Genomic DNA, 72,089 nt, shown 5'->3' on the forward strand with positions numbered 1-72,089 from the left:
TGTGGTCTTGTAGTCATGATTTTTTTCTGTCTCTGTCTTGACTGTCTCAATTGGACTCGGTCTTGACTTGGACTCGAACCTCTTTGGACTCGGTCTCGACTAGTCCTGGTCTTGGACTTGACAATGGTGGACTTGACTACAGCCCTAATAGTTAGTTATACAGTTTTTCTGATAAACATAAGATATTCCATCAGACATAATAACAACTACAATAATAATAATAATATCATTAACAACAATCATCATAATCATCAAGTGACTTTATGTAATAGCTGTCTATAACCTACTTGGGGTCGATAACGGTGGCCAAAGTATATTGTGGCTCCTTTTCAATGTTGCAGAACCTTTTCTGAACCGCCTCCAGCAGTGCTGTTTTTGTAGTGACCACTCCATGATCTGTGTCTGCCCTTTTCTCCAAAAGCCATTTAAAGGCGGGGTGTCCGATTTCTCTTAGCTGTTGTTGATGTTCAAATCACCAAAACAGACACACCCCTACCCCCATCTTTCGCTTTCATCAGCGCTCGGCTCGACTAATGTCCGTCCTGTGCACTGAACACCTTACTGCTGATTGGCTACAAGGTTGTTTTGGTACTCGGCCCGACTTTGTCTAAACAAGCGTATTTCGGAAATCGGACACCTCGTCTTTAAGTGCAGTTATGGCTGGAATGACGTCTGCGTGCCGTTGCTGTCAAGGAGCTAATTTCCTTTGTGAGTTCCTCGAAAGGAGCGAGCAACGTCAGGACATTTTCAATAAGCCCCCACTGATGCGCATTGAGTGTGGCCGGCAGCTCGTGCTCCGCTGCGTATGCCCCCAAAGCACGTCTCTGTTCCACCAGTGACTGCAGCATATAAAATGTGCTGTTCCACCGTGTCGGAACATCTTGTTGCAGTCTATTACTGGGCTGGCCCAGCTGTGCCTGAATGTCATGAAGTCGTGAATAAAAAAGGGTTGAGTGCTTAAAATGTCCGACAATCTTCCTGGCACATCAGTGATGCTTTGCTGCGATAGCACACCCTCATTTATAACCAGTTGTAATGTATGTGCCATGCAGGGCAAACTTGCCAGGTTGCCCTCGGCGAGTGCTTTGCTTATATTTCTTGCATTGTCTCGAAGCACGACGTGAACCCTGTTCTTGTCCAAACCCCACCGCTGCAACATTGTGTCAAACGTTGCTTCTAAGTTGGCAGCAGTATGGGACCCCGTCAGTTCTTGACAGTGCAGAAGTAGCTGTTGCCTCGGGATCGGCTTGTAACAGGCTGTGTGTGTGTTTTGACACGACATGAAACAACCCGGGTAACGGGACGTCAGAAAAGTACCGCCGACTCTGTATAATGTATTTTGGGCTGAGATAATGCATCAAATTTCTGAAGCCACTGTCCTAAACTATGGAGAACGGCTGGACATCAAGGGCCATGAATTCCATAATTTTTCTCATAATTGCTTTAGTCTTTTCACTGCTCATACCAATGAAAGATAGGAGAGGCTGCTGACTTGTGGTTGGCATAGAGCTCCGGCTCGGAGTGCTAGCATTAGCATTAGCCGCTTTCCCTTGTTTTCAAACTGGGCATATTCAGCTGTGTGATGCGATTTTAAGTGTCTTACTAGGTTTGTTGTGCCGAACGTTTTTGTGGTGGTTCCACCACGGGGTATTTTGGACTTACAGATATTACAAATTGCGATCTTTGTGTTGTCTACACTCACAGCGAAGAACTTCCACACCAGCGACATGTTTTCACGTGACTGTGAGTGTGCGCTTGGCTGTGACGTTATTGTCTGCGCCGCCGGCAAAAAAAAGTATCGACTCGGAATCGGGAAGACACGAGACTGACCGGCCGGTCACCGGTCAGACCGATCATGCGAAAAACCGGCCGATTCCGATCACTGGCCGGTCAATCGGTGCATCTCTAATATATATAATTAAATATTTAAACTCAAAAGTTAACTTTGGGCCAGGTGGGTGCGTCGGATGAAATCATCCATATACTTGCTGAACTGATTTTTGTTCTTTTTTAACAAAAAAAGTTAAAGATTGCAGCCTTAAACTTAATAGCAAAATTGTTAACAAAAGTGCAAGTTTATTATAGTTTACTCAAATTAAAACATTTGAAAATTTGAAAACATTTGTTTATTGAAATCAGATAAAATAGTGGCCTAAAAATTATTGGAAAAACTTAAACTAAACTAAAAATTGAAATCAGAAATAAACTGAAATAAGTTTAAAAAAATTAATAATAATCAAAAACTAAAATAAAACTAAATAAATTAATCTTATATAGCAACATAAAAATAAACAAATAAAACAACAAAATAAAAGCTCATGTAAAATAATCAAACTAAATAAAACCAAAACTATTATAACTCCTCAAGTGTTAAAAACCACGAGGAAAAAACTGTTAGCAGCCCCAAAGTTTATCTGGGAGCACAGGACCCCTTTAAAACAACACCATTTAAAATTTGGGGACCAATCAATATTAAGCCAATCACCTGAGCTGCAAATGTCATGTGATTAATCGCTCTAGACCATGAAGAAAGTGATGATTGGGTATTGCACTGCATAAGCACATGGTTTCAAACCCCTCACAGGGCTGTAAAAAACCTGTTTCACATGCAAGAGGGTTTTTGGGACACTACTTGTTTTTCGTACTTACTAATTTACATACTTTCTATTGCCCCTTAAACTGTCGTATAAAGCAACATCACACTAAAGCTTAAGTTATAGTCGTGCGTAGGACCTACGCCGTAACCTACGGCGTAGCCTACGTACGTAGACGACGCCGTCGTGAACATTTATGGTTCTGCGTTGAGAGTATGCGTCGTACTGCAATTACACCGCCGAAACGCTAGTTGGCTTTTGTGTTTTCCCGGGTTGCTCTTCTTCGCCGATGTTTTGTGTGTATGCTAGTGTTTGCAAGCGTTGGAAGCTGATCGCATCTTAACTGAGTTGGAGCTGATCGAAGTAGAAAAACAGTTACTTTTAATTAAATCACTTAAACAAAAAGCTAGAAACCAGAGATGTCGATGCTCGCCATGTTGTTCTTTTGTGGACTCTCAACTTGCCGGAAGAAGACGCCAGAGAAAGAAGACGCCAGAAATGCGTAGAAGGAAGTACGATGCTGCCAAACCGACCAATCACAGCGCTTGCGGTCCGCGTAGGGTCCGCGTTGAGTTGACGCGTTGTTACATTTTTGGAGAGGTGCGCGTCAGGCTACGGCGTAGGGTACGCACAGGGTACGCGGCTCTGCGTAGGCTACGCCGTAGGTTACGGCGTAGGTCCTACGCAGAACCATAAACTGACCTTTATGACTGGCCGCATATCATCATGCTGGGAACACAGCCCTACTGATATATACCCATACCAGCGATTGTAAGTACGATGTTGCTTTAAAGACATCAAGTCAAACCATCAGTTAAAATCTCTCTTCAAAAAAACAACAACAACGCCTTCATTTCATCACACTCATCCCACAGCGCTGTGTGCGCGATAGATGACATTACAGCCTCTCGTTATATTGAAAAGTTCTTCTTGGAGCAAAGAGAAACGTTACCTATGACCTATTTGGATACGATAAACACGCGACATTACATCACCTTTAACAACGACTGTAACTGAGCCAGTAAATCTTCACATAAAACCGAATCCTTTTTCATTGGAGCAGCACTCAGAGCGATGACCTTCACAATCTGCGCCAGCTCTCTCTCCTTACTGTTCCCGCCTCCATTAGTCAGTGTTTTATTCTCTCCCCCGGAGGCCTGGCACCATAACACACATTATAAACACCCATGCCTGCCCGTTACAGCTGCCATAACTCACCCTACGTGCTTTACATAGGCCTATGATGGCCGCTGATGGAGCGCCGTGCGAGACGGAGCTGGTAATGCTAGCCCACGGTCTAACGTGGCTAATCCCTGTGGTTTATATTTTGCTTTCTGTTTGGCAAAAAGAAAAGAGAGAGCCGCAGCGAGCGAGAGAGCAAGGGGAGTAAGGCGAGATCGTATAATGTGTTTACACTAGCAAATAAAAAAGAATTAGCATACATGCACACACATCTTATCAGGCTAGAAGGGCTGCGACATGCGTAAATGCTACAAGAAACACCTGTGAATGTCTCTCAATAACCATTGCGTTCTCACTAATTAATGGAACTCGATTCGGATCCGGATTCAGATTGGATCAACCTGAAACACAAATAGCTATGATTACAACGAACCAGAAACGTGCACTCGTGTCATGACAGCGCCGCAGTGCGAGACTTGCAGATTCTCATCCCACACACTTCAGCGTCTGTTATCGATTTCATTTACATTACCACATGTGTATTAATTCCAGAAACGCGGCACTTGTCCGGCGTTAACGCTTCGATGAGCAATCATTAAAAGTTCACCTGAATGACTCATGAGCTCTAATCTCCTAAACCCTGCAGCGCTCATTGCTTCACTTCCCAGCATTTAATACCAAATTCCCCTCGACATTGATTTAAAAAGGGAAAAAAAGAGGAAACATAATTGTTAGGACAATTCGCTCTTTCTTAAATTCTAAAAAGCCACGCCCCCCTGCCCAAATCTCCGCCTACGTATACATGGATGCACACGCAGCCTCATAAATCTCACCGGCTACTTGAAACAGCACAATCTTTCGCTATCAGGCTCCTCTCACATGCTGCTGCTAGTTATTCAGAGCGTTTGGCGCTCAGCGAGTGTCTGTAGCAGTGCTGGGGGCCAGACCAATCGAACTGGGCCATAATGGAGGCAATACATCAATGCGTTTGAGCTCAGCAACTTTAATTAGGCTTTCCTGGTCATTTCATCAATGCACCCCCCCACAACTGTCCTCGGCCCACCCCTTCCTCACCACTGGGATCTGCTTAATACCCAGAGTCCTCAGCTGCATGCGAATTATGTAGCAAAGTGCTAGCCACCAACCAACACGGCAGCAAGTTTAAAGAGAGAAAAAAATAGTTTAATGTTCGTTATTAAACGCACAGGAGTGCTGTTTAAACCCCACTGAGAACTGGCTTAAGTGCTTCTTAGGTGAAAGGAGGAGTGGAAATAAATGTTTACGTGAGAGGAAATTATGAAGAAGTTTCAGTGTCCCGGAAAGGGTTCTTTCAAATCACAGTCAGAATATGAAAGCAGGACTCAAGTGTTTACACTGGAGTTAAAAAAGGATTTGCAGATTCATTTCACATTCAAGGGAACCACAGAGCGGTTTCTTTTAAGTGCTCAAAGCAAGATTTCCCCTCATCGACATGCAGGTGAAACACGACTTGCAAAGAGGGGAGATGCAGAAGGTCAGTGAGTACATGTAAACACTAAACACGATTTTTCTAACACAGTCATCTTTCCTCAGATCTGTACAGGGCAGGGGTGTGTTTGTATAGCAACAGATAGACGCGTCATGAATTTTTGTGTTTTTGGCAAAAGAAAGTGAGGAGCCACAAGCACACAAACGTCTCAATACATGCAATATACTGCTGTTCACCATAGTGTTGCGTGGTAAACCGGTTCTGGAAATGTACCGGTACATGTTAGATTTCAAACGGTTCAATACCTGAATTTTGCTTGTTTCGGTACTTGAAACACTGCTGTTCCAAAGTTCACCGCTATGCGGGAGTATGCCACAGAACTGACGCAGAACCAGCAACAAAATAGAAGAACAAGATGAATCGCTCTACAAGCACTTTTGCGACCATTTAAACGGAGACACTGTGAGTGATTTATTACGAATTCGGCTCTTTCTACTTTTGAAGAGATTGTTAGATAGTTTTACATTGTAACGTATATTCTACAGACTGCGATGCGTCTGTACATCCCCCTTCAACGGCATACATAGCATCTCTGTTCGAGACATCTAAAGCTAGCTTGCTAATCATCATGAAGTTCTCTTTCGCATCTTGTATATGTTCTTATACTGTCAAATACACACTCTGTTATGTCAAAAACACCAAAGGTTCACATACGCACAGTCTGTTGTGTTTTAAATGTATATCCGCATCAAAAAAGAGTTGCCTTAAAGTGACAGTAACCTAATAAATCCATGTCACTTATTAAAGAGAAAATGAAACTTCAGAGTCATTGCATATTTATTTTATACAGTGAAGACTGTGCAGTGTTTTATTTTTATTGATCATTCAGTTTTCATCTTGAATGCTACTGTTAAATAGACCTACTTGAAAGATTTAGTTGTTGTTCAAAATTGAATTGTTCATATTTGTGGGATTATGATGATAAGTCTATATAACCAAAGCATTTTTCAGTAATACAGTGTAAAAGTAAAATGATGCTATATAAAATTGCATGAAACTGCTGTAACTGCTTTAATGCATGTCTTCTTACAATTTTTTCAAATAATTTATTTTGGGGCTGGTTACTGATCACCGATGTGGTACCGATATTACCGGTATTAGATTCTGCTACCGTACCGAAGCCGAAATTTTGGTATCGAGCCAACCCTAGTTCACAATGCATGCAATATATACTGCTGTTCAGTCTCTATAATATTGTTATAAAAAATCCCTCTTTCTAAATTTAAAATCAATACTCTGACTAGATTTTCCGTCCATAGTTTTTATTAACAATGTATAACATTTATGCCATGTTAAAAGTCCTGTTGGTCTTGGTCCTGTGCATTTAACACTGTTAGTGCAAATTTGTCATAATTATGTGTAATTCAACTTGAGACAATGTGTTTGCTATGAATTTGGCTCTTAAGCCGGGTGTGAATTTTACTGTCCTTTACGCATGTTACTTGTCAAATTGTACAATTCTATCCCTGTGAGGTTGTGCGTCATTAACTATATTTCATGTCAGACTATATGATATACATATTTTGGATAAGTGACAGTGTTGGCCGGATGTCAATCAGTGTCACACGTTGACATGTTTCTGAATTTAAAATATCACCGCACACACTCAAGTTAAGTAATGAAGGGAATGTTTTGCCAGAAATAACTGCCTTCAAAAATTACGATCATAAAAGGAATGCTAAATAATATAAATGCAAAACACATAAATATCTCTAAGCATTTTCAGCCTATTGTCTATCTCTCAGAACACTGCTGTGCCCCTATTGGTTCCTCGTTTAGAGGGCCGTCTTAGACTCTAAAAATGCTGGGTTAATTTCAACCAGTGTTGGGTCCAAAGAGACTAACCCAAACATTGGGTTGTAAATCACCTTATACAGGGTTGTTTCAACCCAAAATGCTGGGTTGTTTTAACCCACTTTTGGGTCAAATATAAACCATTTTCTGGGTTCATTTACCCAATGGCTGGGTTTGTCCCTTTTTGACCAAACACTGCGTTTGCAACACAAATTCGTGGGCACCGTCAGAACTCTGCTGCTGGCGAGAACATCACCCTAAACATACGATCATGGTTAAAACCAAACAGCATTCACAGAGCATACGACTCTGGCACACATGCAAAAAAAGCATATAGAAACAAAGAATAGACACAAAGCACGAAGCATGATCTAATTCTTTCCAACAACGCGCTGCCAGAATCAACCAAATAACAACAGATGGCATGTCTTTGCTATCAGTCCTTTAAAAGATATTATTGTCATATAACTCGATCGAATACACACACATCACACACACGCTCAGTTCATCAGGACTTCATTGGCTGGTGATAGGCCAGAATACAGCGCTATGTGACTTGATGGACTGCTCCCAGTTCACTAAATGTGCAGCCACTAATCCATTGAGTCTTTAGCTAATATATCCATTACATGAGTGGGTCTGTGGACGGCTAGCTGTGCTCAGTAAATAATTCTTGTTAATTAAACACAGAGCATCAATCTTGGACACGGCTTTGTGAGCTGCAAGAAAGACATATTCCATTAGCGGGACTGAATATAACCAGAGCATGGTTTATTCTCAATCTTGCTCATCAGACTGTAGTTTTCCAATCGCACTGACAGTGCAATGTAAATCACACGGCGCGGAAAAAAGCATTGCACTAAATTCATTTAGTTTTGCGAGAACGTCCTACGTTTTCAATCAAAACGCTGCGAGATTATGTAAATGGAAACGAATGAAATTACTGCTGCAAACAAGCGCTTGTCGGACGAGTCTTCCAGAGTGCTGGTACCCTGAAAATTAGCAATTTTTTGGTGGAGTTTTATTCCAATTTAAGTCAGTCATCAAGCTCACCTCTGCCCTGATAAGATATGATCAACCTGCAACTGTTGTTGACAGATTTGCATTTCACTTACACTGGGTTCACACTAGGGCTGCAGCTATCGATTATTTTAGTAATCGAGTATTCTACTAAAATTTCCATCGATTAATCGGGTATTCGGATAATAAGTACTTTTTCTTTGTTAAATAGCAATACTAAATATACAAGAGAAAATAAGACAGGTCTCTTAAAATGAGTAAAACAACTAATTTGTTTCCTTTGTAGAACAATTAAAGTTTTTATTGCTGAAATTGTATACATTAATATCTGTGAAAACTAAACCCATTTAGTACACTCCATTGCCATATTAAATTCAAAATGCAATATAATACAAATATATGAATAAGAAACATGAATAAAAATAGAAAGAATAATTTCAAAGGTAAACAACTAACTTCAGCTTATGCGTGATGCATTTAGTTTATATAAATTAGTGTTAGTTTCTTTTTTTTACTATTAAATAGTAATATATAGCCTATGACTTTTATTTTGGCAGGTTGTCGGAAGACGCTTATTTTTTAGTATGTCTGTTTCTTCACTCAAACAATAAGATGTTCGTGAAATAAACTCTCAGAGAAACTCTGGAGGTGAAGTTCATGTCCTCATTCAGCGCAGATGCAGACAAATTCATGAGCATCACGCGTGTAGCACGTTAAACTGTGCAGTTCATTCACGCAGGCACGCAGAACAGCCAGACGACATGTGTAAATAACAGGACTCGGCATCCACTAGTCCGCATCTAGTTTGATGGACTCAATGCAGCCGCAAAACAAGTTTCACTCGCAAAATACACTAAAACTAAGTAAAATAGCAGTTCACCATTTCAATAAGCTATCAGTTATTTAACAGCATGAGAAATACGTGTGAGCGTGTGAACAGACTAAAATGCGTGTGCTTCATGGTGAATGCATGAGACTTGAGAGCCCTGTAACAGAGTATAGAGTTTAGCGGGCTGTGCGTCAGTAATAACGGTCCGTGGGGAAACGCAGTGCTCCGTGTGTACTGTAGTTAAATGGATTAAATAAAGCTTCGAGGCAACAAAATTTGCCTCAATGATTTTTTGTATTCAAATTACTCGAGTTACTCGAGGAATCGTTTCAGCCCTAGTTCACACCAAACGCGAATTAAGCGTTTTGCACGAGTAAATTACATACAAAGTCAATGCAAAGACGCGTATAGATGCGAACTCGCGGCAGGCGGCGCGTTTGCCGCGGACGCGCATCAATCTCGTCTTCCGCGAAGGTTGAAAATATTTGTCAGAAGCATCACTCACGCGAAAACAACAAACTTTTCCCGCGAGTAAAAAAAAGAGCGTGGAACGTGATTATTCGCGTTTGGTGTGAACCCAGCATAAGACATCACATAAACCTTCAAATCGCACACACAGAATTTTAAAGCACAACTTTACTGTCAAATGTAAAGCTAGAGGCATGATTTATATAACAATTACTGTATATTATTTTGATTGACACACTGGATCGTGGACGCCGTCGCTATGGCATACCGGCCCCTAAGATCGCCCATTCCTGCTGGCAGTGAGGGCACACTCCACCCAAGGTGTAGCCTCCTCGTGGGCACTGGCTCAGGGCGCCTCTCTGACAGACATATGCAGAGCTGTGGGTTGGGCTACGCCTAATACCTTTGCGAGGTTCTACAGCCTCCGCGTGGAACCGGTGTCAGCCCGAGTCTTGCATGGTACCAACAGGTGAGACCGGCGGCCGGTAGGGCATAAGCCTGTGAAAGCGCTTTTTCCCCCCTCATAGATGGGTCAGTGTGCTCTTCTGCCTCCCTTCTTCCCCCACCAGGCGAAGAATAGGCATTCCATCCATCACTAAGCACTTCTTGGTGGTGGGCTGGGCGGAGCAGCCCTGCCTCCTTAGGCCGGGTATCAGCGGAGTTATCTAGTGCATAGCTCTAACAGGACCTAGTGCTCCACACGTAGTAAACCCCCCAGCAAGGTGGTTCCGTCTGATGTATCCTCATGGTCTGGTTCCCATCTTGATAACCCATGGCCTCCCCTAGGTGGGCCTCCACCTCTCGCGGTACTACCTTCAGTCCGCACATTCCTCCCATGAGTTCTCCCCTGCCGGCGAGACCATGTTGGTGTCTCCACTAAACTCCTCCCTACGGTAGGAAGTGGTCTCCGTAGCGCGTTTCCTCAGTGAGGAAATAGCACTTCCCCAGTGGCCCTTACGGTGCCGGGCGGCTTCTCGCCGTTAGAGAAAGAAGGCCTCTGCCCGTGAAGGCCGGTGGCAGGGGCTTCCCACCTTTTCCAAAGCTCTGGGACCCCCTACCTCTCCACTGGATGGTTACAATTTCGCGCTAGCGCTCACGTCTGACACGCCCAGGCCAGTCAGCGTCACTTCGCTAGAGATTGTGACGGGGCACAGCGACGTGGCGTTTTCAATAGAACCCTATTCTGTCGACACAACGTCGAGAGACCGACAGAAAGGGAACGTCCTTCATGCCACAACGCTTGCCGCCCGCTGCAGCAGTCGAGAGATGTTTCTCAGGCTCCTCAGCACAAAAGGTGAATGAATGCAGCACGCCGTCTTCCTTTTATACCCGGATGTCCGGGGCGGAGACCGGCATGCAAATTTCATACGCCAATTTCATTGGCCTTTTCAAAGTTAGTCAGAAGATGATAGGTTCTCAAGTCAAACCCCATTCTGTCGACACAACGTCTTGTTCCCTCCATCAGGGAACAGAGGTTACAGACATGACCGAGACGTTATTTTGAATATAATAACTTGTACAATAAAAAACAGTTCTCCATCAGTTATACAACGTAATCAGTTATCAATATAAATAATTGACCCAGGCTGTGAAAACCCATCTAAAGTCATTTTTGTGATTTACTGTTTTGTTTGGGGTATTTAAATTAGAAATAAACAAAAATAAATTACTGAGAAAGTACATAAAAAATCAGTGTTGTCAGATAAGATTTAAAGGAAAATTTAAGTTTGACGTCATTTGACTTCAACTTTAAGTTAAGCATGTAAAGCATTTAAACAGTGATGGCAATATAGAGGCAAAAGTTACAGATTGCAGCTTTAAGCAATAAAGAATACAACAACCTTTTACACATATACTCAATTAGTGACAAATGTTTGGACTGGCTGTCAATTGTTCAAAAACCTCTTATTAAATCAAACCAATATTAATGTCATCATAATTTTACATAACAGCACTACACGTTATTTTGTATTTATTTAGTTCAGTGTCATTGCAAGGATATTTCAAATAAGCCATGAAAACTAACGGCATAGCACCGGGAATTTGGAAAGTCTGAGACACAGGTTTAATGTCTGATCAGGGACATTTCCAGGTGAAAACTGAACCATAACAAGGCTGTGGGCTGATTTACGGTGGAAATAAAGGCGGTCAATGGGGCCATTAATGTCCATTACAGTCACAGAATGGACGTGCTAAAGTGTTGGCAGAAGCTTGGCACGAAAACTTACTGTAAAGTTTGTGTGGTTGATGCAGTGATGAATTAAATGACCTTGATCAGAAACAAACACATTAACTAGGGATGCACGATAAATTATAGACCACATCGGTATCGGCCGATAAATTGCCATTTTTAATGTTATCGGTATCGGCTGATAATAAAAAGTTAGGCAGATATATTATAACCGATAAATCATAAATTATTTCCTCAGGTTAAACTTCTTCAGCTGCACGCTGCTCACAGTTAAAATCCAGTACAGTACTTTCTGTCTGTTGTGATAATTCACTTACTGCTATTAGAAAAACATTGTTGATGTAGGTACAGTATGTAGATACAGTATTTATGAATGTGTAAATTATAGGAACAAAAGCATATTATTTGAATCAGACTGCTGTCTGAATGCTTTCTGTCTTGAGACCTGTTAGTCATGTGGCTATTGGTTATCGGCTTCCAATGTTAAAGAATTATCGGTACAAAATTTACATATCGGTGCATCCCTAACATTAACCTGATCTTACGAGAAAATTTGTATTATTTTATGAGGTGGCGATTTTGTATTACTCTGTACCATACGAGACATACAAAACCATTGATTATTTAAAAAAGTATGAAGGTCGGATTGTAGATTGTGTATGGATAGCATCCCACAAACTAGTCACCTATTTGCTAAAACTCTCCATGATAGGCAAAAGAATAGTACTTTTAAAATTACAAATTAAATCGTAATACATTAAAATGAACAATTAGTCAAATCTATCCCCCTCAAATACAGATCTGCGTCCAAGGAGGTTTGTTACTCAGTTTAGGCAGAAAACATGGTTATTCAAACTACTGTTTTCTATTCATTTTCAGCATGTTTATTCTGCTGTGTGTTGTCATGCTGTTTTGCCAAAAATATTCTGTACCTATTTTTATACACTGCAAATTAAAGTCACTAGCGAAAGAGGAGGGAAGGAAAAAACATTTACAGGTTGCATGTGCTAATTAATAGCTCCATCTATTAGTAAAATTACAAGCATGGATTGCCTTGAAAAATTGCGCTATGCTCCCTAGGCTCTAGCTTCAAAAAACTGACACTACTAAATATATACAGAAATCCAGCAGTATAATGTGCTTTTGGGAGGAGCTTCACATCTCCACAAACGCCTCCAGCCAATCAACACGTGAACAGCTTGATGCCATTTTTGAAGATTTCCTTGAATTTGTTCGCATTTCGTTTTCATTGCAGGTCTTAACCTTCTTTTAAACCCTGACGAGGGTTTGCCGTTCTGTCAACAATGAGAAATGGCAAGCTTTGACGAGGCAAAGTTGTTTTTCCCATCCGCAAATTAGAAACAGTCACTACGAGATAAAGTCTAGAACCCGTCTCTCTTTGATATGAAACAATGATGTCGGGCAAGATATGTCAGTGTGTATTTGCATGTGCGCAATAGTGTGTGTCTAAAAACACGCCGCTTTTCTAAGTATATCCCAGATCTGCCACTGACGCATCAATATTAAGAACCACATGGGCCTTGGCATAAAAATGCATTTCTTTTAAGAAAGAGGGTTTCTGCCTCATATGCTCCTGAGCCCGAGTTAACATTCTTCAAAGTTACAATAGTTTTATTGCTGTTGCTTTCTGCCCTGCTAGTCTGTAATGCCAGCGAGATTTATTAAAAGAGAATCCAAATGCTCATTGCAAATGATGTGCATATAGTACGATAAGACTCCCATAAACTGCTAATTAATATTGTGTTGGTAATTTATAGCCCTGTATCAGCCCCCAAAAACTAGCCAACCAGACTTTGAGCTAAAAAGTGCACATCCAAAGTAGCTCTGATTAGGAATATACACTCACCTAAAGGATTATTAGGAACACCATACTAATACGGTGTTTGACCCCCTTTCGCCTTCAGAACTGCCTTAATTCTACGTGGCATTGATTCAACAAGGTGCTGAAAGCATTCTTTAGAAATGTTGGCCCATATTGATAGGATAGCATCTTGCAGTTGATGGAGATTTGTGGGATGCACATCCAGGGCACGAAGCTCCCGTTCCACCACATCCCAAAGATGTTCTATCGGGTTGAGATCTGGTGACTGTGGGGGCCATTCTAGTACAGTGAACTCATTGTCATGTTCAAGAAACCAATTTGAAATGATTCGAGCTTTGTGACATGGTGCATTATCCTGCTGGAAGTAGCCATTAGAGGATGGGTACATGGTGGTCATAAAGGGATGGACATGGTCAGAAACAATGCTCAGGAAGGCCGTGGCATTTAAACGATGCCCAATTGGCACTAAGGGGCCTAAAGTGTGCCAAGAAAACATCCCCCACACCATTACACCACCACCACCAGCCTGCACAGTGGTAACAAGGCATGATGGATCCATGTTCTCATTCTGTTTACGCCAAATTCTGACTCTACCATTTGAATGTCTCAACAGAAATCGAGACTCATCAGACCAGGCAACATTTTTCCAGTCTTCAACTGTCCAATTTTGGTGAGCTCGTGCAAATTGTAGCCTCTTTTTCCTATTTGTAGTGGAGATGAGTGGTACCCGGTGGGGTCTTCTGCTGTTGTAGCCCATCTGCCTCAAGGTTGTGCGTGTTGTGGCTTCACAAATGCTTTGCTGCATACCTCGGTTGTAACGAGTGGTTATTTCAGTCAAAGTTGCTCTTCTATCAGCTTGAATCAGTCGGCCCATTCTCCTCTGACCTCTAGCATCAACAAGGCATTTTCGCCCACAGGACTGCCGCATACTGGATGTTTTTCCCTTTTCACACCATTCTTTGTAAACCCTAGAAATGGTTGTGCGTGAAAATCCCAGTAACTGAGCAGATTGTGATATACTCAGACCGGCCCGTCTGGCACCAACAACCATGCCACGCTCAAAATTGCTTAAATCACCTTTCTTTCCCATTCTGACATTCAGTTTTGAGTTCAGGAGATTGTCTTGACCAGGACCACACCCCTAAATGCATTGAAGCAACTGTCATGTGATTGGTTGATTAGATAATTGCATTAATGAGAAATTGAACAGGTGTTCCTAATAATCCTTTAGGTGAGTGTACAATCCACTATAGACCTGTCTGGGATACAATGTGACCATTTGTGCTACAACCTTCAGTCTGTTTGCAAAAGCGTTTGATAAAATTTCATAGCAGGCACATCATAACAATAGTCCTGACCTACAGTTTCTGACCTCTTTCAGATGGTCGTTCTGAAAAAGCCGCCCTTCTGCAGCATTGTGCCAGCTAACCTCTGGCCAAACGATCATTCAAAACCGCCAGCAGGTCCTCCCCCAGAATCTCCCAGAAGACCTTATAGAAATCAATAAGAAGCCCATCAATTCCTGGTGCTCTGCCATTCCTCTAGCTTTGTAGTGATGTGAGTAGCTCTTTTGAAGACAAAGCGCTCACAAGAGCTCCAGCAGACTCTTTCTCCACCAGCGGAGGCCCATAATACACTTGTTGTGTCAATAAACAGTCCTCTATACACTCACAGGCAAATGCCCCCTCATTGAAACTGACAGCTTAAACAATTAATACAAGTTATTTGGCCATTTTTCTCCACCATGCTCAGGGACGACTTGGATGTTGCATCCTCGGCAATGCACATCTGACCCAAATGGGTCTGCCAAGATGTTTTATCTATGAGAGCTTGAATATATCCTCAATCTCTTGTGGTTTCCAGTCAGACCTTGAATTTGCACATTATTAATCTTTAAATCTGTGAAAGGTCTAGTGAATGTTCTCTGTGACACTGACAAATTGTTGCATTTGCGGTTTACCCACAATCCACCACTGCTGCACTGAATACGCTCTTTTCAAGTCGGAATAACTCTTGCTCTAGGGCTATAACATTTACGCATTTACTGACAAAACTGTGGGTAACAAGCTACTGTTTAATATTTGTCTGTACAGCTGTGTTCACTTTCTAGACGTTATCCGAAAGCAAAACCCTCTGTGATGCAGAACTGTGCTATTATGCCAAAACGCCGCTTTTCCGATCACTCACTTCACCTAAACTCCATGACAACTAGAGTAAAAAATGGCTGACACCTACAAACCTCACCTGTAGCATTGTTCGGCTATTAAACACAAATATGACAAAAGGCTAAGATATTAAAATAATGGCAACACAGCACTTATTCAGCAGCGCTCGCACATGCACACACAAAAAAAGAGACAATTCTTCGAAAGCTCAAACGGACTCAGTTTAATAAGCAACTCCAGTGCTGTAAAACCGAGCATAGGTTTCTATTTGTTTATATATTTAGTTGAATGTTTATACATTATGTTTTTATGATTATGTTTTCTCTCTCTACAGGGGTGAGAAAGCAGGTGTTGTCTACCTGTTACTGTTTAATATCACCTGGGGAGGAAGAAGATGCATCTCATCTCCCACAAGAATGAGCTTGTACGGGTATGTGTGTGCGCTTCGTTTCGTGTGCGCATCAATCTAATAGCCTGCTGAGACAAATACACTTTTCTAAATATAAAGCTTTGCTATCATAGCAACATTAGTGGCAGAATGGGGAAACCTGCTGTGTGCTTCATTTAATGGCTCAGAGAACCAGCTCTTAATTAGCTTCGTGGAACTGATAGAAATAGACTGGTCAAACTGAGAAAGTCTCGTATCTAATGATGAAGTAATACTTGTTTGAATAGCAAAAGAAATCTGAAGTGGGCTTAGCTTTCAGTGCAATTCGATAAAAACAGACATTTTTATCCAAAACAATTAACAGTGCATTTAATCGTCACATTTAGAAGATTGGGATTCAATTGGGATCTCTGGGATTCAAACCCATGACCTCTGGGCTACTAATGCAATCCTCTACCAAAACAATCATCAGGAACCCAATGAAATCCACCTCTCAAATTCATGGCGAAGGTGAAGCTTATACGACAGTTCTACGCAAGAACATGGTTTTGCAACACGTTACTTCTGAAATTGAACAAGACATCTGCGTTTTATTAATATTCCGGCCAATTGTACCTGCCAACCAATGCGTATCACATAATAAAGCAGAAATGGCCCCTTATCACACCTGTGGCATTGTGGGTAATGAAACAGTGCAGGCCAACTGTGCATGCATGTCTTTCCAGATGTCGTCTCAATTATAAGATTCAGATAGATATGAAATCTAATTGAGCAATGAGAAAAAGAGACAGAGGAACACGTCTAAGAGTCTTACGAGACTAATCGCAAACGACATGAGGATATTTTATACTACCAAATAGTAATAACTTGTTTAATTTGTATGTAAATAAGGGAATAATCGTTTTTCAAAGCTCTTTTTCAATGCACTGACATGGGAACAGAAACAGACACACCTCCAACACACAGATTAATGACTACACGGCACACCATTTATTTTTTACAGGATAACAGAAATGGTGTTCTCATCAGGTACTGGAACCACTCAAGAACTGTCAAATACTAAAGCTGCATTTTTTTACTTTTGACTCTGTGTCGCCATCTCTGGCACAAACCTAAAATAGCAGGTTACCCATATAAAAAAACTGTGCAATAATTTACACTTTAATTACACTTAGTGCACCTCAAGACTATTTTTGTATATTTGTATATTGTACATTTTTTCATCTGGGAATTTACATACTTAGCTTTATGTGGGTCAAATGATGTTAAACTAACTTATTAGAGATGCACCAATACTACATTTCTCCACCGATACGATAGCCGATTATTCAGAGTGATGTCTACAGATGCCGATACTGAAACAGATTCTGAAGATTAAATTATTATATTCTTAACTTTATCAATGACTTTAAATATTGAACATCAAACTGGTGATGTTTCTTAACATTTTCTATACAGAACACAAATTTGTTTCATATTTATGTCCTCTTTTGATTGACAGGATATCTCGGCCTTGATCATCGGCTGTTTTTAAACTATAGCCGATGGAGTGAAACCAATACCAATTTTTGACCGATATATCATTGCGTCTCTATGACATACTGACCCCAAAAAGTACCATAGAGCTCAAATTATAAATCATTTCTAGAAGACAGAGAAGTGTAAAAAGGAAATATATTTAAAGATGCCATGAATTAAAAGCACAATTTTAACCCGAGCTTTTGTTATATAAGAGGGAATCATATTCACGCGAACATCCTGTAAGTGTCAGAACTGAAAACACCCTTGTTACTGAGATTACAACTGTTATTGACACCAGGCCCAGTGAACACCAGGTTCTGGAATGCACCTATCTATGACGACATTGATAGGTTGAACACCACCTCCACAGAAAGAATATCAACGACTACTTCTCTAGCCCCGCCCACTGGTTCGCGCATGACAATTCTGAAGTAACACAAGTGGCGCAGAACCAGACAGAGCGAGCAAGCAATAAACAAACATGCCGTTAAAGATAGCTAAATATTGTGCCATCCCTGGTTGTGGAAGAATACAGTCGCTGCATAACCTTCCTTCGGATTCCGATATTAGGAATGCGTGGTTAAAGTTTATTTTTAAAGATGTTCCAGCTCGTGGGAAAAACATGGAGCGTTTGTTTGTTTCATTTCTCCGAGGATTCCTTCGTGAACAAGGCACAGGTCGACGCTGGAATTGTGGAGAGACTAAAACTAAAAAGCAGTGCTGTGCCGTCAATATTTGATCCGATAGGAATGGCGAATGTGAGTAAAACATTTTTGCACTATGCGTCACTATTGCTTTGTTAGAGATCGCTTGATGTGCCCTGAGCACTATTCACACGGGATTAGTATTACCTGGGGACCTCTAGTCATTTGTATTAATTGCAGAGGTTGTCTGTGATCTTAAGCCCGTGCGAATCGGGATCTCTGTGATTTGGCGGGTTCATATATAATTTTTCAAGGTTTTATCCACCGTTGGCAAATAATGGAGGCTGTTTTGAAGTGTTTTGGTATTATTTCGGGGCTGGGTGATATCCATAAGTTACCGGGAGTATCCCGTTTGTTTATTTACCATGGAAACTCTCGTAACATTTGAGACCCGCGATCGCGGTAATCTTTTGTCCGGTTGGCGATCACGGGTCTCAAATGCTGACAGGTACGGTCATACATCATTAAACGCAATACAACTATAGGCTATACAAACTATACGTAAAGCCTTGCCATCGCATCCGGGAAATAAATCAGTAAATTTGAGTGAAATCATCCCGTGCGAATGCGTCACATGAAATACTGATGTGGGGAGGTCATTTATAAATCACACGAGGTCCCCACATAATGCTAATCTTGTGCGAATGGTGCTAATGTGTAACCTAACGTTACGTCTCTAACCAAATTCACAAAAGGCTCCAACTAAGTTTACTACGCAAACTGCTATTCAATCATAGCAGTGGGCGTTTACTTCCAAGCCTTCATGGCGGAACGCCCATTCAAACCGAGCGTTTGTAGAGCTGGCCTCAAAACCCAGGTAGAAAATAGCCTATTACTTACTGATTCTGATGTTTTTAAATGTAAAAACCACACGAACGTCATAAGTAGACCTCATACAACAGTAAAAAACAATAAACAAGCCCAGTTCGTCACACCTTTAATGGGATTAAATAGCAATGAGAATTCAAAGAATGAATTATAAATAGCTTGTAAAATAAACAACAATGATTGCAAAGTAAATGCAAAGTGAAAACATCTACGAGCTCAACAATGTCTCGATCTCTGAGCAGAGTCGCCAAGACACCCAAGTCTGCAAACAAGTCAGTCAGATATTTCAATATAAACGTAATCATTTATTATCAAAATCGTTCAACACTACATTATTTCAGCTATGCAACCTAAATGAATTGTCTTACTATATGTCAACAATGTCCAATATTATCTCACTTTTTATTGTGTATATTGAACAGGGCCGGATTTAGGAGGATGGGGGACCCTGGGTTTGAGTTGTTTTCGGGGCCCTCGTACTATTTAAAATCATATGTTTGTTAGCATTAGTAAATGTTTTGACCAACAATGACACTTGTTCATAGGTTTACACGTTTATAATGCTTGTTTTGACAGTGGGAGCCACAAGTGGTGCGTTTATAGTGTGTAGGAAGTTTCAAACATACTTAAATGCAAAATCCAACATTAATAATCAACATTACAATATCAAGGGGACTACAGTTTTTGACATAATCATAAAGCCCTACCATTATGTATATTAAAATTAAATTTATTGATTCATAATAAGAAAACTACTAAAAAGGAACAAATGTGTGTGTTCTCCCTGTATTTCTGGAGGATCTTGAGAGATTATACGTCTCGGATCTAAAATTTGAGAACACCTGCATTAACATGAAACCAACAATGAACAATACAGTCAGCATTTATTAATCTTGTTTATTGTTAGTTAATGCCTAATACAATTGTTCATGTTAGTTCATGGTGCATGTTCAATGTTTTTAAAAATATTAGTAAATACTGAAAATAAAGATTAACAAATGCAGACATGTAATCTAATGCTTAACTAATGTTAACAAATGCAACGGTGTAAAGTGTTAAAAATATATTAGTATTCTATTGCAATTCCATCAGTAAAGCATATGACAGATGTATGAGTTTGAAATATACATTAAAATTGTATTCATATGAGATGAAACGTCTTATTATGGCTTAAATAGTTTCATAATAATGAGATTGGTCCATAGTTTTGTAAAGTCTAGTTAACTGAGGTTGTGCAGGGCAAATATGGCACCCCTCTGTTATAAATCGTTTTAAATCTTTTAATTACTTTATGACTAACATAACATCATTTTCATGTCAAATTCTTAAATGTAAATCTAAGAGACTGTTTAATCCAGCTCACAGGCCATGAATCCATGAATGGTATATCTGCAAGGTATCATCTTAATTTAGCATTTACATTTTGCCAGATATCTCAATGTCAGAAATGAAATAACTATCTAAACGCAGTTTGAAAAAGCACGAGCAGTTTGTCCCTTCACGCGTCCCGTAGTTCGGTTGTTTTAACTTTGCTTATTAGTTAGCAGAATGTTTTCATTTTTTATTTACATGGATGAATTTAACAGTGTTTGCATATTATTAACCGGATTTACCAGATAAACCAGATTTACTACTGTTTTACGGTATAAATGTGGACGACGTTAAAATCCTTCAGCAGAGTGAAGACATTTCGGATCATTATCTGGTATTATGTTTGCTTCACTGGCCTACGGCTACAAATAAAACTCATTGTTACAAATATGGTAGAACAATAACTTCAACTACCAAAGATGCGTTTCTCGATAATCTGCCCGAATTGTCTCAAATCATGAGAAATAACGTTGAAGATCTTGACATTACCACTGAAAATTTTAATTCCACCTTCTCGGTAACGCTAGACAAAGTTGCTCCACTACGTTTAAAGAAGATTAAAAATGGCAGCCCCACACCGTGGTATAATGAACACACTCAGGCTCTAAAGAAAGCGGCCCGAAAAATGGAGCGCAACTTTAAGAAAACTAAATTAGAGGTATTTCGTACAGCATGGAAGGATAGTATTCGAAAATACAGGAAAGCCCTAATAACTTCTAGATCCGCCTACTTTTCATCACTAATAGAAGAAAACCAGCACAACCCTAGGTTTTTATTTAACACGGTGGCTAAATTAACAAAAAATAAATCGTCAGTGACTTCTGATCCTGTATATCAGCATAGCAGTGATGAATTTATGAACTACTTCACATATAAAATCCAAGATATTAGAGAAAAAATTATAACAATGCAATCAGAAGTGAAACCCGCTGAACAAACTAACTACAGCGCCCTTAAGGAGAAAATGCAATTATTTTATACCGTAGATCAAGATGAGCTGTCTAAAATTATTAGATCATCTAAATCAACAACATGCATACTAGACCCTATACCTACAAATCTACTGAAAGAGATGCTCCCAGAAATTATAGATCCTCTTCTTGGTATTATTAACTCATCTCTGACATTAGGACATGTGCCTAAAGCATATAAGGTGGCTGTTATAAGGCCCCTTGTCAAAAAACCCCAACTCGACCCTAGAGAACTAAGGAACTACAGGCCTATATCGAATCTACCTTTCATATCTAAAGTTCTGGAAAAAGTAGTTTCAACTCAATTATGCTCCTTCCTCCAAAGGAATGACATCAATGAAGAATTCCAGTCTGGATTTAGAGCATGTCACAGTACAGAGACTGCTTTGATCAGAGTTACAAATGATCTGCTATTGGCGTCTGACCGAGGTTGTATCTCGTTATTGGTGCTGCTAGACCTTAGTGCTGCATTCGATACCATTGACCACAGCACACTCCTACATAGACTCGAAAATTATGTCGGCATTAAGGGAATAGCTTTGAAATGGTTTAAATCTTATTTATCCGACCGTTTTCAATTTGTAGCAATAAACAATGAGGTGTCACGCAAATCGCAAGTCCAGTACGGTGTACCACAGGGCTCAGTCTTAGGGCCTCTGCTCTTCGCATTATACATGCTACCTCTAGGAGATATAATAAAGCGACACGGAGTTAGCTTTCACTGTTATGCTGATGATACTCAACTTTATATTTCCTCGAAGCCTCATGAAACACAGCAGTTCCATCGAATAATGGAATGCATAGTCGATATAAAAAACTGGATGAGTAACAACTTTTTATTACTGAACTCGGACAAAACGGAAGTGTTACTTATTGGACCGAAAACTGCTATAAGTAACAACCAAGAATACTGTTTAACTATTGACGGATGTTCCATAAAACCCTCGTCGTCAGCAAAGAATCTTGGCGTTCTATTCGATAGTAATCTGTCATTTGAGAGCCACGTCGCCAACACCTGTAAAATTGCGTTTTTCCATTTTAAGAATATATCTAAACTACGTCATATGCTGTCAATCTCAGATGCAGAGAAGTTAATTCATGCATTCATGACATCAAGACTAGATTACTGTAATGCACTGTTAGGTGGTTGCCCTGCAGGCTTATTACAAAAACTCCAATTGGTCCAAAACGCGGCAGCTCGAGTTCTTACACGTACAAAAAAGTATGAACATATTAGCCCGGTTCTGTCAACCTTGCACTGGTTACCTATAAAGCATCGCGTTAACTTTAAAATCTTGCTTATTACCTATAAAGCCTTACATGGTTTAGCTCCTCAGTACTTGAATGAACTCCTTTTGTATTACAGTCCTTCACGTGCATTACGCTCTCAGGCGTCCTGTCAGTTGGTAATACCTAGAATTTCAAAATCAAGTGCAGGTGGTAGATCCTTTTCCTATCTAGCGCCTAAACTTTGGAATAGTCTTCCCTGCACTGTCCGGGAGGCAGACACACTCTGTCAGTTTAAATCTAGACTAAAGACGCATCTTTTTAATCTTGCATACACTACTCTTCCATAATATAAATCTTCAGAGGGTTTAGGCTGCATTAGTTAGATCAACCGGAACCAAAAACACAACTGATGTACTTGTTGCATCAAAGAGTACAGAACAGTACTCTACTCTCAGCCAGTCTTGTCTCATTGTTCCAAGGTTACCACAGCGAGCAGGATGCAGTTCATGGCCTGACCTGATGGTAGAGCGGAGAATGGGAAGTGGGGACCTGACAAGAGCTGAGATGATAGAGCTGGATAAAGAAGGACGCGGTCTCTTGACATGTCTTCACCACAAAACTTCAAATGCTATTAGATTATTAATGATAATCTTAAACTATAATTTATTTTATTATTAAGTTTATTTATTTTATTTAGCCTTGTTGTGCAAGTTCTCTGGAGCTTGTGCAGAGGCAGCAGCTTTTGCCAGAGGGGAACTGGAATCCCCTGGTTGGGCCTGGGTTCTCCTGAGGTTTTTTTTCTCGATTAGAGTTTTGGGTTCCTCGCCACCGTTTGCATACTGTTTTTGCACTATCTGCCTGACCGGGGGGGCTGCTTTAGAATCTTAAAGTTTTACTTAATTAATATTGCATATAGGAATTTATTATCTGTTATATTTGACCTGTGCTTCTCTCTCCTTTATCCTAAATGTGTGCTCTCACTGAGCGTGTGTGTGTGTGCGTACTTGTCTGTGTACGTGTGTGTGTGTGTGTGTGTGTGTGTCTCTGTGTCTGTGTGTGTTGGTGTGTGTGCGTGTTGTGTGTGTGGAGTGTTTTGTGTGTGGGTGTGTCTGTCTTCTGTGTTTTCAACCTTTTCTTGTTTTTGCAGGTACAACTTTGATTGTTTTGCTTGTAGTCAATGTGTCTCATGTACAGCTGCTTTGTAACAATGAAAATTGTAAAAGCGCTATATAAATAAAGTTGAGTTGAGTTGAGTTAACAAGAACCGTTTATGGTCACAGAACGGGAAATATTATAAATAAACTCTATATTACCTGTTTTTATTCAGAGTTGCCTGCAGAACACAACACTTTTCATAACAATTTTTTTGTAAAAGCAAAGAAAGTGTAACAACAGCTAATAGACTCTACTGCATCTACCTGTGGATGAACCGATCTGTCGTGTTCAGTGAGCGGACACAGACTGTGAGGCGCGAGCGTCAAACGGATAACGCGGAGTGGAATCATATAGCGGTGTATTCAGAGAAAGTTTTTCGCGGGGATGTGAATCCTCTCTACTCTACTTCGTCTACCAAAGGGCGCCAGCCTGTGAGGGCAAATGGGCAGCGGCTCAAGCCACAGAGCCACCCAGTGAACGCGTTCCGGCTCCCGTTGGTCCGCGAGTTTCAAAGGAGAAATAACTGAAATAAAACCGGAGGGCTGGCGGGAGATGGGTGTGAAAAACGGGAGCGTTGACAGGTATGCTGTGGATTCTCTGCCTAAAGATCAAGGTGTGGTGCCATGGGTGTAAAGAATCATTCTTTTCTAAATGCTGTTCTTTCGCATTCTTGTCTCTCAGTTTTTGGTTTTCTTTAAGCGCGGCACTGCGATTGCGCTTGTCAGCCATTAGAACTAGCGTCTTAACGAGCACGAGCAGACAGGTTTCAACTGAGGAAAACATGATGGATAGAATCCACAAATAACCAATCAGGAAACGCCAACATGACTGACGGAACGTTTAGCCAATTAAACGACATCATTCCTTACATAAGGCAGTGCTATTGAACCTTCGTAGGCCAATGCACAAAGTTTAAATGAAAAATAAAATGATTGGCATATAACTAAACAAATCAAATGAACGAGAGCAGGCGGGGCCCCTGAAGGGCGGGGCCCCTGGGCTGGTGCCCAGTCAAGGCCAATGGTAAGTCCGGCCTTGATATTGAATGTCTTTTTATTCCTAACAAGAAAATGCTGTTAAAGCTCTGAGATGTCATTTGCTGGAAGTAACCTTTAAACAGCTGCACCATTTATTTCTCAAATGAGGAGAGTTATTTTGCCATAAGTAAGAAAATATTTAACTGTTCCAATAATATGTCAAATCATTTCTTCATCTGCTTGGATGGAGAGAAGCTTTAGCATTCGTCCAATATGACGACACTTGTTTGACAATCACGATTTCACGTGTTACAGGGTTACATCAAAACAGTATGGAGCGATCGCATGAGAGCGCTGTGATTGGCTCAAACTGTGTGACACCAGGCTTCTTACATCAAAGTGACCTAACCTATTGCATGCTCACTCTGTTAATCTTACGGCTCTGTTCACACAAAACTTCTTCCAGCAACAACTTCTTAAGCTGGCAAATTGATTTTCTCACAACGGGGCCTGTTAACAAATGACCTCTAAACAGAAAAAACAATGTTAAAGTTACGAAAAAGCTGCCTGTGTGCCTGCATGCTCCAGTAGCTTCACACTGTCACCACTTACAAAAAAATCACAATGTACACATATTATATTCTCTGTGGAGCAGAGAAAGAGGCTCCTGGGTTTTTGTTTATGAACAAGGTAGGGAAATGGGTACAAGAACAGAGGGTGCCGTGTCAGTCCCCGGTGGATCCAGGGATCAACGACAGCAGCAGATGGTGTGATTGTGCAGAAGGAGGGAGATATTTTCCACTTGTCTTGTTTTCCAAGAAAGGAGTCTAGGATGTGAGCCAAGTTTAAGCAGCCTGCCACACAGGTTAAGGTGGCAGTGTATATTAGATATGTATACAACATCCAGTTGTAGTCAAAGTTTTAAACCTCTTGACATATCAGTAATTTCCATTAAAAGGATGGTTTATCAAAAAATGAGTAAACGCTCATAATTTACTCACCCTCATTCATTTTAAACCTGTATGACTTTCTTCTGCCGAACACAAAAGAAAATATTTTGAAGAATGTTGGTACCCAAACAATATTGGGCCCCATTGACTTTTATTTTATGAACACAACATTTCTTTTAAAATATCTTCTTTTGTGTTTCACAAAGTAATGAACAGCATGCATGTGAATAAATGAGGAAATCACTTTTTTGGGTTCACTATCCCTTTAAAGAGTACATTCCTCAATATTTTTAAGGGCTTATTTTGGTTTATGGAGTGTCCGACAACAAGTTTATGTTCATACATGATGTAAAAATACTATTATTTCGTAATAATAAGCAGTTTTTATTACCTTACTTCTTGACTGACTCTCAAATGATTCGTTCCGCGATTCATCTGTGTAATCTCCGCCTTTCCGCCAGCGTAGTCTGATCTGATTGGTCAGATAGTGTAGTCTGCTGTGATTGGTCAGATGGTCTAGTCTGCTGTGATTGGTCAAATGGTCTAGTCTGCTGTGATTGGTCAAATGGTCTAGTCTGCTGTGATTGGTCAAACGCGTTCAGCATGTGTCGCAAATGGACCTCCTATCATTACTGCTGTATTACGGTTTGCAGGTGGTTGGATATTAACAGTGTATAGAGAGAGATGGCGTCGATTTTACCTTACCAGTTCGAGCCCGAGTCTGACGAATCATTCTTTAATCCTTATACAGATGCCAGTAAGAAAAAGGACTGTTTTAGACACTTCTCTTGTAACAGTTAGTTATCACGGCATACAGTGTACGGTGTTCGTATCTTCAGATGTTATTATAACTATAGTACACCACGCAGTTCTTGAAATAAAGACTTTGCGAGTTAATATGGTTGAACACTTACATTAGCGCAACGAGTTTATAGCTAACGTTAGGTAAACAAACAGTAACAACCCCAAAAATAACGGTAACGTTAGCTAAACACAGACATGAGATAACGTCACACAAATTTAATTTTAAGTAAAGACAAAAATAAAGAGTCACACTTACAGGTTGTGATTCGGTGGAGCTTACAGGTCCAAATAAAGTTGGTATTGCAACATCTTTTAAGGAAAGACGTTTAATGTATCCTGCAGTAAAGGCGCCAAGATTGATGAAGCAATCTTCGGTAAAATGACGCGCGCAAAGTAAAACGTTCGGTTTATACTCCTTTGGTGTCGTTTGAAAAATAAATAGTAACCATTTTTTCCTCATAAGTTCTTCCTTTGGTAGTGAAAATAAGACTGACTTAGTTTCACTACATAGAACACAGCTTCTCTTAGACATGATGCACACGTCACGAACGAGCTAGTACAGTGTTTGGGGAGGAGAGAGTTAAGTTTTCGCAGTCAGTAGGCGGGGATTTTTCTAGTGACGTAGGTACATTGTGGTTAAAGATTCGGACAGGTCATGGCTTGTTCGCGTGATTCAGAGTCGATTACCTTTTTTATAAGCTAATAACTTTGTTATTCGTTCACCTTCGGATTTACAACTTGGCAGATTGCTTACATTCAAACACGGCAAAATTAAACACTTCATGAAATGTATTTTTTATGATCTCGAGGAATGTACTCTTTAAATAATTATGTCTAGACAGGGAACATCCATACAAAAATGCATAGCTTGAATGCACTGGAAGTACTTTGAATAAAATGTCTGTCCATTTTACCAGAATAGCTCAATCCTTTTTGTACTATTTTCATAATCATAAGCTGATCACATGTGATCAGATCACCCAACATCAGATGTAACTACAGAATGAATGTCCATTCATAAAATTATTGATTTATAAATCAGGTCACTAAAAATCTGTGTGCATATGACCTCGAGCCATCAGTGCCGGATGTTCCCTTCCCAGAATCCCTCAGGGCATGCCCATGTTCCAGCATCCTTCTCCTTATGGTCCGGCTCAGCCAAGGCCACCGGCAAGCCTGCTACAAAACAGTCCCGACTTGCCAGCAGCAGCTGGTCCGAGTCTGAATAGCAACATCGTGACAACATTTTAGCCCATCCTGACAACGTGTTACCCTGCCACAGCAAGACCAGTTGTCATTGCAATTGTCTGCTGGCAGCTGGATCCTGCTGGTCTAAAAGTATATAATGCAGCAGACATCTGCTGTGCACGATTTCACCTTCCAGCGAATGCTTCAGCAGATATCATCAGATCTAATTTACTCACTGTTTTCCAAGAAAATAAGTCAACAGTGCAACAAGTTCAATTTAACCAGTAAACGTGTTTCTTAGGTCAATGTATGTCATGTGTGGATCAATGTAGACTCAATTTTACTACATGTTCCAAAATCACAGGGAAACGCTGTTGACGGGTCATGTATGGTGACACAAGGTTCCCAAAGCAATGGTACTTTTTCAGTTTTATGTTACTTAATGATTCTGTATTCTGTGTATGCAAATTACAAACTGTGGGTATGTGCTTCCCTATTCACAATAAACCAAAATTCATCAACATCACAACATGCATCTTTTACGAATCTGACAATTCGCACATGGAATAACTTGCACGCAACTGTTGGTGAGTGAGGCTCAATGGGTTTATGTTATCAAAAATCAAATGCAGACGAAATCCACATATCAGACAAGACAATTATGCAGTAAATGCAAACAAGAAACGTTCAACGAAAAGCAGATAGCTTGACAGATTTAAAGCACCCAGAACGGTTGAAATTCTCTACTGATCAGATCAGAGGAGCAGTTAAGCGTCACTTCTTGCCCGGTTATGACTGACAGCACCAATAACACACAGAGTCAAGGCTCTGCCACAGACCATTACACCAAGGTTACCCATCTCTCGGTCCTGTTCCTTAGCCATAATTCATCACATTTCCCTTCAAATGGAGAAATCGTTTGAATATTGCCTCGGAAAGGTCCATTTTCCCTCTTTTCTACGGCGAAGTAATGAGACGTGACGCATTTATACGGTTCTGGTTCTTTAATTCATTAGCCTGACCATTATTTGACAATTATCACAAAGTTAACATCAGAAACAAACCCCATTCTTGATGACTTTTTAATGTTTTCCTTCTTATTTTCTGTCTTGTCAGTGATCAGTAGGTTTTTAGCCGGGAATTAAGGCATCATGCGGCGAAGGCCATCAGCAATTAGGACGACGTCTCGCTCAAAGCTATTCCCAACATCGTTTTATTTCTTCTCGCTTTTATTTTATGAAGAACGTGACAGATATGACCTGTGTTTACTGTGTTATCATTTTTAATGAACTACTGGTCTAACAGAAAGCGGAGAAAGTGTGAACTTCAAACGGACGCCATCCAATTAAGGTGCTTAGCCATCTGTCAAAACAGTCACTTCCCTGAGTGACATTCATATTTTAATGAGATGCTCTCACCCAAATGCCGCATTATCCGTTAGGTATCATTACCGCAGTTTGTGCTCACACCAACAACACCCCACCCTCCATCCGCTGTTTTTCTCCAATGCTAATTCTTTTACATAGCAATTCACTGATGCAACACCCTGGTAACTTGAATTTATCATAGCCTCGTCGAGTTAAGCAGGGATTGTCACTGCTTTATGTTACTTTGTGGTTGTTTCCGGTTTCAGTTCCGTGGTTGTAAATCCACCTGAAGGACAAAGACGCTCGTCAATCCCTCACAAGCAGGCAGTCGGTGTGTTTCATCTTGCGAAAACATGACGCTTAAGTGCAGTCAGAGGGGACACGGGCTCATCAATCCTATCATGTTCTGGACCAGTGATTACGTCTTTATGGATTTGATTAGGTGGCTTAATTAATTTGATGGAAGCCTGGCGTGGCGAAACGCGTACGAAACGCTCCCGCATTCTCTCAACTAAACTAACATGTGATAAACAAAACGTGATCTCTTCATGTGCGTTTCTGTGCACGTATTACCCTGAATCAAGGCTGACAGCGTTGCTAAGGTTGAGGTGCGGGCCATAACACGTCAATACAGAGTGCTTGTATACATGGAACCGGTAAGTGAATACATAAAAATCAAGAAATTAGCATTTCACTTATACTATACCAACCAAGGATGGGGAATACGAATGAATTTAATGTACAGTATAAATATTTTACTCAAAAACTTCACTTGAGTTTTAATGTACGTAAATATGAAGGTACAAACAAAAACGCGCAAAAAAGGTATTTATGAAATGTAGTAGTAAAAACTATGCGATATAATTTAGTGAAGGAATTAAAAAAATTACAGATACTTAATAATTTTACTTGAGTAAACTCAAGAAAATGTTTCGAGTACTTCCCATCTCTGATATTAATCTGATCCTTCAGGAATTCGTAACTATTTTATGAGGTGGCTAATTCATTTGAATGCATTCGATGCAAGACTGAAGCCCCACCCCTAAACCTAATGTCACTGGCGTGAGAGCATATCATACTAAAACGCACAAAAAACATTGTTTCATACGAATTGGCCGTCTAGTTAAATACTTACAAATTCCTGTGAGATTGTGTTGACTATACACTACAAGTTCACACTTCCACTGATGGTAAAAGTTATTTACTTACACCTCTTCGAAAATGTATTAGTATTTAATGTTTGTGGTCTGTCTGTTAACTTTAAACAATGCGAGACTAATTATCAAAAGGATTTGGAATGTTAACACTACAGAAACTAGAGAAGATGAAAAGAAAAATCAAACATAGAGAGACTTGTTGGCCAACATCTTTTTATCAGTTTCACTTCCAATTCTGCCCAATTACCTAAAGCTAAATATAAATGCTGCTTTAATGTAATTTGAGTTTTACGGGTCAACTTTCTTTAGTTAACACTTTCAGGCAAAGCCAGTAATATGTGTTACAATTTCTTTCCCAGTCATGCACAAAAATAGCATTTTTGCATTTCACATGAGGTAATTTAAATGACAAATTATACATGCATGTAAAAGGACTACAGAGTTATGATACATGCACATGCATATAGAAGCAACAGTTGAAAATCTATTAATCATGTCGTGTTGAACGAGAGATATATGATCTGTCTTTTCAGACATCTGTGTTTGAACACTGATTATTATATGAGTCTCTCTCTCTTTCATTCTCTTCCAGTCCTTCAGTCTCCTCTCCACGGCTGCTGATGAACCATCTACAGACCTGCTTTATTCGCGATGACACCTGGCACATCTGAAAATCAAACAACACCGTCTGCACTCTGTATCCAGGGCATTCAATTACCCGGGTTGTTGTTAAAAAACAACAGCTCGCGTATAGCACTCTATAAACAACACAATGGCAAAAAAACAAAAACAAAACCCCAAATGCAAGCATGTGCAGTGCACCTGCCCTCATGACACAACACTCCAAAATGCAATGCACCTATTTCCCTACCACTCCTAGATGTGGGACTCGGGCTGAGTGGTGTTATTGCATTAATACTAGTAAGGTAAAGACACAGGTGATGTGATGCGGCACGCGTGACAAACACGAGCGGAGCGGAAAGCACACGTGCTGAATGCAAAACTTGTTTCCCGTTGGATCGCGCACCACAAAACAACACTTGAGCTGAATGAGAAACAAGGCTGACCTGTCAGGGTCTAACGCGCAGGGGGAATATATATTTAGCAAGAGAGACGAAAGGAAAAAGACAGAAAAGAAAGAGGGCTGTAGTGATTATATGAAAAGTTATATTTTAAAGAATCAGCATTAAGCTGTAAAACCAAATATGAAGAAAAATGTGTGTTGTTGGTTGCAGTGATACATTACAAGCTTCAAATAAAATACATTTTAATGAATACAATTTAATAAATAAAAAATGACAAAAATTACATAATCTTTTAATATGTACTTGTAATAATGTCTGTTTGTTTCTTTTAATAGAAGAATAAAGATTTTCTGACAAAAACCTCTCCTCACTTTATTATTGCTGTGTCTGTGAGGACAACATGACATATTGTTGCCAAAATGTTTTATTTTTGCTTTTATTTTTTTATAATATTTGTTCCAATAGTGAAATTATATATTGGATATATGTGACAAACAATAGCATCATATAATGCACCGCTCTTGAGGTAAAAAAAAACACATTTTGACCTAACACTAGGGCTGTGCAAAAATATCGATACCTCTACTATCGATATTTTTTTTTAAATCATGTCATATACATACGGCCAAAAGTAAGTGGAAGCGAGCATGGCGAAAAATATAAGAACGCTTGGAGCTCTCAGAGCTGATGTGTGGGTGTGCTGTGGTTTTCAAAATAAGTAATGGAGTAATGAGTTATATAAAATAATGCTGTTTGTAGGCTTCACAAGTCATGACACAAGTCACTTGGCTACTGCAGTGCATTAGACCTCTGATCTAAAGGTCCATGCGTCGCACATCATGGCCACTCTGCAGAGGTAAGGGATGTTTTTACACTTATCCTTACAGAAAACCCCCGGTGGTGCACAGCATGTTGTATTTCTAGCTCTACTTTTCACATTTTCTATTTAAAGTATTGCAATATATCACAAATGTGTATCGTATCGAAATACATAGCAATATATTGTATCGTGACCCATCTATCGTGATATGTATCGTATCGGGAGGCACTTGCCAATACACAGCCCTACCTAACACACAGGTTTTTCTTCAAACACACACACAAGTCCACAAACACACAAGGATATTTCTCAGTAAAAAGCAGGTAAACAGTGTTGACAAGAGCAGTAGTATTAGAAATATGAAGGAGGGCTCCGACAAATATAAACTGTGCCTAAACATTCTAGCAACGCTTAACTTCCAACGATAAAATCAGTTCTCGATAGACGAAATCAAGTCCCACCCTACTTCTGTTTCATGGTGACTTTAAAAATCGGAACAAAAGAAGCTCAATTGAAACATACAGAAACACACTGAGGAGAACACATCTGTCCGCAGACCAATGATGTCATCATAATGGTCAAGATAACAGCTGATCTCTCACCAATAATCTTCCTCCAACTTGAACACAAAATTACTCTATGTACTTCTGTATCTTAAGAAATAGTTCTTAAGAAATAAGAAAAAAATCTCATAATTTATTCACACTTATGCCATCCCAGATGTACAGGACTTTCTTCAGCAGAACACAATGGCCCGGTTTCACAGACAAGGCTTAGCTTAAGCCAGAACTATGCCTTAGTTAAAATAGGATATTTAAGTCGCTTTTATTAAAATGCCTTAAAAAAATATTACTGGTGTGCATCTTGAGACAAAAAATGGCAATGACATATTTTAAGATATGTCAGGGCAATTTATTTTCGGTTAAGAGAGCTCAAACTTTCATTTTAGTCTGGGACTAGCCTTAAGCCTTGTCTGTGAAACCGGGCAAAAGTTTGTTTATATATAAAAATATCTATCACATGTTGATAACACGCAAAAACCAATACGTTCTGAAGCATTTGAATTTCTTTTCATCATCTGGTTTACCTTATTTTTATAATGGAGGTGTGTGATTCGTTGTGCTTTTAACATATTAACACCTTCATATGTACAAAGTGATTTATATTTTTATAACAAAAGATAATATAACTTTCAGAAGAAAGTAAGTCAATTCTGCAATGGCATGAGGACGAGTAAATAGAGCTTTCATTTTCTAGTTTTAATTATTAAGTCCACCTCCATCATGCCTTTTCCTAAAACAACCTCAGCTCCTCCCCTTTAAGCTCCTGGCCCCACCCTACAATGTTCTGAACTATGTTTCGTCTTGACTTCAATAGTTCTGTTCTTTTTCTCTCTTAAAAGCTGTCCAGAAGACGTTACACCATCAGCCTTTGCCCAGGTTGAAAAAGGATGAACTCTTGTTTTTATACATGACCATGTCCTTCTTCTTATTAGGCATTAGTGTCTATTCCTCTGCCATGTATAGAACCTTGATGAGCCATGTTTATTCATAGACTAACCTTTTTAAATAATTCGGAGAGCTCTCCGACAAAGGCCTCCCCAGCATACTTAATACCTCATCTAGGTTTCATTATTCAGCACTTATGCTCTGTCCGTCTCCCCACTTGAGATGCCGAGCATGAATTATGCCAGGCCCTCCCTGCCTCCTACCCTCCCATCGCTTCCCACTACAAGCATCTCCTCTTGCTCTCCAGTCCTCCCGTTCCCTCTCTACAGCCTTATCCCAAAGGACAGAGAGAGGCTTGCTGATTACTGCAGTAATCTCACTATGCGCTACACTCTTTTCCTCTCTCTCTCTCTCTCTCTCTCTCTCTCTCTCTCTCTCTCTGCATTGTTGGAATGACAAATAATGCTACATTTGTATGTGAAACCCAAAGCAGTTGTGAGTAGAGTTATGTTTAAGCCATGCAAAACTAGGTTTTTACTTTTTCTGAAGAAAACAAGAAAGGTGATTGGCCGGGCAAAATGCAAGGGTGTTGTGGATGGTTGCCAGGGTGTTGCTATGTGGTTTTCATCACACTGCTATGGAGTTGCTAGGTTTGCACATTTTGTGCACATTTTGGCCGACACTTTAACCCAAAGCACTACTGTTACGGTGCATTAAGAGGATCTATTAGATTTGACAAAATTCTAAATTTTTGGGAGTCAGTACAAATAAAAAAATAAAAAAACATGCAAAAAGGAAACACACTAAAACACACAAAACAACACACTAAAAGTAATTTTAAAAGTTAGCATGTTTTTGGGGTCCTTCCGAAACCTTACATGTTCAAATTCACTGTTTTTTGGAAATGGACTAACGTTTTATTCATTTACTATTGATACTTCACCCAAAAATGAAAATTCTGTCATCTTTTACTCATCCTCGTGTCATTTCATACCCGTATAAATTACTTTGTTCTGATGAACACAGAGCAGTGGTGTAAAGAGTACCTGAAAACCATACTTAAGTAAAAGTACAGATACCTTGCAGCGAAAACTACTCCATTACAAGTTACAAGTCACCAATTCAAAAATGACTTCAGTAAAAGTCTCCGAGTATCTGATTTTAACAGTACTTGAGTATTTTACTCGTACTGAATGTAGGCTCAAAGCAGCACTAGTCCTCAACACTTAAGAGACACGTCAGTGAAAAACAAGAAACAGTTGATTCATGAAGAGAGCAATCACATTTATTTTCTTAAATCAAAATAAGACTGAACACCTCAAAATTGCAACAAATCATGGTCGACACCATAACCTACGTCTATTACAAACACTCAAGTCTCATTTAAGCTCAAGTGCTCATAATAAACCAAACTCTTTCAAAAGGTTTCTTCAATATAACGGATAAATAAAATAATGTTAAGTCAAATTAAAAAGTCAAAGCCTTTTTGAACTGGACATGCTGGTTTCGGCCTCATCATCAGCTGCTGTCATGTCCTCATTTCACATATAAACCGCCAGCGATTGACATTGATAACCCTATCCTAACCCTAATTGATAATGCACTCGTATTCAAATAAAGAAGCCATGTTGACAAGTTTTAGTAAGTAAGAGCAAAACCCACAAGATATAGTACCTTCAATGCCCTGTAAATGGCAATATTAATGCTTCTGTATCAAAAATAAACTGCCGCAAAAGAATGATGGTACCAGGCGAAATGTAATATGTAATTGCATTATTCATTACAAATGTTGTGGAGTAAAGAGTACATACTTGTTCAAAAATGTAGTCAAGTAGAGAGTAAAAGTTGCTAATATCTTTAATACTCAGTACAACTACAAAGTAGCCAAAAAGATACTTAAGTAAAGTAACTAAGTACATTTACTCCAATACTTTACACCACTGACACAGAGAAATATATTTGTAAGAATGTTAGCAACTTTCACTTCTGGTACATCATTAACTACCATAGTAGGTACAATTAAATGGTAGTCAAAGGTGCCCCAGAATTGTTTGTTTTCAATATACCATTTTGTTTTCCTACTATGGTAGTGGATGATGTCCCAGAACTGAAAATTGCTAACATTCTTACAAATATCTTTCTTTGTGTTTAACAGAACAAAGAAATGTATACAGGTATGAAACAACCTGAGGGTGAGTAAATGATGACAGAATTTTCATTTTTGGGTGAACTATCCCTTTAAAACCAGGTAAATACTTTAAAACTGAATGTCAGGCTGCACTGACTTGAAGAATCAATTTTAAATGCTTTCCCAGCATTTTATTTTTTAAGCCAGTGGTTTCGAAAAAAAGAAAATATGTGCATTATACTGTTCATCTGATTTATCCATTAGAGCATTTTCAGGAATTTGAAAATGTGATAATTGACCATTTATGGATCCTTGAAACATCTACCATTAGCTTATTAATTTACGCCTGATTTCTCTGAATGACAATGACTATTCCTTCAAGAGTGGAGATGATTACGATAAACACCTTATTTCATCAGCGCAATATCTGAAATGCACGCTTGATGTTTCAGTTGCTATCAGATAAATGAAATAATTAGAAACATGATTTGTCTCCCTGTTTGGCTGCACTTTTCTCAAAATAATTTTCACAAATGTGAGATATCTAGAGATGAAAAATAAGCAAATAAATCTGATTAAAATGGACAATGTGATTTGCGAAGACATGCTAAGTTGAGAACTCTCTTAATCGATTTCCTGCTGTCGCGTGAACATTTTTTAAACACATTGAGGCCTCTCGCAGCTTCTCGCCCTCCGATAACTCGGGTTATTCGTTTCTTTTCCCTTTCATTCTTCCCAAAAATGAGACTGTCACTTTCTTTCTGCGGAATATCAATCCCCTCCTCACTCAATTTCTCCCTTAACTCCAGGGGGTGATGCTGCAACGCCTCTGCTCCATACATATTTTTTGGGGCCAAAAACTGCTTGAAAACACTCAAGCCAAATCGTGTTTGAATGTGTGTTCACCCACACTGCTTTTGCTCATTTGTCAACATCAATGGCTTCAACCCTCCTTATCCCCGTTACTGGGCTAACAAAATCAGATCTGAAAGGAAAACGACAGGGTGTTTCACTCGTAGATCGGACTTTTTGGCTAGGAGTTAACAGGCTAAGTAGAAATGTGACTCTCTTCACATGTGCTGAAGAAGCCACTTTAAAAATTGTATCTTGCCATACTGCACATAGCTTTGCTCGACTACGGTCAAACTAATCTTTGGCTGAAAAATAATTAGATACACTACAAGCTGTTAACAAAATAAACATCTAGCTACACTGAAGCTATTCAAGAGATCTTATCAATTATCTACATAACTTTAATTGCTCTGCTTATAGTAATGTTATGTAAAGTTATCAGATTTTGCTAAATAAATGTCAGTTTGATGTAATTTGACTTAATCCTACGTAAAAGAAAGTATAGATAACCTGTATAGAGTTTGACTTTCCAACACTATGCAGTTTAATCGGACACACGCACTGACCCAAAGTTAACTTCCGGTCTGTGTTTGGTAATAGCAATTTATTTTTTAATTTCTATAAATATTTATTCAAATGAATGTTTTATATTAATTGTAGGGCTGCACAATTAATCGAAAAACTAATCGGGATTACAATTACGGGTGAAACAATTATATAATTGCCAAAAGCCTCAATTACAGCCATGTCCATTTGCGCTCATTTCTGTGCATTTCGGCAGTGTGTTTGGACACTGGATACAGTGGTGAATCAGAGAATTAATACGTTAACCTGTCCTTCAGCTATTTGTTTTGGATTTTTAATTGACAACATAATTATTTCCATAATTATTTGTTATTTACATATTATTTCGTTTTGGATGTTTATAGAAAGAATATGGCATGCAGCTGCGTCACAGAAAGTTATAAAACATTTCAAACCTTTAAAGTAAAATCTATTAATCGACAGTAATAATCGCAATTACACTATCGAGGTGAATAATCGACAATTATGATTTTTGTCATAATCGTGCAGCCGTAATTAATTGTATTAAAGTAAATTAAAACTACTCAACAGTTAAAGATTCTTTGCAGAGGTTAACCGGAAGTTAAGTTTGGGCCAGTGTTGGGTGTAACTAGTTACTAAGTACTTAGTTACTGTAATTTACTTACGTTTCCCTTAAAAAAGTAAAGTAAGTGATTACTCTTATTTGTTCTGTAATTAAATTACAGTTACTTCTGATGTAACTGAATTAAATACTGTGTAATGTATACAATAGTGGAACTGACATTAAAATTCAAAATCTAACTTTAAAATGCATGTATTAATGTATCTTTCTCACATTTGTTATACAAGTCAGTTAATAATTGTACTTTATGTAGTTTTATATGATTTATTTGAATGAATTAAGAGTCGTTTTATGTCTATCCTTGACTCACTTAACTAATCAAGGTTGATATAAGATATAGAAAGTAATTAGTAATAAGTATTTAAATACTTTTTGGAGAGAGTAATTTGTACAGTAATCTAATTACACTATTGAATGTGTAATTAGTAACAAGTAATTCCTTTTTCAGAGTAACTTACCCAACACTGGTTTGGGCCACATAACGCTTATGTTGTTGCCCCTGAAACCGTCTATATAAGAGAGAGTGATCATTCCAGAACAGCGTTTTTGATTTTGCCCAATGTGCTACACCGCTACTTGGTGTAGCACATTGGGCAAATATCCATTGGTTGGATACAGCAGCTTGTTACTAGGCAAGAAGAAAAACACAGTTTTGTTACAGCTAGAAGCATCGCTAGTTATTTAGTTTCTCCCTCACACCAGACTTCACAGCTGAACAGATAATTCCGCTAAAAAGTATCAGACTCCCAGATATTGACCAACGGCTTTGGCAAAGTCAGAAAACAGCAGAGGCACATCTCCACTGATGCCATAATTTGTCAGAATAATTTATTGAGTTTCTGCGGCTCTGCAAGGCATTTTGATAAATGGTACAAGTCACGCCGAACTGTTATCAAAAGAGTGAGGGAGCGAGCGCAGGCTAGGACGAGTGGAAGACAGACAGATAAGAGAGAAGGAGTGAGAGAGGAAGGGGTACAGGGAAGGGAAATTGCAGCAAACATTTTCATGCTATCATCCAATCTGTTCAGGGAGATGGGGAGATGACAGCTTTGAATCCGAGCAGGTGTCTTCTCCACCTTCCATTACCTTTGCTATGTATGAATTAGATTTATACAAAATCTCATAAAAAAACAACCCCCACATTTTTGCCTCTCTCGCTCCATATCCCTTTTTTCACGTTATTTGCTATGCTGCTGAGATTGGATGTGTACTACAAAACAAGGCGGTAAATAGCCGAAACTCACTGTAGGGGCCGTATGAGGGCAGCTGGAAAAATGAAGGATGATTTAGAGGAACGCAAGGGCCCGAAGCACCGGCAGGCTCCTGACTTAATAAACCGTTTGCAGAGCAAATAAACCCAATACATCGCTAAACATATGACAGGAGCACACACACATTCACAAACTCACCGATCGCCCAGACATGAACGCATACCCTCGTTCTCGCTCTAGGTGAAATTTACTTCATAAATCCCCCAAACTTTGAAACCACACACAGGCAAGTTTGAACTCTCTCATATTTTCTGCTGTGAACGGATAGGCTGTTTGACATCAATAGAGCGAGAAGATCTTTCTATTTGGATAAATACAATTCTCTGTCCATTCCTTTCAACCTTGGTCTTTCATTCTCTGATTTCGCCTTGATCTTGCCATCGGAAATGATCGAGCCTTTGTTTTCTGCCTGTGAATTTGGTCTAGTGAATGTCAATGCTTCCTCGACTGAATGAGGGAAGGCTTCAGACATGGACTAGAGCTGGTTTAGGGTTTACCTGCCTCGGGGCCTAAGACTTGGACAAATTGTTTTATTGGTTAAGTGGATTACATGCTGTCTGCTGAGTAGGGCCACCTACAAACCAGAGCTACATGCTTAACAATTCTTGACAATTTAATAGAAAAAAAATTGAGAGTAAAGCCCCATGTCCTGTTTGGAGTCTGAGGTTACGTTTAAAGTACACGACAGCAATTTATTTAAGTCCAGTTTGTAATTTTTGGAGGATCTATTGATAGAAATGCAATATAATATACATAACTATGTCTTCAGAGGTGTATGAAGCGTTATGTTTTTACTTCCTTAGAATGAGCTATTTCTATCTACATACACAGCGGGTCCCCTTCTCACAGATTGAGTTGACCAGCTGACCCTGACCTATTCAATGTTATTACAGAGATATTTTCATCTCATCTAATTTAATCATTTCTCTTTCTTTTACTAGTTTACATTCAGTCCTCGATGAAGGATTGAAAATTAGTTTAAAGAAGACAAGAAGGCAAGAAGACAACATGCCCCCACCACCACCACCACCACCATTGGGAACATCTCGGAACTTCTCATAAAAGAAAAAGAAAAACAATTTGTGTTTCTTTCATTTCCTTGCTTTAACTAACTGATGGGCTTTCAGCCACACTCAGAATAACAGGAAATGTACCCACACTTCTCACTTGCTCCCTGAACGTCTAAAAAAAACTGAAAAAAGAACTTTCAAAGAACATGGTTTTTGAAGTGTGCTTTCAAAACGCAACCCTTCAGAGCTTTGTGACTGAAAGATGTTGCAAAAACCAGTCAAATTTGACAGCTCACACATGTTTCAAGATGCTTTTAAAACATTTAACTATGTTTGTCAATATATTTCCGGCACATATGTTAAATTCTCATCATATTAATACCAGTTACTGGAGCATTTAGAGTATGTAAGCTTGTAATGGCTCTTCATAGAAAACAGATTTAAGAAAAGCATGGCCACTACTTAGAGTCATTCAAATGTATTCAATACAACTCTGAAGGGAACACCACTAAGAGCGTACACACCACAACGCATTATACAAGCAACCCAACTAATGGATATTAATGGGCAATTAACCATACACAAATTGCCACCAACGGAAAAGAATTTGCATAGAGCTGCCTCATTTGAGATTATTAAACATTACGAGATGTCATCCATTATTAGTGTGGAGTGCTGTGAATTTCCCATCACTTATAAAAGTGCTGGTAAACACTTAAAAGTACTACAGTGAGGCCAGTGCAAATGTACAGGAGAAATGCAAGCGCTCAGGTCATTGTGAAGTAAATAAATAAACAAGCACCTGCATTAGCCTCCACTCAGACCTCTTATTAAATCTTATGCAATAACATACGATAAAAATGCATCTATTTTACGACAGCAAATTAATGTAAAATTAAACCAAATAGTTTATCTAACTACAGGTAAGCTTCCAAGCGCATCACCTCAAAATGTGGATTGTTTCAACTCATGGTTGGGTAAAATAGAAAAACAAACACTGGTGTAAACAACCCAGCAATTTTTAGAGTGCACACTGAAAATTAACCAGTTTCCCTATGGTTTGTTGTATACCCCCAGATTTATTATGGTCTTACTACAATAACCATTGTTTAACTGTGGTAAGACAAAGCCAAAAAAAATGGTTACTACGCTTTTACTATAATGAAACCACGACCATTGCAAGATAAATGCTACGTTCCAGACACCTCGGATTTAGAATATTTCCCACCTCGAACCCGTAAATAACGTCTGGATTTAATAACACCAAAAGCATTTAACTTGGTAACAACCCAACGTTAATGTTACTAATGATTTGGGCATATTAAAACATTAAAATTATTAATTAACATTAAAAGAGCCATGTTAAAGAAATTATATACGGGTTGAGGTGGGAAATATCCTAAATCCGATATGTCTGGATTGGAACGCAGCATTAGTTTAACAATTGCATATTAACTGTGTTTTTTTCTACTGCATATTGAAATTGAAAAACGAGACCGACATAAATGTAACATTTGAGTGTAAACGCTAATGATAAAAATCGGTTCCACAAAATTGTATCGGCAGTTCACAACAAGGCAAAATCAAAACAAACATACTTACATTTAAAATGGCCAGTTCCAAAGATGTAGGCTATCATTAGGTGGATTCACTAAAAAAATGTCCAACCGTGCTTTTAGTCTAAAATGCGTGCACATCCGAAGAAATAGCGGCTTCATGTTCACATTCCTTAAAAACATTACTTAGCAATCAAATTCGTTTCTCGCTAAGTCATGTGATTTCACCTGCCGTCTCACGCTGTGTCACATTCACTTAAAGCCAGGGGGCGACGTCGAGCTATTACTACTGCAGACATACCCTCCCTGCGTTCCAATCAGCATACTATCCGTCCTAATAGTATTCGAAAGTAGAATTAGTATGTCCCAAATCGTAGTATGTTGAAAATAGTTTTCCAAAGATTCCTGGATGGTCTACTACTTCCGGTAGAAATTCGAAGTGCAGAATGATGCACACTCTAACAGCTGATATTACCCACAACTCACCGCGAGTAGACGGAATTTAGTGACGCTCCAATGCGTTAATAAATTATATAACTGATGCGTCACAAAATTAACAAATGTAAGTATACAGTAAACATTACATACGAAATAATGAATGAATAAATAAATACCCTAATGGAAAGAAGAGTCGTATTTTGATGTGTGTGACAGTTATTGGCCACAATGTTGTCTAGGCAACGACGGCCACTTCCGCTTCTTGTTAGTATGTCCCATACTATGGCCGAAATCGCATACTGTAACACTACGTACTGAATTTGAATAAGTAACTACCTATCGGCCGTTAAAACAGTACGTTCTATATAGTATGAGTGGGAGTAGTATACGTTTCGGACATACTGCTTCCGCCATGTTTTATGGTCATGTGATCCGTATGCTCTTTGACCTATGATGTATTAACAACAATTTACACGTGAGCGTTGATAAAAACATAATTTAGTCTGAGAAATTCATTTATTGGCACTTACATTAAAAACGGACTTCCGCGTTAAAGTTTTCCGCTATATTTATTTGACTTACTTTTGAAATTTGACCGTTGCTCAGCTCCCGTGGTATCATTGGGATAGATAATTGTCCATCCGATCCACTCTCACGAATCTGGGCAAAGTAGTAGACCATCCGGGTATTTCTCGCCTACTGTTTTTTGCATACTGAGGTTTCGGACATACTATGCATGACTCATACTCATTTTCGCCTACTATATAGTATGGAAGTAGGCGATTTCAGATGAAGCCCCAGTGTGTGCAATCTCGTTTGCCATGCACTCAAAAGTACCTACGATTCCAACACAAAAACAGTACCTACTAGTAGGGCATAGTATAAATAGGCAAATTGGAACGCAGTGCCTGTGTCTCAATCAGCTCCCTTGTTTAGTAATCAGGGCACTGACCAGGGTGTCAGCCATTTTAAGGGCTGTCTCATTCGCAAAATCCTTCCAGTGCACTGAAACGTTTGTTCCATAAAAATTCCCACAATGCACCGCAAAAACCAGGGAGCATCGATGGATCATACTCCGCTGCTATTATTGTTTTGATATGTACCGTTACTTGTTTTGTTTGATATATGAAGAAATCGAAAGTGAAAGAACCTGCGTAATGCTATTGCAGTTTTTAACACAGCAAGACCGACCTACCATAGTTATATTTCCTAATCAAACAAGAAAAACAAAACACTGCAGTGAACGCATTAGATTCTACGCAGACTGTTCATAACCAAGTGTGTATGAGTAACAGAAAGCCAGCAAGTAATTAATTTGCAAGAAAAAATGACCATGACAATTCTTCAAGAATTAATTTATTCTCACTAGAAAAAATCAATGCGTAAAAGCAGAATAATAATGTAAGTTAATACACAAAAAAGAATCAAATAACCACCAGTCAAATTGTAGATGTAAGACACGTTTCCTTTTAATCCTCATGCACATTGGAAGTAGCACAGTAGTTAGTGCCAGTAATTTAAAACGCTATCTCAGAAAGTAATTGTTGGCTTTGTAAACAGTTTTGATGGCCGGGTAGCCGAGGAACAGAACAGGTGATTGCGTATTGATCAGAAGAATGTGTGCACTGCAGTCTGCGTGGAGGTAAAGGGAGTGCGGGGGGGGGGGGGGCTTCCTCCCACAAGGTGACAGGTCAGAGACTCGCTCTGCATCCCAGCATCAGTTCATTCGAGAATGGGAAACAGAAACCATCCCTGAGATGATGAAGAGGTTAAATGGGGTTTTGTGGATTTGGAGAAGGTTTTATTCCATCCCTGTAAGTGTGGATCTTTGTAAACAAAATTCTGCCTTTGACTTCTCTGAACTCTCGAGAGAAATTTTAATAGTTATGTGGATATTTTACGCCGGACTACAAGTGTGTCAAATGCAAAACGCTGAAACTGGCAACAGATGTCAATACCAATTTGACCTTTTTGAGAGCAGAAGCTGAGGTTTTAATTGAACTGTAAATATGACTGCCACCCAAGGTGAGAAGCAATGCAGTGCTTCGCGGAGTTCAGACATGAATAATAACTGTAAAACATGATTTTAATAACAAAAATAAATAATAAACAACATTGGTTGAAGTGATAATCATCAAAACAATTCCACAATGTGTCAGTTTGTCTATAATATATAGAGGATGGATTAAAGTGTCCAAAACGTCCGAAGAAATGCTGTTGTCCAGCTGGCTGCATGCATTCCCATCTTGGACAAAAAAAGCGTTGGTAAATCCGTTGACTTTGATAAACACTGCTTCACAACTCCATTACACCTATTTTTATTTTTTTATTTACTTAATTTACACCTTTATTAACACATCATTTACTACTCAGCCTATTTAAAGCCCAGTTACAAGTTACAAATAAACAACCGTGGTTCCTAAGGCAACAGCGCATACCTTGCGACATCTGTCAAGATTTTGCAGAGGCGTAAGCAAGTCTTTCCTGGAGTTTAATTATCAACAACAGCTTCCGAACAAACACTCAGACCATCGGCTGGAGACTAATAAACACTCGGACTGAATGCATTAAACATTACCACAACGTCCCTGGGTACAGGGGTTTGGATGGAGCGAGGGACTGTGCGAGTGTGAAAAGAGAGAGAGAGAAAGATGAAACGGGGATGGCGAGAACGAGCAGCCTTGCCGGGTTTCGACACTCACTGCTGAGTTGACAGAGGATGAGCAGAGTGTAATGACAAATGAGTGAAGAGATCACAGCATGAGGTCCAAATGAGAAACAGGAAGAGAGAGAGAGAGAGAGAAAAGGAGAGAGAGAGGTTCTTTCTGGTGCTCCGTAAATAGATAAGATTCTGCGGCTGTCAGTGTTCCTGCGTATTCATCACTATAATGTCTACCTTGGGGTTGGTTAAATGTTCCAAGGAAACATCAAGGTCATTCCGTCGGCTAAATAATGTAATAAACTTAGCAAATGCCTGATTTGTGCGTTTCTTAATGTGCTGGAAATGACAGAGACACCAAGCCGAGCTCATTGTGGTGAGCGATCTAATAAGCCTCTCTATCTAGTAAATAAGGTTAATGCATTTTGTTGGATCATTTACTTTCTGTGCTTTAAATGCCCTCTGATAAATCTCTCCGTGCAACACAGGATGCTGTGTTCCTGCTCTGTTTCTACTCTTCCGCGCACGCCTCATTAGTTATAGAGAAACGCGCAAGGTTAGATGAAGTATTTGCGAAATAGGAAATAAAATAGCCCTAGTTTGGACTGCGGACAAATTGAATTACCGGCTCGAGCGTCGAACTCGAATTTCGAGCACTTAATTTAAGAGGCCTCACATGAACTTAATACCTAAACTCCCTGACCTTCGCAAAGCGAATGAGGCAAGCCATCATAATGAAATGTAGAAGCAGCGCCTTTCTGCAAGAGTGACAGGTGCAGGAAATTACATCATCAAACACTGCCACCTGTCAGTTGATTGCCTGGCCTGTTTTGAACTCAATTGACCTCTGAAAGTTTTATAACACAGCACAACCATGATGATTTAGTCATAGCCTGCAATAAATTGACAGATAAAGTGATGTTTAAACTATTCATAGGCCACAACTTACATATCTGCTTTTTAAATGGCAGAAATACAGAAACAAATGAACTAATTAGAGGTATAGTAAACTTTATTAATAAATGAAATAAATAGCCTTATAATTAATAAATAAAATAACAAAGAAAAAACATTTCACCACTGGTCATATAGTGCCCCAGATAGTGTTGTTACTAAACTTTCAAAATGTTGTAAGCGAAGACAGGGAGGACCCAAAACAGTCTTTCGCATACGATGAATTCGTAACTGCGACCATGAGACCGTTTTTCAAAACGGAACTTTGAGATTTTCTCCAATTAAACCACTTTGTGTTTATTTTTAATTTGTTCACTTCTTTCGTCAGCCTGAGGGATCTCGAAATGGATTCAGAAATTTCTGAGATTTATAACAGCCTCTTTTCCATACAGACTGCATGAAAAACTGCTGCTTGAAAAATAAAATGTAAAAGAGTCCAGGCCTGAATGTTGCAGAGGAATTACAGTAACATATGAAGCTCTTAAAGGTCCATTTTAACCTTTACCGCCACTTATTCTGAGAAAATTAGCTTTCACAATCTGTACATTTAGTCACCCATCATCACTACAGTAATTGACCTGTACAGTACCTTGTACAGTATGCATTCAGAATATTAGCTGAGTTTTGGTAGTAATTCATCTTTTCCTCAGATGAACAGTGCTTAAAATCCCTTCCAAGCGCTTTTAAACCACGCTGTCACGAGATGATTTGGGTAGTTTTTGCACAGCCCGGCTGCAGCAACTCTCAGTTTGCCTAGCAAGCAAGATAAGATTTGATTTAATTTCACTTTGCTTTTCCGTTCTTACTTTAAAAGATAAAAGAAAAGATTTGCACTGGAACTTTTTAATATTTACACCACATAATGTCTAGGTTTTAAAATACTGGTTTTAACACCATCAAACACGCTGGGAAATAAAATTTATAAACTTTAATGCGTAGCCTTTCATCGTCAAGGTTACAGTATGCCAGCATGCCTTGCCTGTAACCACGAGAATTCATTCCAGATTTACAGCTTTTATTCCCCAACAAGGCATTCACCGGAGAGATGAATGACCAAGTTAACCAGATATGGAAATGATTGCTCAACAAACCCTAACCAGAGACAGCTGGCCCTTTAATTCAACTCCACTCACCTTTTCATCACACTCTCATACGGAGCATTAAAAAGATCTGAAGGGGACAAAGCTATTGAAGCTTAAAATGCAGATGAGGCTGAGCTGAATGTAAATGAAACACCTTACCTCATACTGACAAAAAAAGTCAGTATATTCGTGGAAACTTTGTGTAAACATGTTGACCTTGTGACACTGTCAAGTTATGAATGCATGAAATGTTCTGCATATTTTATACTCCTGTGGTTTCCTTATTGGTTGTTGGAATTTTTTTCTCAAGTTGTTCCTTTTTTATTGGACATCAGTCATTTAAATTCAACATTTTGTCTGGCACCAGTCTGGTTCTTAGTACTTTAACTTATCGTCCTCCTCTACAGTTCTTGGATGAGTTCCACTCTGAAATGAGCATCGCTGAGCTCGGCTCACTCTGGAGGGCAGAACACTTGTGAATAATGAGCGCTCTAAAGGGTGCCGGCCTGGCATTAATGTCTCACAGCCACACAAAGACATCCATTAATGCCACTTTATTTATTGTTACCTTTATAACCTAATTATATTTATAGCTGTAAAAATTGCGTCTTGTTAAATTATACAATATGTGGAAGTGAATAAAATTGCACGTCTCCTCACGTCTGTTTTTGAAAAAAAACTAATGCAAGTAATATTTCTGTACAGTTTTGAATAAATGACCTCAGGTTTCAAAATGAATTGTAAGAAAGGCGGTGAGGGTTACAAAGCCCCCTAAGATCTGTTTACACCAAGAGTGAACTATAACGATAACTACCGGTCAAGTGTTGATTCTCATCTTAAAAAGCTTTTGATCTGAAGTTGACAAGACAAATTATAATAGAGATAAAGACAGTGTAAAAAGTAATGATGCATACTGTTTATAAAATAATATTGTACAGAATGGGAATAAAACATAAGAGACATTGTACGGGGTAGTTTATTGTTGAATTTATACTATTTGCAGATGGTAGGCTATATACACTTGTGCAAATGGATAATGTTGTGTGCAGAGGTAGTGTTATGTAGAAATAAATGTACATACAGTAAGGCATTATAATGTGCAATATAGGAGCAGTAAAAAAGTGTAATATTGCTCTTGAGGAGCAGTTAACTGTTTAGGAGGGAGATGGCCTGAGGGAAAAATCTGCTTCTGTGTCTGGGAGTCCTGGTGTTTAGTTCTCTGAAGCACTCTGATTACGCCAGGCCCAGATGAACGTCATACGCCCATCCCTAACTAGGGATTACGCCAGCTCCAGCTGAACATCCTGTGCCATCCTCCTGCAAGAGCTTGCGGACTGACTGACAATCCCAGCTCCAGTTTCAGGCAATTCCATCACCATCCAAGAGCAAAGACGGACTTGTCACATTAATGCTAAATTTACAATACTTAGTATTTAATGCTAAACTTACATCACATGACAGCGGTTGTAAGTTATAGCTGCACTGAGTTACATTATGCCATTATTATTTTCCCTGCTTATAATGTGTCTGCTATTGATCACAAAATGAGACAAAATTAGACCCAAACAGTTTCAACAAATTAAATTTACCAAATCCCAACTAATAAACTCTTCCTATTCTTCATAAACATTTACTCAGTAAGTTTTAATCAAAGTCAGTGAGTGCAGCAGTGACACGTCAGAGGAGACCTGGCTCTCTCGGCTGAGACTGGTTTTCTCCTGAGGTTTTTTTCTGCATTTATTCATCATTGGAGTTTGGGTTCCTCGCCACAGGGCCGTGTTGTCTTGCTCACCGGGAGACTGCTTTTATTATATTATTTATTAGAATGATCTTGTTTGTTCTATAAACACCATGCACTGTGCTGTTTTTTACCTTTTCTGTGTTTTTCTGTTTTCCTTATTTTCTCCTGTAAAGCTGCTTTGGAAAAATGCACATTGGCAAAAGCGCTTTACAGCATAAATAAAATTGAATTGAAGCGCCAGCCAGAGGGCAACAGTTCAAAAAGTTTGTGTCCAGGGTGAGTGGAGTCAGTGTTCATCAGCTGGAGAAAAATCACTCTCAAAGTTATTCCAACAACTGTTCATCTGCAACATTCTGGAACATGTTTTCCTCGCCATAAAACATATATGTGACACACGACAACAAAACCTTAAGAGTCAATTTTTCGATAATGAGTTTTTACATCATCTGAAAGCTGAATAAAAAAGCTTTCTATTGATTTATGGGTTGTTAGGATCGGGTGATATTTGGCCGAGAAACAACTATTTAAAACTCTGGAATCTGAGGGTGCAAAAAAAGCTAAATATTGAGAAAATCAACTTTGAAGTTATTAACCAGAGGGGCTGTAGCAGGCCGTTGGTTTGTTTTAACGCTCTCTAATGCCCTACCTCTGTAATGACTTTGTGGAAAGTAGCAGAACCCTGAAAGTTGAAATTCTAAGCTTTTCAGAGATACCAAATTTGAGTGGGTAATTCCTAAAGAGTGGACAGCAGCGAGTGAAGTTTGTAGACGTGTTTCCCACCATTTTTGTTAGCAATTTTGCTGCATCCACTCACAAAAATAAAGTTTTGATATATTTACGGTAGGTAAATATATATTTACGGTGTTTTTGGCATAAAAGAAAAATATATTTTATTTGACGCATACAATACATATTTGGCTATTGCTACAAATGTTACCGTGTTACTTACCTTTTTCAGATAAAAAAAAACAGTTCAAAAGGATCAAAGGATCGAAGGAATTAAGATACATTAAATGAACCCCAAACCAATCAGTTATTCCCAGATATAAATATATATTTTTAAATACTTAATAGGTATCATATTCGGTGTGAACATGTCTTCAACTTCAATTGATTTCTAAAGCATTTACACAGTTTTGCATCAGTTCTCAGCCAATATGGAATTATGTTTTTAGAACCAACAATGATGTCGACAGGGACACATGGATCTCTGCACAATCAAGTTCACCACGGGACCCAAGACAACAACATCGCTCACTGATAATGAATAACAAAGCAGGAGAAATGTCAAATCCACAAAGACGTAGAATATGAGATTAAAAACACTATTAATATTCCCATTCAGTGTAGGAGGGGGGAAAGTGGTAAAGTATGAAAACAAGCTGGTGTGACAGTGAAAGAAACACAAGAAAATGATAGAACCACCTCTGAAAGCGAAAGAAAAATGAAGGCAAAACTAAATACAGAGTATGTGCGTATAAGGAAGAGAAAGAGAGAGAGGGATTGGGAGAGTGTCATGTTCACATCTCAGCAGGGTGTGACATCCAGTGTGCTGTTCCGTGATAATGGTGTAGTCGGACGAATTGAAGAGCCCACTGTCTTCTACCGCTAAGCTCTACTGTCTCGTCTCCAGTTTGCTCACCTCTAACTTCTTTTTTTAACCTCGATCACTTTCTCCCTGTGTTTGCTTTTGTTGTTCTCATTTATTGCAATCTCTGATACTTCTGAGGCCTCTGCAGAGTTGAGCCAGACACGATTTGGCAAATGAATAAAACATGTGACATAGCATCTGCCTGTTCTTTTGTTATTTGTGAATCTGTGTGCGTGTATTTGAGATGCTATATTTACAGTTTGTGTTATGTTTTTGATTTTATGTGAACATGAGCCGGGGGGTGAACACAATGAGCTCTATGTCTATTCAATCAGAAATCAACACCTCCTCGGTATTAATTCATAGGAGCAAAACTCCCTAACTGAGCAATTACTTCAATATCTCACTCACCCCTGATAAGTAAAATCTGACATATTCAACGCAAAGTCGGCCTTTAACCGCTTATCCAGTAATATAACTATGTAAATTGAACATAATGATATGGTATATTTACAAAGTTCAAGAACAAACATTACAGCTCAAATGCAATTAGAAGAAAAAGGCTGTAGACAAATGTTCTGACGGTTTAGTTTAAATGTACGGAGAGCTCAGAGTGGAAGTGTATTTAGCTCATCATGAGTTTCCAAGTCACCTCCTCTGTCTTTCTGTTTTAATAAACAGAGCGCTTGTCTTGTATAATCTGTGAATGAATTACTTGAATGAAAGACAAATCCAATTACCACCTCCATTTATTGCTAATGTCCATGTGCTGATAAGTGGTGCCTTGTCAATTTATATTTACTCATATAGTCACTTGTTTTAAAGAAGATGTAATGTTGCCCGCCATTATAAAGACAACATGTGGTGTATAATGCTGGTGAACACTACTATTGTATTCTCTAACAAACTCCTGCATTTACTTCTGATGTTTTGCAGACCACAGCTGTTTATTAATGTGGTCTTAAGACCAAAATCACAAGTCTTGGTTTGTATCCGAGTCTCAAAACCCAGTCTTCTTTCTGATCACTCAAGTTTGGTATGTATGTAAAGCTTAGAATTTTGGCTTTCAGGTTCATCTATTCTCCGTAATGTCCTTACAGCGGTAAGCCAATGGAGAGCGTTAAAACTAACCTTTTTCTTCTTAACAACGGCCTACTCCGATTAACAACTTCAAAGTCGATTTTCTCAATATTTAGATTTTTTGCACCCTCAGATTCCAGAGTTTTAAATAGTTGTATCTCGGCCAAATATTCTCCTAACAAACCATACATCAATGGGAAGCTTATTAATTCAATTATATGTATATATAATGTAACTGTACTTTAAGTAGATTTGAATTATATATTGATCAACAGACTGAGTACAAATATACTTGGATTTCTGTTAGTGTAAATATGATTACGTTACTTTTCTCTGTTATATGTGACCCTGGACCACAAAACCATTCAGAGCACGGGAATGTTTTTGGCAATAGCCAACAAAACATTTATGGGTCAAAATTATAGATTTTTCTTTGATGCAAAAAATCATTAGCATATTAAGGAAAGATATTTTGTAAATTTCCTACCGTAAATATATCAAAGTTGATTTTTGTGAGTAATATGCTATGCTAAGGACTTCATTTGGACAACTTTAAAGGCGATTTTCTCAGTCTTCAAATTTTTTGCGCCCTCAGATTCCAGAGTTAAATATAGTTTAAATAGTTGCACCTATGAATATTGTCCGATCCTAACGAATCTTAGGACATTTAAGTAGTTTTTACAAACATGCTTTACAAAAAAACATTACTGGTGTGCATTTTGAGGCAAAACAATGTCACTGATGTATTTTAAGAAATGTCATTGCTAACTGTTTTCAGTTTAGACAGCTCCAACATTTATTTTAGTCTAGGACAAGTCTTAAGCCCTGTCCGGGAAACCACCTTTAAGTTTATTACTAAAAAGCACATAAAAGTAAAGTCCTTTAATATTTTTTCAGTGGAATGCGAGGACAATGACTGAACAGTTGTGGTCTTGTGTTTTGGGACAGAACGGTAGACAAATGCTTGTGTTGTATTTTACCTTTCTGGATGTTCCTGGCTTGGAGCTTCATTATACCTACAAAAAATAATAAATCATAAATCATTTAATTAACATATCTTAAAATGCTTAAACAGTGGAACGTAGCCTAAACTTTTGGTACACACTCTCAAGAGAACTAATCAAAAGAAGTTAAACTGAATCCCACAATCCCTTCTGCAACTATACAGCTGCAAGCTTCAGAAAAAAAGGTTTAGCATCATTGGTCTTTTTAACATCCTCACTCCTCTTCTCTCTCTCTCTCTCTCATAATCTGTCTTGTCACCTTCCCATCCTGCAGGATCCATGAGTGGGGAGAGGTGTAGACTCCTGCTCTCTCATTAAAAATGATCACTCCGTGGTGTTCTCAGCAAACCACACCAAGCACACACCGGGGCAGACAAGACATCACCGCTCTGACGCTGGCAATATTCCCATTTTAGGCCCATAAAAGAGCCCTATAATGGGGACAGTTTCATTATGGGTGTTCCTGGAGAGAGAATGGAGGTGGAAAAAAATAATAATATGACCTTGAGCTGCAGGACAATTTCAGCACACACCACGAGTCCCACAGGAGCCCAAACATGAGTGCTGAATTCTGCTTCTATCATTTATGAGATGAACAGGGAGGGAACAAAATATAAAGAGCTAGAGAGAGACAAAAAAACAGAATAGCATTAATTTAGTTATCTTGATCTATACAGCAATATAAAATGTATTATATTCAGAACATTAACACATCTCAAATATAATTAACAACACTAAGTCCATTTATGTAAAGGAATAGTTCATGCACATATGAAAATTCTCCCTTAATTTAAAAAGATATTAAAGGAGCAATGTGGAATTTTAGCGGCATCTAGTGGTGAGGTTGCGAATTGCAACCAATGGCTCACTCCATCCCTCCCTTTCGAAGCATTACGGCGGATCTCACAGGACTAAGATGTCGTCACATTTTCACTTCTTTGTCGAAGGAGTAACGATTTTTCCGAAACGCTCTGTAGAGCAGTTTGTCTGTTTAGGGCTACTGTAGAAACAACATGGTGAACTGCAAGGGGACCCACGGTGTATGTAGATAGAAATAGCTCATTCTAAGGTAATAAAAACACAACACTTCATATGTAAGATCTTTATACACGCCTGAAGACATAGTTATGTACTGTATATTATATTGCATTTATGTCAATAGATCCTACAAAAAATGACACATTGGAGCTTTATCCCACAGGAGTCATTTGTATTATTTTAATGCCGGATATGTAGGTGCTTTTTAGAGATATACAATTTTTTTTTGAATAACATGAGGGTCATATTTTGGTGAACTATTCCCTCAAATATCAAATAATTCACATTTTATTTCTATACTTCGATTTCAATGATAAATGGAAAAGTTCTTTGCAATAATAAGCCTTGATTTCATCATTATTTCATATTGAACTGACAGGTTTGTGCAATTAAAATTCAAGGGTCCATTTAAAACGAAGACAACACATAAAGGTCCCCCCTAAAAAAAATTGAAGTAAAGTGTAAAAGCATCTCACTCTTGATTTCTGTTAAAAGTGTTTCTTGTTTCAATCTGAGTGATGTTTGGACTGATGTCTGATCACTCGTGCTCTATAATGTGGGATTATCTCTACATATGCACCGTGGTTGCCATATGTTCCACACCTGGTCGATGGTACCATATCACAACACTACTGGTCTGACAGAAACCCAATCAGAAATGGCAGACAGATGTTTCTGGTTTCATCAATGAGAACTCACCCAAGCAGATATTCAGATGTTGTATCAGAGGAACAAACTTCGGGACAAACATATGTTATCTTGAATGGATACTTTATTTATCTCTCTTTCTCTTGTATCATCGTCTTCATTAGAAATGCTATTATTGCTGGAACTCATTAAGGGTGTCATTTAAATGTGTTCACTGTACTGCTTTGGGCATAAGATTATTAAAAAGCAAAAAGCCAGAAAAGACTATGAAATAAAAATGCGTATCTATCTGTAGGCCACAGAAAGAGAGACACACAGAGAGTGAAAAGAGAGATCTCAATTTCAGTGTGAAACACAGGGGATGCGTCTCTAACACATGTTAATGGATCCTGGCATATCTTTGAACTTGTGATCTCTCTCCCACTTGCTGTGAAGAAAGGAGGGGAGGGAAATATTTAGTCAATTATTGCAAAATGAGTCATTTTGAAAGCAGTTTCCGAAGCAAGATGCTCTTTTAGGGGAGATATTGGAAATTTGGAGAAAGCACGCTGGTAAACAACAGGACGTAATTGAGAAAGAATTATAACAAACTGAAATGACAACTTACGTGCACACATATTGTAAACATCCAGAATTCTGTTATTTATTTTCTCTCATGTTCTTTCTTTTTTCTGTGGCACACAAAAGACAATATTTTGAGAAATGTCTTAGTGGTTTTGTGTCCATACAATGGAAGTCAATGGGGGACAGTGTTGTTTAGTTACCAATCTTCTCCAAAATATCTTCTATTGTGTTCTACAGAAGAAAGTCAGTTTGATTAAATGATGAAGGAATGTTTGGATAAACTATCCCTTGAAATCCTGGCTTACAATACACCCACACTTACATGAAAGTGCACACGCATGCAGAGGACGGCCTTGACCTCTGACCTTTAGTAGGGAGACAAGGAGAGGCAAGCAGGGTTATCCATCTTCCGTGGCTCATCCATCTTCATCCGTTTAGTCATCTGTCCATCCATCTTGCCATCCTTTCAATTCTCTCTCTCTGGTATTGGCTGCTGAAAGTCTCCAGACTTATTACTCATTCTTCCTGCTCGCTTTCATCATCCTTTTTGTCTTTCCACATCTTTCTCTCTTGGCCCATCTCTATGTCACGCTTTGACAGCTGCCCTCGACTCTCTACCCCTGTTATTAAGCTCCGCTCGTTGTATACCCACACTATAAAAACATTTCAGACTATAGATATCTAAAATGTTATTTTCATTTTCATAACAAAATCTCTGAAAGCGGCGTAAAAACAAGCTGTACCCTCTGCGTGTTTACGCCGTTATTTCGCTCTGACCCTCGCGCTGCTTTGAATTTCTCATCATGTGGTGTGATACAATCGTTGACAGTTTCTCACTTTCTCGCGCGCAGTGAATATTTCATTTCCAGTGTCGTTTCTGGCACTTTCTCTGGATTCAAAGAATCTCTCACTTAAGGGAGGCTCTGGGTTCTGGCAGGTGTATTGGTTCAACACGGCCTCTTTGGAAGAAAGGAGCGAAGGCGGTCAGGAGATCAATCTAAGCTTCGCCTGTAGATGTGAAAGGAACAAAGTGTGTACCTCACAGGAAAAGTAAAGAACACGATTGTGAGTCAGACAGATTTTAGAGTTGTGATATCACCAAACCGGCCTCAACGGAAACTTCTGCACTTCTAAAGTCTCCGCCACCTAGAGGACTGCAAAACAAGACTGTGTTAGTTTTCTAAGACGTATAAACATGGATTTTGGTAAAACAGTTCATAACAACAAAACATGAATAACAGACTTTTGTTCTGTCCTTTACCTTGTTTTGGCTTCTTTTGATTCAAGAGAAGACAAGATGTCATGTATTGTTCATAGTTAAATCGCAGAACAGACTGTGCTCTATGATAAAAATCAAAGATGCTATAGGGATAATTCACCGGAACACAAAAGAAGATACTTTGAGAAATGTCTCACTGGTTTTGTGTCCATACAATAGAAGTCAATGGGAGCCGATGTTGTTTGGTTGCCAACGTTCTTCCAAACAACTTCTTTTTTGTTCTGCAGAAGAAAGTCATATAGGTTTTGAATGACACAAGGGTGAGCGAATAATTTTTTGTTGTGAATTATCACTTTAAAGAGTTGGGTAAAACAGTATTGCTAATAGAATAACACAGTGATACTATTTTTGATGTGTCAATCATCGTGTCTTTGGTCTACTGCACAGGCGAATCGATATCAGAGTGTGTGATGCATTGCTTCCCTCGACTGTGATGCCTATGTTAATAAATACAGGCTGCCTTTGTGCAGCATTAAAAAGTAAACACAATATATTTGCCACCTTGATGTGTCTTTTATGTAGACAGAAAGCACTTAAGACAGGGAATTTTGACCAGAATATAAAGGGCTATAAAGCCTGTGAATGCCAGTGGTCCTTAAACATGATTGTTATCCAGTAATTCATTGTACCGTATCCTAAAATAATTAGAAGAAAATCATGAATTATTTTGAATAGGTATTAAAAAGGGGGTTTTGGTTCGATTTACATTTTACCTTGTAAAATACTTACGTACACATTTCCCCGGAACATCACTTTGGATTGGCCCACAGTCCAAAAAACGAACAGTGGTCTTAACCTCACAATACAGAAGGTTTCCTCGTAAGGGAAGCACTGTTGATATTCAGCTACCACTGCATTCCTCTCAGCTGCGCTGCCCTTAAGGCACATACTGTTTTTCTACAAGTGCATGTGTCCGCATGAGCGCGAGCAACATCGGGTTTGTCGGACTGACTGATGCGGTTTGACAGTCTGTGATCAAATTCTTTGTCAGTTTGTTTCCGTGTATCAGATAAAGCAAGAATGAAAGCAGAACCAATCTGTCTTCAACACAAATCTGGTTCCTCTACATCTGTTCATCAGAATTACCCCCTGTGGATGCCATTTCAAATCTTCCTGAAAAAAAATCAATCGGCAGAGATGCACGCATGTAAAACGCTTTTCATTCCACAAATGTGTGTTTTCACAGAATAGGACATCTGGGTTGATTTTTTTCACATCACTTTTCTCCTTTTGCCCTCTGAAGATACAATACTCCCTGTTGATCAACAATCATGCACCGCCTCGAAAAGATGCTGCCCAACATCAGTGTATTCTTTGGATCAAATCATTCAAACATCACCTCTTTCAGAGTTCACAATGCCTATTATTCCTATCTGCTTTACATCCTCTCTTTCTTTCCTTCAGTTTGCTGTCAGTCCAGATTCAGAGGACAAGCGTGCCAGCTGCTCAAGCAGGCTGTTGCTCAGATTGTTGAGGAGATGGGCATCAACCGTCAGTTCTCTGCGTTTCACCAGTTTGCTAATTGTTCCCAATGCTTTCTGTCACCTAATTATGCTTCTATCAACGTAATGAATTCTGTCTTCATTCTTTTAACGTCATTTCTGGGAAAAGAAAAGTCAGAGAGGAACAAAGGCTTTCGCTTCGGAGCAAAACCTCCTAAACTGGATGAGGTGCTTCGTGCGGAGATGAAACGCATCATGAGAAGCAGATTAATGAGAGGGGAATGTGGTCTTCAGATTTTGACCACACTGATAAAACTGTACACTGACCAACTTTCTTTTTTTTTCTCCTGAATTTAATGTTTTCACAGGCACAGATAGCGGTTTCCTGAAATGAATAATAATCACTTCAGAACAGGATCTCACTTTTACACACATCCCTGATAAGATTCGCTTCATTTTCACACCACCGGTGGAGCAATCTCTGTTTGTAAATGTGTCGTGTGGCGTGACTACCAAAATAAACACTTGAAGGTAAAACTTCAGTTGAATGACAAGTCTTAATTCTTATAAAACTAAAAAAGAAAAGTAACAGTAAAAGAATCTCTTTAACAAAAACGTGTAAATATTTTGTTTACTTCATAGTTTTGGCACATTTACACATGACAAATTTTTTCCTAAACTAAAACTTTTGAGTTGGTTTTTGTGAAATACATTCGTGGAAAAATTAAGAGATCCTTCCAGTTGACTTTAATCAGCGTTTCTAGATGTGTGGAAGTTCCAGTTCACTGTCTGTTGGATTTCAACAAAATCAAATCTCAGGAATGACACCCAACAGCAATGTGAAGGACTGAGAGAAAGCAAATATGCATGAAAGTTAAGAAAAATATCAGCCTTATTCCATCACATACTGTATCATTTTTTAAAAGTACTGTGTTGTTTATACATGAATGTGAACTTGATTTCTTTCCAGCACGCATGATCTGCAAACATAGCATCTTTTTAGTTATTTTGACCAGTTTGTACAGTTTCAATTTCCTGCAAAGAGATGCAAATGAAAAACAATATTTTGCAAATGAAAAAGCTTATTTTTATGCACTCTAAGATTGCTTCCCTATGAAGGACACATGCACTACTGTTTTGTAATTCAGGTCCCTTGCGTCAAATGATGCCTTAATATGCCGCTCACATTTCTGGAACACATCTAACATTTACACAAGATGCATAAAGGACATCTGAATATTGCTGTCAGATAATAGTTTTGCTGTGATGTCCAGCAGTTTAGCTCCAGGCGAACTGGCCGGCTATTCTGGTACATTCAAGTGTCCCATAATGCCTCTGTTAGCAGTGTGCAATTTGAGTCAACCGCTGTTCTCACAGTGATCGGTTCTTTGCTCTTAAATAAATATTTAAAAAGCCTATTGTTTAAAAAACGATTTAGCTTCCCTATTAAATGATTGGCTTTATCAATTTAAAAAAATGAAATTGGTTCACCAGAGAGGCAGGCTGAGGTCTGTTTGGTATTCAGAGAAGTGTTGCTACCACAAGGTCATATATCGTGAGGGGGGTCTGGAGCATTTGAAGGAGGTGAGATGAGGTCAAGTCTCCCTTTCATTGCTCACGCCAAAGAAAAAGCGAGAGGAAAAGAAAAGAGGGTGGTGTGCATTTTTAAAGCACGTCCTGCGGGACCGAGAGGTAACCAGCCATGCATTAAAAACACACTCAACCTTTCAACACACACACCCATTCACAAGCTATCCATCCATCAATCCACACCTCTCTTCATCACATCATCCTCCCTCCATTTTTGGCCCTCGCAGGTCTCTTCCCGGTGGACCGCACAGTTCCAGCCCGTATAGCGTGTTTGCGAGAGCGAGCATCAGCCATTACAGAGCGTGTAATGTTGGGATTACACCGCTGCGCTCAGTGTCGAGTACTCCCACGTGGCAACCGATCTCCGCAGACAGGACTTCATTGCTCCAGTATGCTACCGGGTGCTCCTTTAAAGGCCAAATCGCATTTGCAGGGCCTCAATAATTGATTACATGGGTACATATGATTTCCCTCCTTTTGACTTAGTTCTGTAAATGAGGACCTGGCAACCTAACGCAGAGGAGGGGTGGCGGTCTCCAAAATGCTCGATCTGTCTTACTGTCTGTCCCTCCGGCTATTACATTAAACAGCGCCTCCTCTTTTCCCTTTTATTAGGCATTAACAATTCTACTGTTGTAAATGAGGGCAATTCTTTCTCCCTGGGTCTCAGCAGATGCTAATGGCACTGTGGGTGGGTGGAGGGCTGAGCTGTCAGAGCTGTTTCTTGTTTAATTAGTTCAAGACAAAAGATGTCACAATGTCACAAAGAATGAAGTTCATTGAGGGTAGGCGCGGAAATCTGAGCTGCGCGCAGATTTTCTAATGAAAGAAAGTCATTTTTATTAGTTGGGGATTGCTCGGGCAACAGAGCGGGGTCCAAAATTCTGTTTAAGTTACGTTGACATAATGACAAAGTTATATGGTGCGTTCCCCACGCAGAAGCATCAAACAAACTTTCCAAATCAGTGGCTGTTAAGTCAAAAATGAGTCAGAGGTTTGTTCTGACAGGAGACAGAATTTGCTAAGCGCAGAAAATAAAAAGCAACTAATTGTTCTGTCAGCAAACTACAGAAGATACTGAAGAAGAACGTGAATACTTTCATTTTGGGGTGAAGTATCCCTTTAAAGGTTATACATCCAATTAAAATCAAGATTTTCACTATCAACACAGTCTCACGGGAATTCGTGACATCGTCACGAACTGTAATCTATTCATTTGTGTTTCCTGACACGAATTTCCCCCTTCCGCACAACTTTCCTTCGTGTCACCCAGCACGACTTTCAATCTAATGTATTTTAATACGAGGTGTCTTTATGCATAAATATAGATCAACGCAATCTGATGGGAATTCATACCTATTTTACAAGGTGGCTCATTCGTGTGAATTCCTATTTCCTACGATCTCATTGGAATGTTTTGTTATGATTTGACTTTTCCCCTGTGATGTTAGGTTTAGGGGCGGGGTTAATGGGAGCCATTTATCGTTGTTTTGCCACCTCGTGAAACTCGCGTTTTTAGCTAAATTAGCCTTTGCGGCTGTGATTTTAGGGTTTGGGATGAAGTAAGGTGTTGGTTAGCCACATCCTAAAATATCTACGACTTCTTTTGATATCAGGTTATAAATATATAAATGTAAATACACACGCAGTCTGTGTATTGAAAGTCGTGCTGAGTGACACGAAAAGAAAGTCTTGCTGAGTGACATTAAAAAAAGATAGTGCTCACTGACACGAAAAAAATGGGGATATTCGTGTCCATGAACACGAATTAATAGATTCCAAATTTCGTGTCTATGCCACGAACTGCCCTGAGAGACGGGGTTGAAACTATAGGCAGATTCCAACAGGGACCTTAACGGGGTGCTGCAACGGTGTGTCATGCATTCAGACTTCTTTACAATGTTAAACGTGCTGTCTTCTCATGCTTAACATGGTCAACTTGTCAAAAAACAAGTTGGGTGTATTACGTAGTATTTCTGTGCTCGATACACTCCCCCAGCGATCGTACAGGTTTCGGAAAGTTTTTTTTACGAACATATAAAACTTTTCTAACAATTTTCTTAGTCCCTTATTGGACAATTCCCCGGAAAGCACATGGCACGCCACGCGGCAGTAAGTTGACAGGGAGAAGGAGCATGCGCAACGTCACTTTCACTTGTGTGCAGGAGAGAGAGAGAGAGGGAGAGAGAGAGAGGAGAAGAGACGGGCGGAGAGAAGAGGAGAGAGAGAGAGAGAGAGAGAGAGAGAGAGAGAGAGAGAGAGAGAGAGAGAGAGAGCATACGTTCACGAAGTTCAGGTGTTTGTTTGTTCACTGCATTTGGGTGATGAATGTTACAGAAACGGTGGATATATCGCTGGATTTGGAGATTGTTTGAAACTGATATATGGAGCCGTCCCAGCGCTAAAAGATGCCGGACATGAACCGCATGCGGTGAGTGAAACTGATGTCTGTGTTTTGTTGGCTATGGGTGCGCACGTGCTTTAGTTCAGCCTACCCCTCCCCCCCGAAAGCGCCGTATGCTTTCGGAAATAATCGTACAGCTGTATCTATCTTTTATAAATGTGATCAAACTAAATACTCTTCGAAGATACGACGTATGCGATACTACTCTATAGGTACTCAAGATCAATATGAGATTGGCAGAAACCGCGTGTGTTAGGGCCGCTTAAACAAAACTGAAATGGGCGAAAGAAAATATGAGACAGAATACAGGTTTTGATTTGATCTTGAGGTAAAAAACGGGTTTTGTCTGGTTATCATATTTTTTGTATTTGCTTTTTTGATGTTCAGTGACTCCAAAAGGGCACGTTTTAAGCCACACTTGTATTATTTGTTATTGCATACAGAATATCAAACCAAGTGTCATCTGGAAACAAATAATGCGGCTTTATTTTGAGTCTTTGTTTTAACTAGTGCATCTATAAAGGCATTTGAGATCTCATATCACAATAACAACAAACATGTTTCAGAAAAAAAAAATCTTAACTTCGTATACTGTGATAGGCTGACTGAGACCAGTTGTACTGCACCTATGCATTGTTGTTCTTTTGCTGTACAAATTGCTTCTACTGTATATCCCCTACTTTGTACGTCGGGCTAAAAGCGTCTGCTAAATGACTAAATGTAAATGTAAATGTTTCACTCATGTCTTACAACCAGAAAGTGTCTAAATACATGCGTCATCATTTTTTATTCTTAAATCCAACAAACATCTTTTAATGAAATGTTTTGTTTGCGTTATAACATTTCATTTCACATTGTACTTCTAGGGCAATGACATTTGTACAGTTACTGTGGCTTGTTCAAATACTTCATGGCTGCAGTTTGTGCTTACGTGAAATCTAAGCCGGTCACTTTAATTAAGCTGAACCATGACATGCTCATTAATGAGGTATATATGCTAATGTGAAATGGAAATGCAGACTTTTTCAGGCACTTTGGCTATGTTTTGCTTACCTCAGCCTCTGGATGCAGCACCGCTGACAGGTCAGAGAGTCTGCAGCGATTCCAAAATGCTAAACAGTCACAGGCGATTCTTATATACTGTACGCAGCGCTGTGTAACGCAACAAGAAGTGAGGGTATCATTTTGTCACAGACCTGAAATACTTCTCCATTTTCTCTTGCTAATGGTGTTGAGTAATTTTCATTTCATGCTTGACTGTGGCCTGCCGTCTTTAAGAGGAAATCATAAACAGTCTGCTGGTGGTGGTGTGTACGCTAACTTGAATTTTGACATGATAATGTTATATCCGCTGTCACCTCACGACGCTAATGCAAGAGCTTGAGGACGGCAATACACTTTCAGTCCATCTCTCTTTATTCGGTGCACTTGTATTGCCACGCATTTTTATTAATGAGGTCAACTGACCGGTCAAATATCACCCGTATACACTTTCATGCATCTGAAGACGGCACTTACCGTATATCACACAAACTCGCATGAGCCGAGGCAGAAAATGATCTTTGCTCTCACCAATGGTCTTTGCTTTGACATGGCACTGCTGCTCTCTCTCGCCCACTGCAGTAGCTGGTAAACAGGTAGTGCAGAGGAGGATACTGATAATATTTCCTAGACGTTGTATCTGTTTTTCTCCTCTGCATCCCAGCCTTTACCCTCACTTGGCACGATGGCCCTCTGCTTGACAGGACCGCAGCTTTTAGAGGTGGAACAGTAAAACAAACCTATGGGGCTTAAGAGGGTGTAAGTCAACCTGCCAATACAGAACGCACCCTAATCACATTCCGCTCAGACAAAGGGACATAAATGGCCTTGTGGTTCCTGCGAGACAAGAACCTGCTGGCTGACATACGCTTGAGCACAAATCCAACATCAGCAATGGCCGGCATTTTTTCAAGGGCCTGGGAGATATTTAACCTGATTAGAAGTGCCAATAAGCCTGGAGGGACACTACAGGCTCTGTCGTGGATTTCCTGGAGGAGGAAACTACAGGAGGGATCTTCTGCCCGTGAAGACTTTCTGTTCTCCTGAGTGGCCAGAATACTCAAAGTAGAATTGTATCAGACTCTCATGACACATGAACTTTCCCTTTAAAGCTACACTAAAAACGCCACTAGAGGGCGCACGATCAAAACAACAGCAATTGTGTAGCTTGATGACGCTGTGAAGGAGCGTGGAATGATGGGATCTGTTGTCTCCAACTCCACCGCTGATGGCCATCAATCAGATGGGAACGAGAAATCATGTTAAATCATGAAATCATGAGCAAAGTAAGGAAGTTTTATAAATGTTGCGTTTAATTGTGGTCCATAAATTAGTGACTGCTCGAAACAAGTTAGTGGCTTGCTAGATGCTAGACACTATTTCCGCATGTGTCCACGACACTGTTGTCATGAGGTTTCTACGTCAGTAAAGGCGGTAACAAATGGGAACGCGGATATGACGCCATTGACAGGCGACTGCACTGCCCCGTGTCACTGATTTAGAATGGTGATTTTCTCACGATTTACAAGTAGTTGGAAACATTTGAGATATTGTAAGTACTCAGCTGAACAAAATGTATAACACTAGCCTAGTGGTTTTTGGATATTTTACTGCAAAATTGTTACAAACTCAGTGTGTAATTTTTTGGAGGATCTATTGACAGAAATGCAATATAATATGCATAACTCTGTCTTCAGACGTATATTAAGAGCTTACATAATGTAGCGTTATGTTTTTATTACCTTAGAATGAGCTGTTTCTACCGCGGGTCCCCTTACATGGAATTCACCATGTTGTTTGTTCAGTAGCCCTAAACGGACAAACTGCTCTACAGAGCATGTTTTGCAAATGCGTTATCTCCTTCTTAAGCCTCTGGCTTTTTTGTGTATGTTATCCTCGACAGTTTTAAAATGTTTATGAATTGGTCTTTTGGGCTTATTTGTTTTAAATTTTGTGTCAAATCAATCAATCAAGCAATCAATAAAAACGTGACGTGCTATTGTGAAATAATCTACCACTAAAAACATAATAAACTGTGATTGGTCACTTTATTTGTCAGTCAAACTATGTCTTACTGATTAAGTGGTTCTCCAATACAATAACCTGCAAAGTGGAGAACATTACTGTTTACTTTGTCACTTTCTGCACGACTAATCCAAAACTGACTGGATAAGTGTTTTTAGACAAAAGATTTTGAAGAGGTGGTGTATTTACGTCATAATGATCTCTAATACGTTTTGTTCTTCTACGAACCATTTTGCTGAACATTTATATCTCGTCCCTCTAATTGAAGGCAATCCGTTTTACCGATCGCGCCTGCTTAATATGACAAAATGAGACACAAATTGAGAATAATATTTTACCTCATGAAATTAAATCTGAAATGCATTCTGATTAGGTTCATTTTCAGCGTGGATTTCATAATGCCTGCGATTTATCCAGCCCCATGAGAGGCCACTAATGATGAGAAACATCAGTCAAAGCCGCCCTCAACTAGAGAATTGGGTTAACGCAGAAGTTAGCATACTGCTAAGATCCACCCAGAAGTAGCGAGGAACTCTAGAGACGTTATTTTATGGTTTGAGTCAATATAATCGTAGTTTTAATATCGGCTTCAGATGGTCTCAAATGTGATATTGGTTGATGTTAAATAGATCTACATTTGTGCGGATAATGGATATTATCATTTCAAATGAATAAAATGAGAAAGCATTGTCATCCCTAATGAAAATTATATGTGCTACATGGCCAAAAATATGTAAGTGCATCTTTCTAATGAATGGGTTTGCCATGTCTTAAAGGAACATCTCAGGCAAAAATGAAAATTCTGTCATCATTTACATTCTTTTGTAGCTTTAATGAGTATTCCTCTGTATTTAATTTATAATTTAGCAAGACTGTTAAGTGTTTGAGAACTTCATTCAATTTCTTTATATTTTCTACCTGTTAGACTCTCTGTTATTAACAATGAGTAAATCTAAAGCTTTTGAGACTTATTTTGTTTGATTTAATTTGTCATTAAAATGTGACCATTAAAGAGGGAGGGGGGGTGCCGTTTTTCAGTTTCAGCACATGCCCCTCAAACGTTCTGTGCACGGCCCTGTTGACATAGTGGGAAAAATTACTTTATACATTTCTTCGTTCTATTGAACACCGAAAAAGATATTTTGAAGAATGCAGGAAAGCAAACAGTTCTGGGACACTTTTGACTACTGTTGTAATTTGTTCTACTACGGTAGTCAATGGTGGCCAAGAACTCGTTGGTTACAAGCATTCTTTAAAAAATATCTTTCTCGTGTTCATCAGAACAAAGACATTTATACAGATTTGGAACGACTCGTGTGAGTAAATGATTACAGAATTTTTATTTTTAGGCAAACTGTCTCTTTAATTCAGCATACGATGACATTGAACAGAAGTGGTGCATGCAACAATTTGGAAAGGGCTTTGTCTGCTCCAACATGACCGTTCCCTTGCGCAAACAATTTCTTTCTTACAGTGATAAATCTTCACTGAACTGCAGAAACTGAACAAAAACTTTTAAGATGAATTGGGATGTTGACTGAGCCCAACATCAGGCACTGAATTTACCGTTGCATATATGAGTCTGAATGGAAGATCATTCCCACAGCTGTGTTCTTCTAACATCTAGTGTAAAATCTTCCCAGATGGGTTGAACTCGTTTTACTGTCCTATAAAAGAAAAATCATAGATGGGATTTCTTTAACATCTCAGTTATTTCTCAGAGACATCAATGATATTAAATGAAAAGCAAATGGAAACGTGTCTCCTGTGTCTCAGATTTGTGTCATTAGAAAAAATCCAGAATCTCACAATGGCTTCATTGGAGTCCATTTAATAAAATCGCAACAATGTCAAAATTGAACAAATCATATAAAATGTATATTTACACTACAGGTCAAAAGTTTAGGATCAGTTACTCATTCTTTATAGTTTTTCCACATTTTAGACTAGTAAACCCATCAAAACTATGAAATAACACAATTGTATCTGTGGAAATCATGTTGTGACAAAGCAACCAAAAATAAATGAAATCTGTTGTACTGTCAGCATCTACAAAGTAGTCAGCATTTGCCTCGAATTGGAAAAATTGTACACTTCGCGTTTTTATCATCCAGCTTCTTGAGGTCCCAACCTGGGAAACATTAAAGCAGTATTAAAGGAATTTCCTCTATGCTGTAATCAGCTGCTTTTTTTATTTGGTCCATGAAAAGAAAAACAATTTCAAACATTAAAACATACTGTACACCTTCAGATTTAAAAGTTTAAGATGAGAAACATTTGTGAAGTGATCCCAAACGTTTGAATGGTAGTGTATATTCTTGTTTTTATACAAATGAATACAGCTGTGATAGAGATGTCATAGAAAAGCACAATGAATTAAAGCCACAAGTCTGCTATGTTCTGGTCATCTTGAACCAGGTTGGCAGGAATGCAGCAATTTAAGATTTAACAGGAAAATAAAAACTGAGAAATAAAGTGTCAGGGCTGAGACTCGAACCTGAGTCTCTGGTGTTGGAAGCAAACTCTTTACACCGATGCCACTGATGATTGGGGAACCCAAAGGGAGACGCACAGTGGCTTGAATAGAAAATAATCCTTTTAATATAATGCCAGAAAGCAACGTAATCTACAAGGCAAAAAAAAAACAGGAGCAGCAAAAACAGGGCAACAAACAACTCAGAAGAGGCTGAGCAATAATAATGTTCTCTTTAGAAATCAAAACTTAACAGAAGCGAGAGAAGAACTGAGGCCCTCGGTGAGAAACGATGTCCAGTAGAATGCCAACACTCGGAAGACATGGGTGCTAACCAACTCTGCAGTCTCTCTGGCAGTGGGCAATTTGGGTAAAGGAATGAACCTAGCAGCTTTGGAAAACCTGTTGACGATCACCATAAGGGTGGTATTGCCTTGGGACGGAGGGAGTCCAGTTACAAAGTCCATGGACAAGTGGGACCAAGGTCTCTTGGGAATGGGTAACAGGTCTTCTATTCGTCACCCTGTTTAATCCGCATGAGATGGTAAACGTTGCGTAGATCCAGTTTGGTGAAAATGGAAGCCCCTTGCAGAAACTCGAAAGCCGTGGTCATGAGAGGTAGAGGATAAAGATTACAAATGGTAATCTTGTTAATCCCCCTGTAGTCAATGCAGGGGCGCAAACCTCAGTCTTCCCCACAAAGAATCCAGTACCCGCTGGGGAAGTTGACGGCCGGATGATTGCAGCTGTAAGGGCATCCAGGTAGTGGCTCTTCTCTTACTAAAGACCACATTGAGGTGATAAGGGCAAGGGACTTGAGACAGGTCTTGGGGCTAGAGATCAGGAGTAGAGGCGACGAGAGTGAAGCAAGAGGTTTGACAAGTGGGACCCCAGTCAGAGACAGTTCCCTAGATCCAGTCCAGATGTAGATTGTGCCAAGAGGTCTCCCATCCACCAGTCACGACCAGAGGAGAGGGAAGAGGCTCGGCAGGGATCTTTAGCTCCTTGGCCAAGTTGAGGTCCATAAAGTTGCCAGCAGCGCTAGAGTCTACTAGGGCCTTTACTTGGTGTCTCCGATCGCCCCAAGCGAGGGTAACAGGCAAAAATAGTCCTAGGCTTGAAGGAGAGTGAGTATAGCCTATTCCCGAGACAGTCTCCTTCCTTCTGCTCGAGATCGAACGTTTCCCGAAAGTTCTGGGCAGACATCTCGGAAGTGTCCATGTTGACCACAGTAGAGACAGCAACATTCCCTCATGCGGCGGATCATGTTCAGTGGAAGAAATACGGGTACTGCCCAGTTGCATGGGCTCCGTAGGTTCTGCAGGTTGTGGTGAGTGCTCTACCTGGACGGGAACGACCACTCTCCTAGTAGGCTGGCGTCTCAGACTCCTCTCCCTCATACGGTTGTCCAGTCGAACCGCTAAGTCGAAGAGGGACTCGAGATCGCGAGGTGGGTCACGTGGAACAAGCTCGTCCTGGAGTGCCTCTGAGACTCCGTTGAGGAAGCATGTCATGAGAGCCTCCTTGTTCCACCCACTCTCTGCAGCAATGGTCCGGAACTGAATGGCCTAGTCAGCAGCACTGCGACTTCCCTGTTGGAGAACCAGCAGCCGTTTTGCCGCTTCACGTCCACTGGTAGGATGGTCAAACACTCTCTTGAACTCCTTCTCGAATGTCTGGTAGCTCGAGCAAAATGAGCTTTGGGCCTCCCAGACGGCCGAAGCCAAGGCGTGGGCTTTTCCAGACAGCAGAATTATCAGGTAAGCAATCTTGGCCCGGTCTGAGGGAAACGAGGATGGCTGGAGCTCGAAGGTAAGGGAACACTGGGTGAGGAACCCCCGGGCAGGCAGCAGAATCTCCCGTGATCCACTGAGGTGGGGGTAAGTGAGTCTCAGCATGGGGAGCTGGTACTTGAGAGCAGGCCGTGGGAACAGGTTTGACAGTGTGAGGATCGCCCAAAGGTAGAGACAGCTTGTCAAAGATCTGTCGAATGGATGAGGTCCGATAGCAGTTGGGAATGTTTTACCATCAGGATCTCCTGTTGAGCAAGCGCCGCTTCATGGTGTTGGACAGAGCTCTCGTGTTGAGCGATAGTGGGTAACAGGTCTCGAGCGGTAGGCGTCTTCAGGTCCATTATGGCTTGGTCTTTCTGTGATGCCCGAGACTCAAACCCGGGTTTCCAGTGTTGGAAGTGAACTCTTTACACCGTTGCCACTGAGGAATGGGGAACCCAAAGGGAGATGCACAGTGGCTTGAGTAGGGAAAAAAAAAATCCTTTTAATATAGTCCCAGAAAGCAACGTAATCCACAAGGCAAAAAAACAGGGTAACAAACAACTCTGAGCAAAAATAAAGTTCTCTGAGACAAGGAACAGAGAACAACTTAAATACTCAGGGGTAAATGAGGCACATTGACACTAACGAGAAACCACAGGTGAAAACAATGACATCTAGTGGCCAAAACAAGAAACAATAGTCCCAAATCCTGACACAAAGGAGTAATATCAATATTGTGATATATGGCAGGTTTCTTTTATTCAGAATATAAGCCACAGGAAAGCCATCAAAGCCAGCACAAAGTTATAGATACCATAAACTCTCTACTCTTGGTTTATAGCTTGTCCTAAAGAGAAAGTTCAAAGCTGTTACTCCATAAGGACTCAGAATGTAGAGCAAAATCCATTAAAGAAACAGAGCGGTACATAATGAGAGGAAAAGCTGCCTATCAACTCCCATCACACACTTTCTGATCTTTTTCAGACCCCTCTGGCCTAACAGCAGCAGTGTACCTCCAAAAAATTAAAAGTTTTGAGTAACAGAGAAGCGAAGGAGACGAAATTTTGTCTGAGAACTGACATTTTTAGCACCTCTCTGCTGTGTTGCCACTTTTATGAGGCTCATTTCATTGAATAAATGGTCGGGGAAAGGTCATTGGATTCCCAGGATGCGTGTTAGCTTTGGCACAACCTAACCGGCTATGAGAGAAATTTCTGTTGGCTGTTCAAAGGCGAGCAGCAAAAAGCCTTCGATGAGATCCGACAGTCTGAATAGTTCAGTCATTATGTGAAGTGTTCACTGTTCAAGACAACAGAAAGCCTGTTTCTCTTTCTCTGATGTCATTAGTGGATAGTGTCTGTGGAGGGCTTCCGGAGTGGTCAGCTTCTTCTTCAGAATAGATTTGCATTCTTTCACAATTTGTAAATGTGTGTGCTTGGTCATGCATTAGTCAGGAATCGAGTCTACCTCTCAAACCACCAGCGCAGCAGCAATTAAAATCTTTCTGAATATGTAACACCACTTTTTAAGTTTCTAATTAGACGCTCATCTCGAATGTTGGGGGACAGGTTGTCCATCAGATGCTAGGAATAACAGGCATTTGGTTCTATTAGAATCTCAATGTGACCAGCTTGTGCATTTGGAGTGAGATTCTGCCCCCTTGTGGCCAAGAAGGAAACTTTTTCTGTCATTTCCAAAAAAGAACACGAAAGCTTTTAGAGGCAGGATGGGCCGGCTGACTTACGGCTCATGAGCGACAGAGTGTATCTAATCTCTTCTAAGAGTCCGTCGATATATTCATGTGCTATTGGATGGCCTCTTTACTTTAAAAGGAATGAAAAATTGAACAACGTGAATTTTTTAGCTGCAATTTTAGGTTAGTAAAATATCGATGCGGTTTCCTGAGCGTAAATCAACCTGACGAAAGACACCACAGAGAAAGTCATCACACGAGGGTGAAAATCAAGACGTATGTGAAGGGATATATCTGGGAGTAGATCTTTATTCTTAACATTATTAGTTTTTTTAGCCCGGGTTTCGGAGAGCTCTCTAGGCCCCAGCTTTCAGCTATAATATATGAGTCTTTAACAACATTATTCGGTTATTATAATACCAAATGCACAGCTAGAGAGCAGGCAGAGGGAAATTACCTCAGGCTATGCGATGTGAGGCTGTCAATCTACGTTCGGTGAGGAAGAATGTATATGTGGGTTTGAGACAGAGCACCTTATCTGTGTATGAAGCAAAAACAAAGTAAAACTCCCTGACAAAAGAATATTTTAGAACTACAGTGGTACAGTGATATATCTATTATAATACCATAGATCCTTGATATAACGGCACGGAATATTTACTTTGCATTTGTAGAGAATACTATTAACATATTAAACTGTTTGCTATAAAAGAATACAATAGTAATGAAAGCAAGTAAGTCCTATGTGTGAAATATTTCAAAGAAAATGTGAATGCTGGGGTGATATTTCTTTTCTGAACAATCACATTAAAGATCTTCAAAAGATATCCCAAATATATGTTAGATATTTATGATTGGGCTCTTTTTATTTGGCAACCACCTAAGCATCTAAGCATCAACACCCTGGTAACCACCCAGAACACTTAGCAACCACATAGCAACCACTCTAGCATTATAACATCAAGTTTTTCATGGCAAGCAACCCTAAAATTTAATCATAAAATGTATTTGTAATAAACAAAAATATTTCTGAGCTCACCGGAACATGACGTGAAACGGTGACACGTGCATGACTTTTTCTCTTTGTGCGTCTTCCGCTCTCTTCATCTTTCCTTTTGTTTGTCTCCCTCCCTTTCTCTTTGGGTTTACGGTGTTTTAGGCTCAGAGAGTATCCTAGGCCAGCATGGAGCAGAGAGAATTACTGGCACAACAAATTAAGGTTGCAGGTGGTTTAGTGCCCCCCTGCCATGACATGTTAGAGCACTGAGCCACCAGCCGAAGCCGAGCGCCAAACACACACTCACATGTATACAATGATGCTGTGATGATTATGTCTGTTCTGATGTAAAAGTGAGATTTTTTTACAGTGAATATTGAATGTATTAGGCAAGCAGGACATAAAGATGAGAGAGAATATTAAACAGCCTATTTTTTACAAACTGCACATATTCATGTCACAGTGCTCCTGTGTTAGCAAAGGTCATGGGTTCGGTTCCCAAGGAACACACACACATTGATAAACGCACTGTAAGTCACTTTGGATAAAAGCATTCGCCAAATGCATACATTTAAATCTAAGGGATAGTTGCTCCCTGAACTCTCTGCAAGTCGCTTTGGATAAAAGCGTCTGCTAAATGACTAAATATAAATGTAGTTCATCCAAAAATGAAAATTCTGTTATGTACTCACCCTCTTGTCATGTCAAACCTGTTGGACTTTCTTTCTTCTGCAGATCACAAAAGAAGATACAAACATTCATTAAAATATCATCATGTTCTGCAGAAGAAAGAAAATCATACAGGTTCGAGATGACAAGACAGTGAGATGACAAATGATGATAGAATTTTCATTTTTGGGTAACCTATCCCTTTAAAACAGTTTGGTCATTAATTGTGATAACTTTTGCTATTTCTTTAGCTATATTGAATTAATTTGTGTTATATTACACATATTTTCAGTGCTGCAAATGGCCGAGATTAACTGAGGGAATCTATTTGGTGAGATTTCTTATATTTTTAAACCACAGATGCTAACAGATGCCACTTTATGTATTGTGCATATCGTT

At 39.4% G+C, this 72,089-nt stretch overlaps 1 long non-coding RNA gene across 1 annotated transcript; it reads left to right on the top strand.

Annotated features, from left to right (window-relative positions):
- Positions 1 to 5,629: 5,629 nt before the first annotated feature.
- Positions 5,630 to 23,880, top strand: LOC130571688 (uncharacterized). The gene is made up of 3 exons (XR_008965109.1): positions 5,630 to 5,706; positions 15,949 to 18,281; positions 23,107 to 23,880. It is a non-coding gene; the product is annotated as an uncharacterized LOC130571688 (long non-coding RNA).
- Positions 23,881 to 72,089: the final 48,209 nt, after the last annotated feature.

This window comes from Triplophysa rosa, linkage group LG20 (genome assembly GCF_024868665.1).
Source record: "Triplophysa rosa linkage group LG20, Trosa_1v2, whole genome shotgun sequence".
NCBI classification, from domain to species: Eukaryota; Metazoa; Chordata; class Actinopteri; order Cypriniformes; family Nemacheilidae; genus Triplophysa; species Triplophysa rosa.